Raw genomic sequence first — 60,948 nt, 5'->3', positions numbered from 1 at the left:
AAGTGTCGTTTACCTTATTAAATTAGTACTTTTTTGTTGTAGGTACTTCAAATATTTAAAGAAGAGCTTCTTTATACCGTACAAATCGCTCCCCGCCACTCCCCGCGGAGATATCTTGCTCAAACGCGCGTTTAAGACTAAGGAATCGACTGTAGAAGATTATTCTTGCCTAAGTTTGCCTAAGTTGTATGAAAAAGTTGAGATCCAAAAACATTTTTGTTAGAATGTTGCCTACGACCAAAAATTTGTGACTATGCCCAAAATAGGGTCTTCATCCCTAAATCATGTTCGTCAACACCTGTAATGTCTAAAAATAGTGAAATATTGAGAGTGCGCAATTTATGCCATGATTTTTCAAAACTGGACCAATGTGTCACGTAAGTAAAACGAGTAAAAGCATTAACCTAAGAATGCTAATGTCGCTGCTGTTCGTGTTACCAACATCTAGTTTGCCACGAAATGACAGCGTGAGTACCGGGCCTCAAAGTGTCAAAATAATTTTAGAAACCAAAACAAACGACATGGTATTGAACAAACAATGAAAAACCATAATTTAAGGTAATAATATTTAAAATCAGTTTTGTAACAACAGCGCCACTAGCGTTCCACTTTTAATATTTCTATTGTAAAACGGCACCGCTCAAACGTCAAATAGTGAACTCGTGCATTGGTCCATATTCAAAAGGGATCGCAATTTCAAAAAGGTTGGGAGCCGCTGGAATGGAGAGTCCATTTAGGGTTTGCTCGTTGTTTTGTGACAAGCTGGTTGTTTAGCACTTTGATAGTTTTATCAAAATAGTTTGCAACGAGTTCCACCCCTTTCGCATACACCCCAAGACTCGTTTCTCCCTGGGAAAGGCGATCCCCGCAGTTACGCCAGTAACATCAGAACAAAGCACACGAAAGCAGTAGTTTAGATTGTGTTGGTCATAAAGTTTTATTGTTATTTCACAGCGCAGTGAAAATTTGTCTCTTACAGAATACCGTAATTATCAGTTTGTATAAAGTTGGGTCTATATACAGAAAAAAAATGCTAGGTTGAGGATAAGATAAATGTTCCTGTTACTGTAACCGAACTGGCACCGGTAGGTCGCAGATGGCATTGTGTGAGGGAATAGCCGCAATTCCGGCCAATGCAATTCCAACCGAATCCGAAATGGAGGTAATCATCATGGCGTACTCTCGTCGAGCTTCCGGAACTTCGATCTGCATCCGGTAGAAGGTGTTGACGTAGCCTCCTCCACCTAGGAGACCCTCCCACAGAATCAGCACGAAGATGATCCAGATGGTCGGTGTGAAGAGGTAGACGGCTTCGAACGTGAAATAGATCACGTTGACGAATTGTAACACGGCCATGATCCACACGTGCTTGAACTGAACTATGTTGACCGACGAACGAGAGATGAATACACCAACTTGGTACAGAACTTGATACCAACGGTACTGCTCTGACTGGGTCAGGAAGATGTCCGGAAAGTAGACCAACTCGAACTAAAATTTGAAAAGAACATTTTACTGGGAGATAGTATGGAAATTAGCGATAGTCTGATCCTACCAATCCTTGATTGATGAAGTACTCGAACAAGTACACCAGAATGAGTGGAATCATGTAGATGAACAGCGACGGGATGAAGTTGATTTTCTGTTTCCAATTTTCCAAAGGCCGTTCGTTCTCCGGTAGCGCGTTGCCATTGGCCTGTTGTGGTTTCTCCGCTTCAGGGTTCGGCTCCACTGGACCCTGTCTTGTATCTTTGTGTCGCAGAAGCAACCAGAACGAAGCAGCTTCGATCGTGGGAACTACCAGCATGACCAACATGGTAGCTTTCGGCGAAAGACCTAGCGCGGTAAGACCCGTGTATGACAAGGCTCCGATCACCCCAGCTCCACCCGTTCCCGAGGACCACGTCGATATAACATTTCTGTTTGAACACAGTATATTTACATTATTCCATCGCTATTTCAATAAAAATGTGACTCACTTGTTGAAATAACTAGCATAAGCGAGGAATGTAGCTTCACCTAAACCGGATCCGAAGGAGGTGCAGATCACCCCAAAGAACAGTAGCCATTCGACGTCTGCAAAGGCGACAAGAATGAATCCAGCAGCTGCCAAGAGGATGCAGGTGGCCACTCGAACACTGGGGAAGAAAATCGTTCATGTTATCGAATCAGTCGTTATCGAAAATTACCAAAGTCAGACTTACTGTTTCCACAGTGGGAAGAACGAGGCAATCAGTTTCACCGACAGGGCAGGAAGGATGTCCGCCAACAGGATGGCTCCCGTTGATATTTTGTTGCACGGTCGTTTGTCATAGGCGAAACCGAAAGCCTCGTCGGACCGAAGTGTTGTGTTTGCAACGCTGTATTCATTCTGTGAATGGGAAAGATAGAAATGCGCCAGAGTTTTAAAATTATAATATATTTAATAATATTATCACTAGCCTAAAGAAGTTAGAGTAAAGCCGCTCAAAAGTTTAACCCTTCAGTCGTCGCGCAGTGCACGAAAAGCGAGGTTTTTTCACCACTGTTGTACAAAATACAACAGCGCGACGACTGAAGTGTTGAGGTCTTTTTAAGATTTAAAGCTCAATGCAAAACAAATCCTATAAATGCCAAGCATTTGGAGTAGAAGACTTTCACTCCAAATAAGATCATAGAAATCGATTGAAATATGGAAATGTTATGGCTATTTGTTGATTTTAGATGTGAAAATTGTAAATTTACGTACACGCAGCGAACTGGACTATCGAATTTCATGCATTTTGCATTATGAAAGCTGGAACGATTATTGCAATACGAACGCTTTATGTATCGTTTTAGCATCACTCCACATCAAGGCATCGATAGACGCGTGGTGTACGCTCGGGCCTATCGATCGCAAGGTTCTTGGTTCAATTCCAGGTTGCCGCGAAAACGTTTATTGTTCTCAAATTCTGGTTTCATAAGGCAAATTTATGAATTTCAATCCGATTTCTTGTGGCGAATTTTCATAAGGGGTTCCTATGTTCATTGATAGTCCATTTGCCTGAGTGTAAGGGTGTTTCTAGTCCTATCATAAGGATGCTTGAGATGTATTAGTTTTTGCATAAATGCTTGGATACCAATTTTGGCCCATGAAGGGTAAAAAGTTCGAGTCAAATATTATCTCGCAGAATGCAGGAATATTGAAAACTTGAAAACTTGAGAATAAAAAATTTGGGGTGGGTAATGTCTATTACATTACCGCGGGGTTGACGTAGAACTACGATGATTAATAATTTGATTTGTCATGTGTATGAATTTGTAAGTGTACTAGTTTTGTGTTGTTATTGATCGGATGAAGTTTTCAGAAGTTAACTCTTTTTGGACTCATTTTGGTAGTCCTGAAAAAAACCATTTGTCGTTCTGTGGTTCCGAGAACCAGTGTTTGGTGTTCCAGGAATAATGCCAGATGATTGAATTTGTTTGTTTGGTCGTTGCTTCCTTGTATTGCTTGGTTGGGTGATCGGTTTCTGGCTCCAGCTGTAGTTCACCAAACTCCTCCAGTAGATAAGATGTTTGATAGGTCGGGTGTTTCGATCGTTAGAATCGATAGAATCGGTCCAGTGCTTTGGTCTGTAGCAATATCCATTGCATGAGCATTTAGGCTCTGTACATTGATACTCATCAATATGCAGGCTTGGCCGCTATGATCCAGTATTTCACGCAGTTCGTCTCAAAGCGTCACTAATCGATGATTGCCTAAGCGCTGCAGCTCATTCCTTAAGTCAACCCTCTTGGGAGAATTGCTGCCTTTGGCGTGATGGAACTTGAAAAAAGTAGAGTTTGTCAAAAATAGTCCTTGCAATGAAGTAACCCGCGACAAACCAACATATACCAATTGCTGAGCTGGCTTTTGTCATAGTCGTACACGACCTCGGGGAAAGTTCCACCTTGCGACTTATGAACAGTAAAAGCACAGGCACTAACCATCGGGAACTGAATGCGTTTGCATTTGATTATGCCGCACAGTTTGAAAGTAAAATAAAAATTCTCTATACTGGAGTGAAATTGGAATTTCAAAACCAAGAGCCTTACGTTGGCATGATATATTTTGAACTCTTATAACTGTTTGCTGGTTTAACGAAATTCCTTGAATGGCACCTCAATTGAAAGACAAGACATCAAAGGGTCATGTCGTTTACTTACTGAATACTGTCCAAATAGTTTAATAACTGTTTTAAAAGAGAACGTTGATTTCAAGCAAATCTATAAATAGGGGTGCTAGAGAAAATTTTACGTCATTTGCTTTCCATTCTCCGCTTGGATCGCATCTCAGCAGGCAATAGATCGTGTGGCTCTGACCGGGTGTGCTTCTCAGGCACAGACATCGATAGCGAAGGACCTCCCCGTTTGTCTTGCTTCGCTCAAATCAAACTGTCGAGCGAGCGAGAGAAGATGCCGTCCGAAGCCAAAGTCATCACCGCTGCCGCCGCCAAGAAGAAGAAGAAGAGGAAGCAGTCCACAGGAAAATTTGCGGTCGAACTGTGAACACGGTCGGGCAAGTCATTCTCGCTTTGTGCTTCACCGCTTGTTTGCGTTCACCCAGCCATCGTCATCGCCGCCATCATCAGATTTCGACTTAAGCCCGGTGATCCACTACCTGTTACTGTTGTGCGCCATCCACGCCACGAAACTTTCGGTTCGTCGTATAAGCAAATAACTTGCTCAAATTTATACATTTGAGTTGAGGATTCCCCGTTTGACCATGGCAATCAACTGATAACATCCCGCAGTGTTATTTACCTGTAAGAGCAACAAGGCCATCGGCCCTTTTCAGGGCCATCAAATTAGTGGAAAAGAGTTAAAAGAGAAATATTTCCGACTTAATATATGACTTCTAATATTCCTAAATCAATTTCACAGCTTCATACAAAATTTCATTTGTCATGAATAATTTATGACTAAACATTTTGAGACTGTAATCGCGGACGCTGCTGCAGTGCCGTCGGGGTGAGTGCTCAACATTCCACAACAATTGTAAAATAGAGTGGCATTTCCAACAGCGTCTTTGATGTTCCATATTTTAAGGGAACACTTTGATTAGGAAAATTATCACATGTAACAAAATTGCGACATATTTAGAATGCTTTTGAAAAGACATTCTCATTGAACAATTGTAATAATTTTGGCACCCATGGATCAGAAATTTACCGTCATAATAAAGAAAACTATTGATTATCAATAGCTCGTATTGAATATTTAGTTGATATCAACCCTTCCAGCAATTCATGTTCGACCAATTTCTCACGCATTAGCATTCTCCGCAATTTTCAAGTAATTCCAAGCCCAACACATTATTGGCACATACCCATTTCCCAGATTGGTCGATCAGAAAGCGAAGAGCACAAAAGGGAGGAGCATCATCTGCTATTTTGAGGTTATAAAACATGCTTCCTTCGTCGGATTCAGTTTCATTCCAATTCCGCTTTCGAGCTGGTAAGAGCTCCTCCGAACTTACTCAGCGAGAAGTACCTCGCTGCTAGAAATCTGCTGAGCTGTTAATCTTCAAGCTGCCAATCCAGCATCTGGTTTGTGAAATCGCTCAAAATTTCTAGGTTGACCGATCCGCGCTTCTAAATTTCGACTAGTGGTAAACTCGTGGTCACAGCATCCAAGCTCAATCGGCCCTTTTCAGGGCCAACATACGTTCATAAAAGGGTTTATTGGATGATATTTACTGATTTATCTATAATGATATAAATATCGCGGTATACTATAATTTGGTTCACATAATTTACCCCACATAATTACATGAATTTGAGAATTTACCGCTGCAGCACCGTCGGACCGTAATAACATCATACTACTCAGCATTAGCTGTGTTCAATGACTTTGATCGAACTTGCTCGGGGTTGGTTGTACTAGCTCGTATTTTTTGTCAACAAATAACTGTCAAAGCTACTTCGAGCAACTCCAAGCTGCTTTCTCAATGAACGCTCTTTTTACTCTTTTTACTAATTTACCGGAATTCCACGTGAAAAAAAAATCGCGCACTTAACAATCCGTATCGCTTCGGAATTTTGCTTTTTTTTCTCAATGTTTACGTTTTTAACGTCAAAAACACGAGCTACTGCGAGCTGGTTGAACTAGCTCGGACTCTAGCTTCCAACCTGTTTCGAGCGACTCGGAGTTGGTTGGACTCGGCTCAATGAACACAAACCCGAGCGACTCGAAGTAGGTTGGAGTGGCTCAATGAACACCAAAAGCTGACTCGCAAGTGGTTGCAACCAAGTTCGAGCAGCTCGTTGAACACAGCTATTGTATGGTATTTCTAACAGCATCGTTGATTTATCATATAATGGGGGAACACTTTCTAAATTCTCAAGTATGGGAATTGGAAAATGTATTAAAATTGCGACAGATTTTAAATACTATTCAATAAACTGGTTTCCTGAGCAATTGTAATGAGCAACTATTGATCTGAAATTTTTCTACAGGTTAGTCTATTGCAAATGTCATAGTATATAAATCAGAACACATTGAACATTGATCAGAAATATTTAAAATTTGCACGAAACCAAAATATGCGTGATTTTAATTTATTGTAAGCTGTTAAAATAATGTTGATATTTTTATATCAGACATAACTTAAATTTTAACATATATTATTGAGTGATTTTCCCAATCACACGTTGAAAAGCAGTTACGGTTTGACTAAAGTGAATTTTTTGACGATTTTTTTATAATTGACATAACTAAACATATTGAAAGAATAGCTTCATGGTATCTTCAGCAAAGTTGTAGATTTTGACGAGATGAATAAGTTTGCTGAAGACAGTTTTTGTGTAAGGCTATCAGATTTTAAGATAAAAAGTTTTGAAATTTTCATCGAAAATTACAGTTTAATCAAACCGTTATTACTTATAAACTTGTGATTGGAAAAATTATTCAAAAATATATGTTAAAACTCAAGTTACATCTGATGTTCTGTGAAAATTTCATTCGAAAATATTTCCATAAATAACTGAGATCTCACTTACCAAAGATGGTCATTTTGTATGGAAAATTGAAAAAGTTTCAAATGCATGTGAATAAGTTGGGGCCTTCCTTAGCCGAGTGGTTAAAGTCCGCGGCTACAAAGCAAAGCCATGCTGAAGGTGTCTGGGTTCGATTCCCGGTCGGTTCAGGATCTTTTCGTAATGGAAATTTTCTTGACTTCCCTGGGCATAGAGTATAATCGTACCTGCCACACGATATACGAATGCAAAAGGTATTCTTTATTCTTTAATACATCAACAGGCAATCAACAGCCCCAATGATGTCAACTTAATTCTAGTCTTAATACTAACAAAAGGTCAAAATAAACTTAAAGTGAACACAAGTCAATACTACACAAAACATTCAACCAGCGGCGTTTGCAAAAAAAACTTGAAAAACGTCGGCGAAGTGTGCGTCGGGGAGTGTCAAAGTCAAATTCTGAGGCTATCCGATTAAATGTTCTTTGCAGACCATTAATAGCTCCGTGCATACTATAATTGGTTCGTCTCAACGGTAAGCGGAGCATGAGGTTGTTGCGCAGTGTACGGGGTGCAACGGAAAAATGGAAACTTTGACAAAGAAAGCTCTCAGTTAATAACTGTGGAAGTGTCATAAGAACACTAAGCTGAGAAGCAGGCTCTGTCCTAGTGAGGACGTTATTGCCAAGAAGAAGAAGAAGAAGAAGAATGATGTGAATAAGTTCTCAGTTTATTCGACAAACCAGCTAAATATTTCATGGGTGCACAACAGCAACAGGGTAGCGGATCACAGGGATTTAGTTGGAAACGTAGCTCAATTTTGAAATCTTGATCGATTTCACAAACCAGATTCTGTATTAACAGCTCAGCAGGCTTCTAGCAGCGAGGTACTTCTCGCTAAGCAAGAGCTCTTACCAGCTCGAAAGCGGAAATGGAATGAAACTGTATCCAACGTAGGCAGCATGTTTTATAACCTTGGAATAGCAGATGATGCTCCTCCCTTTTGTGCTCTTCGCTTTCTGATCGACCAATCTGGGAAATGGGTATGTGCTAATAATGTGTTGGGCTTGGAATTACTTGAAAATTGTGGAGAATGCTAATGCGTGTGAAATTGGTCGAACATGAATTGTTGGAATGATTGGCATTCCCTAAATATTCAATACGAGCTATTGATAATCAATAGTTTTCTTTATTATGACGGTAAATTTCGGATCCATGGGTGTCAAAATTATTACAATTGTTCAATGAGAATGTCTTATCAAAAGTATTCTTAATATGTCACAATTTTGTTACATGGGATAATTTTCCTAATCAAAGTGTTCCCATAAAATATGGAACATAAAAGGCGCTGTTGGAAAAGCCACTCTATTTTACAATCGTTGTGAAATGTTGAGCACTCACCCCGACGGCACTGCAGCAGCGTCCGCGAGTACAATCTAAAATGATTGAGTCATAAATTATTCATGACAAATGAAATTTTGTATGAAGCCGTGAAATTGATTTTGGAATATTAGAAGTTATAAATAAAGTCGTAAATATTTCTCTTTCAACTCTTTTCCACAAATTTGATGGCTCTGAAAAGAACCGATGGCCTTGTTAGCTTCGATGTTGTTACGGATAAATAACACTGCTCGGACCAGCAAAACTCAGGGGGCTTCTGGTATTTACTTCTAACGGGATTGCTTCTTGACCACCAATGATGATTTCATCACGAGTCGAAATTTTGAAGCGCGGGTCAACAGCTCCTCGGCCGATGAAATTTGCGGCGGCGATGACGATGGCTGAGTGAACGCAAACAAGCGGTGAACCACAAAGCGAGAATGATTCGCCCGACCGTGTTCACAGTTCGACCGCAAATTCACCTGTGGACTGCTTCCTCTTCTTCTTCTAGGCGGCGGCAGCGGTGATGGCTTTAGCTTCGGACGGCATCTTCTCTCGCTCGCTCGACAGTTTGATTTGAGCGAAGCAAGACAAACGGGGGCGTCCTTCGCTATCGATGTCTGTGCCTGAGAAGCACGCCCGGTCAGAGCAAGCCGATCTGTCGCCTGCTGTGATGCGAGCCAATCGGAGAGTGAAAAGCAAATGACGTCAAATTTTCTCTAGCCACCCCTATTTATAGATTTGCTTGAAATCAACGTTCTATTTTAAAACAGTTATTAAACTATTTGGACAGGTATGTGGGATTCAGTAAGTAAACGACATGAAGCTTTGATGTCTTATCTTTCGATTGAGGTGCTAATCAAGAAATTTCGTTAAGCCAGCGAGAAGTTATAAACGTTTAAAATATTTCATGCCAGCGTAACGCTCTTGGTTTTGAAATTCCAATTTCACTCCTGTATAGAGAAGAAAGACGTACTTCTACGTCAAAATATTGAACCGAAATTTAAACGAGTTCAAAAATTACAGAGCGTTAGACTTTAAACCCATTTTTCTCAAAATATCAAAAATGTCACTTGGTCCACTCTGACTTAACGCCGACCAAATGATACTTATCTATCTTCTTCTTCCATATAAATAAAAATGGAATGGTGTTTGTATGTCACGAAATGGACGGGTCAGCGGATTTAGATGATTCATTCTTCATTTTGTTCGTCAAGGGTTCCGACGTGTTTGTGTTGTAACAATGTTACAAAATCCCTTAGTCCTAAATCCTGTGATTCAAAACAAAAAGAACATAAATTAAATTTAAATAAATATCTGGATTCGAAAATGAGCCTTTACTGTCAGAGTCGGAGTTGCGTTCCAGGTCTCTGGGTACATGAACGTATAGGGCAATCCGATAAATGAGGCCGATCTTTAATAATTAGTTCTCTTTCAAAATCGGGCCCCGACAATAACCGAACGAATAGGAACGGGTCGCGGTTAAGGCTGACATGGCAAAAATCTGCGTTGAAGATTCTCTTTCATTCCAACTGTCTACGGATAGAGACGCATTGTGGCGAAGTTAGCTAGTGATCTATGTAGTGAGAAGCTAGAAGAATTGTGGCTGTGGAGTTTGAATAGTTGAAAAAGTAAAGGCTGTCTAAGTGGAAGAAAAAAACTGTGAATAATTCAGAATATTAAAATTATATTTGCAGAGAAATTAAAATTACGCTTGATAAAACTCGATATTGTCCGAGATAAGATTAGACACGTGTTCCGAGTAAGGTTTGCACAAAAGAATGTATTGTTCTTCTTATAAAAGATTTTTTTACATTCAGGCCTAAGCCGCTCGCTTGTTTTCCTTAAAACAGCATTCGTACTTAATTAAGTGCAAATTTGCAGGTAACTGGTAAAAATGTTTTTTGATGTAACCTGAATAGTAATTTCAAATCGTTTGAAGATCCCTTCAAACAAAAGGGTGCACCCCTAGGATTCGGAGCGTGTGACAAAAATCCAATTGATCGTTTGGGCAACGCTGTTTGGACGATGAGGCCGCGACCGAGCATATGTCGTGCAGCATATGAGCTACATCGTCATTTGGTGACTCCGTCAACTCACCACCCGGGTTAGCCAGGCCACAACCCACCAAAACGATCGCCAACGAAAACCGATAGAGGGCCGCCGTCAACATACAAGCGATCGGTTGCATGCAAGACCGGCAATCGAAACTTGCAAGACTTCACTTTCCTTACATACACTTGACCGGTCATAGGAGCCACTTTGGCCCCCTTCCGTCACCAGTGAGTGCACTTACCATCCACCGCTGGACCTCGAGGGACCTCTCCGCCATCACCGGTAGCTGCAAACACAAGTAAGGTCGAAAAAATGTGTACACTACTAACCCCTAGACAATGTAAATGCAAATTGAGATCAGAAGCAAAATGTTTTAAATGGGTATCCTTTTGAGCCACTGTCATAAGGATCGGAGAAGTGAATAAAAGCGCATGGCGCGACGTTTTATCAATTATAAGTTAATCGTATCAGTTGGGAGTGAGAGGAATTTCAATTCGGTTTCTTTATTTCGTCGTATTAGAATAGGCTCTGGAAAGGGAATCCTTAATGGTAACCTGCCCACCCTGTAACTTGTATATATTTTCTGTAAACTATTCTTTTGGTTTGGTTTGAGTGTGCTTAGGTTTCGATAGTTGGGTTAAGGCTTGAAGAAAGGACTCGCCCTGAGGATTCCTGGCCGGGTACGGGATTTTCCTGAAGAGATTTTGGACACGCATCTTCGCGGCGGTTTCCTAGCCGCCTGGCGCTTAAGTGAAGGTTGTTTTTGCCGAACCTTATCTTCCCTTCCCAGTTCCGTTACAGTGTGTATAAAAGTTCCAGGATATTCACCGGGAAAGTCGGAAAAACGAGAGTGAACGGAACTGTCATTTTGTATGGGACGATTCGTAGTGGTTTTCAACAGCCTACTTGATGGCAAGACGAAGTTTGCCGGGACTACTAGTAAAGAAAAAAAAATCAAGCTGTTAACCTCTACTTGTCCCAAAATAACATTCTGATGGCACAAAAAATGGTCTGAAATCGTCTACTTTAACAATTTAAACTTTTTACTAGTAACAATAAAAAATATATTAAACCCGATTCCGTTTCAATGATTCATCTCTACCAGCCAATACACAAACCACTCGTTTATACCCAGAGCCCACCTGCCCGGCCAATACGACCACATCACGGGGACCACGAACTCTAAATTCAATTATCGAGCATTAAGGCCGAAGCTTCGTGTTCGCCTCGTCGTCGCAAACCAAGCCGCAACTGACGGCAGGAACAAAACCAACCAGCATACTCTGAATCCAGAAATCCATCAGCCCGACCACAGCATCATTCCCCGATCCGTGAACCGAGTGCGATGCGGATAAAGTGGTTTTTGGGCCGAATAAAACAGTTATTCCCAATTGACAAGGAATAAAGTGCGCTCCGAGCGATGTGCAACCGAACCCGAGCAGAAAAAAATTGCTGCAGAATACCAATACTCCAAGTTAAGGTATTCCTTGCTAGATAATTTTCAATACTTACCATCTGGATAAGGTGTGGATGAGCCCTGCATAAGAGGTAGAATACCTCAAATAGGAGATCGTCCAGAAATAACGTATCATTAAGAGGGTGGAGACTATGATTTTTTTGACGAACCATGTGTCAGATATGGAAAAATAGGCTACGATGATGAGGAGAAGCAGGGTGTCAAAATTTGGCCAAAAAATGCTATGTCATTTATGGACGCTGCTTAATAGCTCATGCATTTTATACAAACACTAAACTGATAAATGGATCAGGTATTGCAATTCCTACACAATTGAGTATGTTTCACTTAAAATTTTACTGCTTCTGTTAAATAACGGAGGTCATAGGTAACACAGCGTAACACAAATAACATTTTTGCGTGTCTCTAGGATCAAATCATTTGTCTAGTAAATTAGGACATGCTGAATCTGATGCCGCTCTCAGAAATGTTCCAGAACGTCATAATTTTGAGCTACAGGTAACTGAAGTTGTATATAATACCGATTTTATTGAAGTACACCTACAATTTTACCTATGTTTCATAAAACTTTGTATTGATCTAATCCATCATGAATGCAGAATAGAACTTGAATTTTCATTAAAAACTAGTTAGGTTCGAATGGCACGATTAAATTTCGAAAGAATCGAACATTTTCAACATGCTTGCAATCTCCATATTATTAAGTGAAGCAACGATACGATCGAAGAATGCTACGTTTACCCTAGCAACTTACTTGTTAGATAAACATAACACTTGTGCCACGGTAGACACAACAAGGTAGGCTATTCCCACGTGTAAACAACGATTTTCCATCAAAACATGTGTCGTCATTCCTATCGTCAAGCATGAGGCCTTGAGGATAGTAAAGGAGAGCACGCCTTGCTTTCTTTTGCATTTGTTCGAGTTTGCGATAGGAATGACGTCACTGCCAAATGTCATTTTTCGGAGTATAATACCTTGCTTCTTTATACCGTGACTTGTACGTTATTCTCCCGCAAACCACTGTGAAATACAGACGTTATTGTTAAACTGTTAACTGTTGATTAAATACCTTATTCTACCAAGACATATACCTATTTAAGGTACTAAAATAACAAAATACAGTATGCATAGAAAGGTACGAATTATTCGTTCCTGCTCGGGAACCAACAGCAGTTCAGTGCGTCGGAATTTAATCAAATATTTACAACCTTTCCTCCAATACTCCGCCTGAGATGACGACGGAGCGGAAGGGGTAGAATGCCCCAAGCGGCTTCCGTTAACCACATACACATATATAGCAAGGGAATCCAATTTGGCGCGGTGGGAGATTTAATCGACTATGTCGCACACGTGTTGTACGGCATTAGAACGGAAATAAAATGTTGCTAATACTCGTACTGGTGATCCCTGGAGATTTCAAGAGAATGTTTAGGTTTACATTTCTATCGATGTCGCAAATGTAGTTCATCATCCTTGCGGTCGATTGCTGTCCTTGACATTCTTCGGGATTAGATTAATAGCAACGAATTATGGATTCCTATTGAAACCCTTCGTAGGGCAGTGACAGGGCCTTCCTTAGCCGAGTGGTTAGAGTCCGCGACTACAAAACAAAGCCATGCTGAAGGTGTCTGGGTTCGATTCCCGGTCGGTCCAGGATCTTTTCGTAATGGAAACTTCCTGGGGCATAAAGTATAATCGTACCTGCCACACGATATACGAACACGAAAATGGCAACTTTGGCAAAGAAAGCACTGAGTTAATAACTGTGGAAGTGCTCATAAAAACACTAAGCTGAGAAGCAGGCTCTGTCCCAGTGAGGACGTTAGTGCCAAGATGAAGAAGAAGAAGGGCAGTGACAACTATATCGCTATCAACAATTGATATATTTTCCTTTTAATTGGAAATATCTTTTCATCTTTCACAGTTCGATAGAACTCAAGTTCGATAACTTCGAGTTCGATATGGTACACATAAATGAAAATTGGGTCCTAAAATATTTAATGAATTCTTGTTTTTATTCAATAATACGAAAAAGCATGTTCTTGCAACTACTTTAGCAATTTTTTCCAGCTCAAATAACGGCTATAACATATTTAAAATTTAATTTTAAAAATTGTTCCAAATATGAACCTTGACACTTTTGATCATGTTTGACGTTCGCTTTGTCGACTTTTAGTTTTAACACTAAGGTTGTTCCTATCTGACATTTTGGAAGGGACACGGAAAACAAAATATACCCAAAAATATGAGTTTAAACCAAGGGGTGTGACAAAATCTCAAAAACAATTGAGTAAACATGTGTTTTTAGCCTAAACATAAGCGTTTGGTATCAAAATTGGGACAGGGCTTTAGAACCCTATTCATTTTCTTTCCAATAAGCAGTTCGGATTGCAACATGGACATTCGACCACTCATCAATTTTTACGTGCAACAAAGTTGATTCGTTCAAACAGTTCTGAAGGCAATTCTACTGGTCTTGCTTTTCGAGACATAGAATAAGCATTCGTCAAAGTTGGACATAAAGGCTTTGTAAAATTAAAAAAAAACTTTAGTTTTCCAACATACATTATTAGAATGATTCAAAGTTATCTGTCAAATCGTACACTTCAGGTTAATGATTAGAGCTCCAAGTCTGAACGACTTCCTGATAGAGCTGATGGTCTTGAAGGCAGCATTTTGGGACCAATATTAGATAATATTTTCACATCTGGCTTGAGTTAGCTCATCGAAGTCAAAAATCCTTGTTTACGGATGACACAGCCCTCTCCGCCAAAGAACGAAGCCTGCGTATTATCTGTAGAAGGTTAAAAACAAGTTTGGATATTTTTTCTTCTTACTTGCAGGAATGGAAGATTTCAATGCTTCCAAAACTCAACTAATAATATTCCCACCTAACCCATAAACTCTTGAGTTGAAAACATGAAGTAGACATGATTTTTTTTTTTTTTTTGAAATCTTTATTTGATATTAATCCTACGAGCAAAATGTTAGATTCCTTCATTCATTGCTCAACGGAAAATATTAAACCAATTCCTTCGTATGCCTTTTATAATTCAAAAATTTCCATTCATTCATACAAACCATTAATTGACTTGTCTCTATTCTATGAAATGAAACAAATTCCAAAATTTCACCATTCTCATTTTGCTAACATTTTATTCGAACGCAAATTGAATGGAATTACTCCCGCACAATTTTTTATACTGATGGTCAGTGCCGTAGCGTGCGGTTGGCCAGGTTGGCACCCGCCAAGGGCGCCAGCCATCAGGGGGCGCCAAAATGCGTGACGTATCTGGGAAATTTTTTGGAGATACATATTTAACCCTCTAATACCCAACCCCGCCTTTAGACGGGGTACACTTTCGCATTTTGTGTATTTTTTTTCGTAGCTCGGAAATTAAAATGATTTTATTTTTGGCCTAAACTTTGACTCATAACACGCATATACAAAAGTTTTATTATGATTTTTGAAACTTTTTTGTATTATTGAAAATTGTTTGAAAAATTGTATTCTTATATAACCTACAAATGCCTGGGATTCATTTAACGTGTATTATAAAAAATCGTACCTTTTATATTTTTCTACGATCAACCTGTCACAGAAGAAGAGCCTGATGGTATTGAAATGATTTCAAATCTGTTTTTCCGTTAGTTACACGGAAAACAAAAAATGTTCAGAAAAAAAAATTAAAAATTCATATTTTTAAAAGTATAGTAAAAACTCAATTTTTTATTATTGTCAAAAATCAGTAACCAGAAGAGGCTTCAAGAAAAAATTGAAAAGGATAGGGATGTTCAAAAATAAAAATAATAAAAATCAAAAACGAAAAATAATATTTAGATCGGAAACAAAAATTTGGGTATTAGAGGGTTAATATGTTTTTTGTTCTGAAGTAACAGTATCAAGAAAAAACAGTCAGACATAAACAGCGATAGAGGGCTTATGAAGCTTTACAAGCAAAGTTATGTCGTTCTTCCTATGTAATTTATTAGCACTAAGTTGAATGTTTCGTCCATAGACAATTCCTGAGATACTGACTTATCAATAAAAGAACATTCAATAATTTAGAAAACAGTTTTCGATAGCAATGATAAATCAGCTTATTTTCAGTGCTTACTTTAAAAATAACTATAAAATTCTAAACTGATAGGGGAAGCTAGTCCAATTCGGACCTGTTCTAATTCGGACCATCAAGCATTTCTCAATACTGGCGCTACTGTAAAGATCGTGTGTACCGTTTTTCTATCCACCGTCTGGCTAGGATCTAACACAATCCATATGACGCCATTCAGTTAATTTGTTTGATTTTTATATTGGTTTGCTGTTTTGAAGTATTCCAGTGTGCTATCGGTTACTAATACTGCCAAGCTTCTGTAATTCACAATAATTTCCAATCTTCTTGTTTCTGACATTACGTCCACACTGGAACAGAGCCTGCTTCTCAGCTCTCAATTCTTAAGAGCACTTCCACAGTTATTAACTGAGAGCTTACTGTGCCAACAACCATTTTTGCATGCGTATATCGTGTGGCTGGTACGAAGATACTTTATGCCCTGGGAAGTCGAGAAAATTTCCAACCCGAAAAGATCCTCGACCGGTGGGATCCGAACCCACGACCCTCAGCTTGGTCTTGCTGATTAGCTGCGCGTTTACCGCTACGGCTAACTGGGCTCCGCAATTTCCAATCTATCTGTGTTATTTTATAATCTAATTCCACAAGTCTAAGCTTTCTTCTGATCATATGGTTTTGATATGTCTATGCACTGTTTCTGCTCAACAAGCTTGAAAATCTCAAAATGTGTGTTGGTCCAATCCGGACCTTTTGATATGGTTCAATACGGACCTCTTGATTTTCAACGAACAGTCAGTTTATTTCAATAGCTCCACCCCTTTAAAGTCTTCTCGACTTGCTAGAAAATCACAGGAGTTATAATATTGATGGATGGTGTCTTTGTTTCTGTTGCGGTCAAGAAAAAGTCTTCGAAATAATCTAGGAAATGTGATAGACCTCCGAAAACAAAAAGGAGTCCACAGCCTATTTTGGATACAGCTTTGTTTGTTTGGCAATAAGTGTCACACAAAAAAAACGTTTAGGAGTGCTGAGAACAATACAATCAACTTTCCTTTAGGCAGCGTCCATTTATTACGTAACGCAAAATTTGAAAATTTTCGACCCCCTCCCCCCCGTCCGTAACGCTTTTTTGTATGAAAAATTTAAAATTTTTGTGTGAGCCGTAACGCTTAAGCTTAGTCCCCCCCTCCCCCTAGAGCGTTACGTAATTTATGGACGGCGCCTTACTCTTTACTTACTTATAATGTGTTTTGAAATATTATGCTTGGCTTCGTTTTATAATCACTTTAATATAGCATACTTTGACCCTAAAATGTGTGTCGTTACTTCTCCAACTTGATGTCCCGAGACTCGATGCTGTCTCTTTCAGTTTCCCGAACAAGTTCACCTTTTCAACCCGATATTTTCATGCCATGATTCTATATGTTGAAATTTTTCCAATGTATTTTGTCAAAATAACAAAAAGCTCCAAAATAAAAAAAAATGTACTTTATCTCGATATTTCCCATACACGATGGCCAGTTCAAAATCGAGTTAGGAAAAGTTCACTGTACTCAATTTTTAAACAGTTTCGGATTTCATCCATGTTTTTTTACTGAAATTCACTTTTTACTTGAGCTAGTTCTAACTCGAATTAAATTATTAAATAAATTGGAATTTCTCACGCACTGAGTTATTTTGCCATGCTTGCATTTGTAGGAGAAGTTCAACAAGCTCTGGTGCCAAACAAATCGGACTTATATTTTATAACTACCATAGCAAAAACGATAAAATATAGGGTGGTCCGAATTAGAACATGGGAGGTCCGGATTGGAACAGGGTTGGTCTAATTCGGACCTTTTGGAGAATTTTGTTCAAACATGTCTAGTCATGTCCTGGTAGGAGATATCACAAAACTTTCTGAGAGAAAAGTACGTGCGCTAAATCAGGCTTTCAAGAAAACATCAAACTTTTCATGTCGTCCATCGTGTTGAAAAGATATGGCCGAAAAACCGTTATTAGGTTCGAATTGGACCATGTTCCCCTATTAAATTCCATTAACTGATAGTTAAAACTGTACGAGTCCATAAAACTGCCGGACGAATTTCCAAATAACTCGGCACATTATTTCCTCAAAAAATAAGTCAGAAATATCACCTATAACCAATATCATAAAAGAATACTAGGTAGGTTCCAGATCCAATTTGAAGCAAAATTCTTTGGTGTGGTTAATTGTGTGCTCACAGAACCTCAAGCCAGATTTACACAAAGTCTCATCGAAAAATTTGATTCAATCCTGCGCGCAATTATCACAGTATCCCGAAAAGGATTATCAGATAATTATATAACATTGAAAAAAAGGGTAAAAGTGCAAAAAAAAATGGAATAGAGTATTTTTGTAACAACGAATTTGTTTATTTCTCCAAAAAAATGCTCCGAACTAAATGTTTGAATCTGTATCATCGATTTCATTGATTGACTCTTTTACTATATTTTAATGAAACTTCGTTTGGTCTCTTTGAGTATTTCCTGAAAATACTCTAAAATAATCTTTAACTATTTTACATAAATTTATAGTGAAAACTTTAAACACTTTCATATAAATTTATAATGCAACTTTGACATAAATTCTTGAAAATTATTCTGGTATAATTCAAGGCAAAAGTAATCGACAACTTCTGGATTATAAACAGAATTTATCGAGTACTTTTTTGAATATATGCTGCAACCGTTCCTCGTTTTTTAAGTCAACAAGATATTGTAATGAAAATTTATAGAGAATTTATGAAGTAGTGTCTTCAAATTCGTCTCTAACCATATAAACAGTAATTTCATTTGAATTTTTTAAAAAATCTGAGGATGTTCAGACAATTCACATGTATAAAAGATTTGACAGATCTTACACAAGCCTTATCAGTAGCCTTATAGCTTTACAGCAAAGACAAATTAAAGACCCCCATGTCCCTCGCAGGACTAGGAAGTGACTACGTCAGCACGGCGGATGAAGGAAACCAACCTGCCCCCACATTGAGGGAAGTTAAGGATGTCATCAGCCAGCTCAAAAATAATAAGGCCGCTGGTAAAGATGGTATTGGAGCTGAACTCATCAAAATGGGCCCGGAGAGGTTGGCCGCCTGTCTGCACCGGCTGATTGTCAGAATCTGGGAAACCGAACAGCTGCCGGAGGAGTGGAAGCAAGGGGTTATATGCCCCATCTACAAGAAGGGCGACAAACTGGAATGTGAAAACTATCGTGCGATCACTATCCTGAATGCCGCCTACAAAGTGCTATCCCAGATTATCTTCCGTCGTCTATCACCAATAACAAATGAGTTTGTGGGAAGTTATCAAGCTGGTTTCATCAACGGCCGCTCGACAACGGACCAAATCTTCACTGTACGGCAAATCCTCCAGAAATGCCGTGAATACCAAGTCCCAACGCATCACCTGTTCATCGATTTCAAAGCGGCTTATGATAGCATCGATCGCGAAGAGCTATGGAAAATCATGGACGAGTACAGCTTTCCCGGGAAGCTCACAAGACTAATAAGAGCAACGATGGACGGTGTGCAGAATAGCGTGAAGATTTCGGGCGAACATTCCAGTTCGTTCGAATCCCGCCGGGGACTTCGACAGGGTGATGGACTTTCGTGCCTGCTGTTCAACATCGCGCTAGAAGGTGTCATGCGGAGAGCCGGGTTCAATAACCGAGGTACGATTTTCACAAGATCCAGCCAATTTGTTTGCTTCGCGGATGATATGGATATTGTCGGCAGAACATTTGGAACGGTGGCAGACGTGTACACCCGCCTGAAACGTGAAGCGATAAAAGTCGGCCTGGTGGTGAATGCGTCAAAAACAAAGTACATGCTGATAGGCGGAACCGAGCGCGACAGAGCCCGCCTGGGAAGCAGTGTTACGATAGACGGGGATACTTTTGAGGTGGTTGATGAGTTCGTCTACCTCGGATCCTTGTTAACGGCTGATAACAACGTTAGTCGTGAAATACGGAGACGCATCATCAGTGGAAGTCGCGCCTACTATGGGCTCCAGAAGAAGCTGCGGTCGAGAAAGATTCACCCCCGCACCAAATGTACCATGTACAAAACGCTTATAAGACCGGTAGTCCTCTAAGGACATGAAGCATGGACCATGCTGGAAGAGGACCTGCAAGCACTTGGAGTGTTCGAACGGCGGCGGAGTGCAGGAGAACGGTGTGTGGCGGCGGAGAATGAACCACGAGCTCGCTAGGCTCTACGGCGAACCAAGTATCCAGAAGGTTGCGAAAGCCGGAAGGGTGCGCTGGGCAGGGCATGTTGCAAGACTACCGGACAACAATCCTGCAAAGATGGTGTTCGCGTCGAATCCGGTTGGCACAAGAAGGCGGGGAGCACAGCGAGCGAGGTGGCTTGATCAGGTGCAACAAGATCTGGAGAACGTGGGCCAAAATCGAGGTTGGAGAGACACAGCCATGGACCGAGTAAATTGGCGTAACATCGTTAACGAGGTTTTATCAAATTAATTGATGTAACACCAACTAAATAAATAAATAATGTCCCTCGCAGTTGCCCAAAATTTTATGGCTCATAAGGTAATCTAGAATGCCGTTCAAAGTGTACTGCGATCTGTCAAACTTGGGTACCTTTTGCACTACTGAGGGACCAAATGCAGTACTAGAAGTGGTACCCAATCTGAGCCCGAGTGGGACGGACCTGTTTACAGTATTGTTTGAGTTTTATCATGCTATTTTTGAGAATTTTGATGAACAATAATTACTGGAAACACTCTATAATTTTGAAAATAATCCTTAATAATTTTCTGAAATTTTACGTGAACCTGCAAAAAAATAAAGTACTTTGAACAAGGGGCGCTCATGGCTCTGCTGATGGTTCATTGATTGATGGCATCGCAGGTTTTGGTGTCTATAATTTATTTTCTGGTCATTTTATAAATTGCAATCTCCTTGTTCTGTTTTTTTTTTAGCAGAATTAATTGCTCTTTACTTTGCGTGCAACTTGATTAAAGATTGTGCACCAAATATTCATATTGTTTGTTCGGATAGTTTGAATTGTCTCCAGGCTTTAAATACAATTAATTTCAATTTCAAAATTCATCGTATTATATTAATTATGAAAAGATTATTATTTGAACTAAGTTCTCGAGGATTTATCATTAAATTTATTTGGATTCCTGCTCATTGTAAAATTTATGGGAATGAACAGGCAGATACGTTAGCTAAATTTGGCGTTCATCATGGAATAATTTACAACCGTAACATATTTCCTTCTGAATTTTATCCAAAATTGAAAGCAAAATCTCTTTTGAATTGGCAAACGTGTTGGAATTCGAGCGACAAAGGACGTTGGTGTCATTCTATTAGTCCTAAAGTCAATATTATATTCCATGGTTCAAAAATATGCCAGCAAGTAGAAATTTAATTTGCTCTTTTTTGAGATTGATGTCAAACCATTATAATTGTAACAGCCATTTGTACCACATCAACATAAAAGATTCCAATTTATGCGATTGTGGGGAATTTTATGAAGACGTCGATCATATAGTATTTCAGTGAAACAGATTCATTACTCCAAGAAATAAATTCATCAACAATCTATTAAATTTGGGTCAACCTATTCCTGTATCTGTACGTAATATACTTGGTACAAAATGGTATCCTGTAATGAAACTTTTGTTTCAGTTTCTAAATGAGATCTCATATTTGGTTTGATACTCTCAAATCAATCAAAGGGGTTTTCCCTCTTTCAAAAATAAATAAATAAGTAGACACGTTGTCACGCTGAGAGAGATTCCAGTAAATTGGTCAGATGAAGCTAAGTATTTAGGACTCATGCAAAATCTAACATATATATAAAATATATTTAAACACTTGTTAACAGAAATCGAAACTTTGTCTTAGGAACAAGCTTTTGATCTTCAAACAAATTTTCAGGCCAGTCATGTTGTATGCTGTACCAATATGGACTAGCTGTTGTAATACCAGGAAGAAAGGTTCTGTAGGCCAATAAAAAATTTTGAAAATGATTCTGAAGTTTCCTCCCTGGTATAGTACTAATGAGTTACATAAAATATCCAATGTTGAAACATTGGATCAAATGTCGAATGAAATTCCAAACAATTAAATTAAATAGAGTTAATTGAAATTGTTCTTTTTCTCTTATAAGCAGGCAAAATCAACTCACCTGCAAAAATGTTAAAATGCTACGGCAAATAAAATGGAATGTGTTGTTAACAAAATGATAATAGTGTTGTCTTACACAGAACACCTAGATATAAGAAATGTATGTTATGTTTGAAATAATACTAAAAACAAAACTCAAAAAAATCAATATTATAATCAGCCATTCCATGAAAAAACGATCTAGTGGGTCACCGAATTCCGTGAAAATTTGCTAATTTGTCCCTAATCCGAAATAAGGATACACGTGTTTTTGGATTTTTTTATTATGGTGACCATTTCCGAAATAGAGTGACTAGAAAGATCGCGATTTTGCAAAATATTTAAATATAAAAAAAATCATAACTTTTGAACCGTTCGACCGATTTTCAATCTTTTTGGACGAAATAAAAGCTAAATTTTGACTTTTCAGGAAAAATATAAAATTTAACATAAATTGTTTTTTACATGAAAAAAATCAATAATTTCCGTTTTTTCGTGTTTAGAAGGCCTTGGGACCAAATGGGCTATTGCTGTCCTCGTTTTTTCTTGAAAGTTCAGAAAATTTTACATCTACTGTCAAATTTTCAGCGATGTATGTTTTTAAGTTTTTGAGATATATTTTTTTGAAAATAAAAAATCAGTCATTTTTCATCGGCACACGTAGGTCTCAGCGCATTAGATTTTTTATTTAAAAAAAAATCATAACTTTTGAACAGCTCTACCGATTTCCAATCTTTTTTTTCAACTTTTCAGACAAAATTTAAAAATCTGAAAAAAAATTACATGAAAAAATATTAAAAAATCTAGTTTTTTTTTTTAGTAATTCTCATTTATTTTTATGTAAAAACAATATTTTTTCAAAGTTCCTTATTTCGGATTAGGAACAAAATAGCAAATTTTCACGGATTTTGGTGACCCACTAGATCGATTTTCATGGAATGGCTGAATAGTAAAACATAGATGTAGTATAAAAGCGTAATCTGTTTTATAGTTTCAAGTTGCTATTAAATCGCAATATTCGCAAAACACGTACCAGGTGTGAATCCACAAAATCCTTCAATTGACCAATTTAGCTGTCGCGGATAGACAATAATAAAAAGGTATAGCCGCTTATAAAGTAACACACCGACACGATGAACGACGATGCGCCTCCCTCTTTTATCTAATCTAAATGCGAACCACGCGTTTTCTCGGCAGCACCTGATGATGACGGATGTTACGTTCAATTGAACTGGGCATTGCCCATTGTGGATTGATTGGTTTGTGCCCTTGACTGATAGTAGTGTAGCCAGTTACTATTGCCTGATTTCCAACCTATTGTCTGGTGCTACAAGTTGCCAAAAAAACATTCAATCTTGTAACCTTTTGAGACTTACGAACATGGCATCAGACTTTGCGAAAAGTAATGTACCATCACTCCACAGTTATGGATCAATTAGTGTCGAATTCAACCTATAAAATTAATAGAGTCCGCGGCTACCAAGCAAAGCCATGCTGAAGGTGTCTGGGATCGATACCCGGTCGGTCCAGAATCTTTTCGTAATGGAAATTTCCTTGGCTTCCCTAGGACGAATGCGAAAATGACAACTTTGGTAAAGAAAATTCTCAGTTAATAACTGTGGAAGATCACTAAGCTGAGAAGAAGAAGAATTTTAAAGTATTTTTGTTTCTCAAGGATAACACAAAGACTTTATTTTAAATTTTATACCTTCGTACATCATCCAAGTACAATCATAAGGAACAATCATGGTCCAACACTGATAGCAATGAACGGCCTTTGCACCTGACCATAGGACGTGCCTCTCTTTCAGCTTCGAAATTCAATTAAACCAATAATAAATTTGTTATTGTCCACCTCGCCCACAACAATCCATCCGACTGAATACGATTATGGTTGGACGTACGTGCGCGTCCTTTGATTTGACCCGTATATGTTGACTCACATTGACCGACTACTGGGACATATTGGCAACAGAGTAGGGTGGCCAATAATAATCAAAATACAAAAATCTTAAGTTGAACCCCCAAATTTGATCATTTGATTCCCCAAAAGCTAATGAAAAAAAATGATCCTACCAAATATATGAAAAAACGGTTCCAATTACATTTTCGACAGTAGGTGGCGCTGTAGTCAATGATTGTTTTATTAATGATTTGAAAATTCTACAATAAATAGAGAAGAGATTGCCGCAATACGTAGTAGCTTCTAAAGGTCCAAATGAACAAATTGGGGTGGAACTAACGATTTTTAAATATTTGATTTTTTCGTTGTAGACAATGGGCCACCTTCCCAAAGAGTGTCGATCGTCGGTCAGTCGGATGCAGTGGGAATAAATTATAAATTATCAGCCAGTGCGCGCGCGATGGAAATTTATGTGGTTGTCGTCACTAAATATCCCACCAGCAGGTACATTTGCTTAGTACCATCGAAAGCAAATTTATTTACGTTCACGGCAGAGTAGTTGATCGGAAAATTGCCACTAATTGATAATAAACGAAGTAATTGACGACCGAGGGGATTTCCCCGTGACCCGTGGCTACTGCAAACTGTACCCAGCTTTGCCCCTAGGTCAACAGACCAGATGAAGATAAAATTAGAAGCTTTTCATAATGTACATGGCTTTTGTAATTGAATAAATTTAAGTGTTAAATGATTACAACGCCAATGACATTGAATTTTAAAATGTGTGTGAGACGAAATCGAATTTTTTAGCCTTATCGGCGGCTTAAAGCAAAACTATACTAAAGCGAAGGTGGAGGATTCTAATTTATCAATCTTTCCCTTCTACATACTTCCTTGGGTATTAAATAGACAGTATCATCGTATTTGCCAAATGACCTTCGGGTTAAAGTCCCTCTCAAACAACAACAACAATATTTGCCAAATGATATAAGAACGCAAATATGAAAACTGTGGCAAACAAAGGTCTCAGCTAATAACTGTGAGAGTGCTTATAGAACACCAAGCTAGGGAGCAGCTCTGTCCCAGTAGGGAAATTATGCCAGCAAGAAAAAGAAAACGAAAAAAACATCGACATTATCTTGGAACAGGGGTTCTCAACCGGTTGTCCGCGAAACCCCAGGGGCCGTGAGGAGTGACTAGGAGAAACGCAAAGCTGGTTTTAGATATTTGTGTAAAATGTGAAAAATCAAATTTTACTAATGTGGTTCATGAAATTCCATAGGACACCACATAGATTTTGTTCGACTTAAACATAATCTATGTGGATTTTAATAAATTATAAGGTACCGCGGGGCAAGTGGGAACGAAAAAAACGATAGTTCAAACAAATTGTTCAATAAAATTTTAAAATGCCGATATTTTTCAAATCCAACAACACAATCACGTTTGGGCAACATATTTGCTGGTGTGTGCATGAAACTAATCGAATAATTTCGAAATTGTAAAAACGTTGGAAGAATGTTTCAGAATGAGCCAATGGACGCAGTTACCTCGCTAAGCGGGGCAAGTGAGACACATCCAGTTTTATGCGTCAATTCACATCAGTAAGCCAACCATTTCAATAATTGGATTGATAAGTCATAGATTTTTAATTTTAAGTACATATTTGATGTACACAAGGGATCAACCATAAAATACGTAACGTTTTAGGAAGAAACCCTTTATTTAATAGTATGTCACCTCACATTTAATATTAACTGAAAATTCCTCAATAAAAGCGTAAAGAGGAATTAAACATGTTCAAAATATATCATTTATAAGTTGTTAATTAAAATGTAGTACATAAACAATCAATAATTGACGAAATTATAAATATGTTTTGTTATTATTTATATGCATGGCAGAAAACCACCTTATGGGATGCAATTGTTTTCCATCACTACTTAATTTGGTAGAAATAACAAATAAAATTTAAATAACATAGAAAAGTAATCGTACTCATGATGCATTTCAAATTTCAGCTGTGTGTTTGTTCAATTTTGGAGTCGTATTTCAAAAATGAAAAAAATAATTAAAAAATAAAGAAAAATAACACTTTTTTTCTCCCTCTTATGCAATTACGTAATTTGAGGTTGATCTTTGTTGATAAAAATCATTTGAATGTTTTAGTGCTACTCTCTAGCAAAATGTATGAAACGTGTACGAAAAGTTTTGATTCTGGTTTTTGTTTTGATAGGTCCCACTTACCCCAGGTACAAATATATTTTGGGGTAAGATAGACCATCGAAAATTTCATATGAAATGAAAACAAAATACTGGTTTATCGTTAGCAGCTTGTAATAATACTAAAAATTATAGCTTACTGATGGAAATTCGATTTAAAACACATTTATTTTTTGCGAGTCAATGCAAGACGTGAAACGTGTCACAATTTGTCATGCAAGTTGAAAATGGCGCTTAACTGACAACTGTTACATGAACCACATGGTAATAAAAATAACAATATGTTTAGTACTAAATACATTCCTTGTCATTGTATCTTCAACTTTCTAGAAGAATACCCCCATGAAAAACTTTTCCTGGTTGAGCTATGACGAAACGCCCCACTTACCCCGGATTCTCACTTGCCCCGGGGTACCTTACTACAAATTTAGGTCAAGATCCTTCATGTACCTTCGTTAGCCTACACTCAGGCAAATGGACTATCGAAATACATAAGAACCCCTTATGAAAATTCGCCACAAGGAATCGGGTTGAAATTCATAAACTTGCCTTATGAAACCAAAATTTCAAAACAAAACATGTTTTCGCGGCAACCTGGATTCGAACCAAGAACCTTGCGATCGATGGACCCGTATGTATACCACGCGCCTATCGACGCCTTGATGTGGAATGATGCTGGAACGGTAGGGGGGCTGGGGGCAAGAAGGACACCTTAAGATATATAGGTTCAAATCATGGTTGATTAGCACAATTTTTGAAGATTATTCCAGTGTAAGGGCAAGCTCAGCTCTTGTTCTAAATGATGTTATCGATAGATTTCAAAAATATAAGAAATACATGATGATTTGAGATTTTTGAAAATGTCCCTTCTTATGAGGTTTTTAAACGAGGCACGGGGCAAGAGTGCCACTCGTATGGGGCAAGAAGACCACCAGAGCAAAATGCCACAAATTTTGTATATTATTATTTCCCCGCCTAAGGGATAAATTGTAGAGTAAGTAAAGATAAATACTGAGGGATAAAAGTTGACTTATAGTTAAAAAGTAATTTTTCGAAATTAATTTAGTTTTCATCTTATTTGACTGTAACAATAGTAGTAAAATTTTTCAGAAACCATTTTGAATGTCCAAGATAGTTTATTTTGATTTTATTTAGTAGGAAACATTGATTGAATGCAATATTAAACAAGAAAAATAAAAGTTCATTTGATTTTATATGAGAAAATTGCGGTGTCCCTCTTGCCCCATAAGACATACTGTTATTATATATGTAAAACTTAATGTCAAAAGGACTTTTTCAAAAAAAAATCCTCACAGCTATATTAAACAATTGAAAATCATCAACACTGTGCGGAAAAATCAATATGTTTTGTATTTATTGGGAGTCAAACCTTGTTTTCCAGTCTTACATTCTTATAATATTTCGTATATTTTGCGTTGGTGAGTTAAAGACATTTTTCTATTTTTTTTGTACTAAACATTTTTAACTGTAATATTTACACAACCCTCAATTAGTACTCAATTTATACTTATCCTGCGTTAAACATCAAAAAATTGATTTGAACTACGTGAAATTAGAGGTGGCACTCTTGCCCCGGGTGTCCTTCTTGCCCCATGTCCCCCTACATAAAGCGCTCGCATTGCAATAATCGTTCCACCTTTTATAAGGCAAAATGTATGAATTACGATAGTTCAGTTCACTGCGTGTACACGAATAATTCAGACTACCCAAAAAATAAGCTCCTTAACCCTTTGGGGCCTGATTTTTTCCAAGAACTATTATACAGTTTTTTGAACGCCTTTCAATAGTTTTGGTGCTCAAAATGCTAAACATAACAAGAAATGATGACAAATATTTTTTGGGAGGTGCTAGGTCTTCCAAACTGCTCTTGAGTTCATAACTTGAAGTCTATGCTTGTAATAACAACCTTGTTCATCATACAAGGTGATGAACTGTAATCTACCGTATATTCTGAACCTTCTGAGTGTTCAGCAAATATTATCAGATCATTTCGAATGTTCTAGATTATCTAACTTGTCGGGATGTTCAGTACATAAGATCTACAACGCGATGAGAGTCAGGATTTAGTGGCAATAAATTAATAACCACGAAACGAAGCACTTCCGAAACATGGTGTATTCGACAAAGTTTCCAGTCATAATTAGCGACATCTATTGGGAAGCATCCATAAATTATGCCACGTAAAAATATACTATTTTCAACCCTCCTGCTTTTCACCTTTTGTTTGAGAACAATTTGTGAAAACGTCAGTAGAGTCTAAATGCGTAAACGAGTAGAAACACGTTTTGAATATATGTGTTTGTCGACGAATCTTCTTTTTTTTTTCTTGGCATATCGTTCCCACTGGGAGGAAGCTGGCTTCTCAGCTTAGTGTTAGTTTAGCACTTCCATATTTATTACCTAAGATCTTTCTCAGCTAATGACCTTTTTGCATGGATATATCGTGTGGCAGGCATGCGCCCATACTCTGTGCCCAAGGAAGTCAAGACTCTTTCCTTTACGAAAAGATCCGGTAATCGTCATACAAATCTCGAGCTCTACTTCTTTTTTGCAATCGTGCAACATGACTATCCATGTAGAGGCGTCACTACTGTACTGTCACAGACAAACAGACGTAAAACTCTTGAGAAGCTCATGGTACATGCGTTTAACGATGAATTTGAATTTCATTTGACCGACGCGATCGTTCCACCAGAGGCGCTAGTGTTCGACCGCTTTGACTTTTGATAGTGTACACGTTGCTGAATGATGCGAACAAAACTTACAGGCAAAACGGCAAGCCCATCTTGAGCTACACTCTACTTGTCAAGTCAATGTTGAAAAGGATTCAGTCAACATGGGATTGATAAGTAATGTGTAGATCAAAATGGGCATGCCGTTTTGCCGTTGTACCGCGTTGCCGTTCACATTGTGCTTGGGGCTTTAGGCAAACGTCAACTAAAAATCCATCATGGCAGACAGTGCTTCGCGCGGTTCTTGCAACAGATGGCTGTGTGGACTATAAGACTATCTATGAGGACACTTCGCGATTGGGTTGACAGCTCAAAGTGCAAGCACAGTGAACACTAAACTTACCGAAATTTCTTTAAGTGTCATCAGTGCTTACCAATCTCCTTAGGCAAGGGGAAGTGGTTCACCTAGCATGAATGAGGGATGAACTTATCGCTGAAAAAAAGTAGATTTTGTATGAAATTTGACAAGTATTTGAATGACAGATTCATCCTTGTTCATCCACTTCTCCTAGCCTTTTGTTCCCCAAGCGATGATTGTCAAAAATTCATGGTAAACAAAAAAAATTAGCTTATCACAGTTGTCTCATGGATTGCCTTATTGTCAGTTAAACACTTGGTACACTCTTTGCCAAGGGTGCAAATTTTTCCACACGCATAAGCTAACACTTCAATGGAAGCTTGCGCAGTGACGACATTATTTATCTCCACCTCTTTCTCTCATTCGGCGTCGCTCCGTATAGCCGAGAGGCTTTAGAAGTTTCACGATACTCTCACCCAAATCTAGTTCAGAGTCTTCCATAGGGCACTTGGTGGCTTTGTTTAGGTGCTAAACGGCTCCATTTTATTCGGCTGGAAAATGCATCGTAGTGCGATTTTCGTTTCAAACCGTTTCCCAGCCGAATCAAATGAGGCCGTATGGCATGTCACTAATTAAACATTAGTGCATTAGTGACATGCCATACGTGGAAAAAGTCAGTCAGAAAGAAAGAAGTAAACAGTTGGGATTTGTATGGCTGTGCAGTAAATTTTCTGTAACTGCAAAGCATCCGTAAATACGAGTAGATAAACATGTTTTTGTTTCTTATGTTTTCATGTCTTTTACCATGCTTTCGCCATATTTTTAAAACGACCAAGTGTCGATTTCCTAAATTTAACAAATCTGGGTTCAAGCGTTATCCAGATTTTTAAAACTACGTCCGTTGATCGTGTCCTAGGTCACGAAAGGTGCACTCCGCTTCCCGCACGTGCAGATGGTTTGCCAAACCAGAAATTTATTTGGACCTCTTCTGAGTGCGGACATGCTCCGGAACGCTGAACTTATCCTTGGCCGTGAAAAACAGGTTGCCAGGGATCTGTTTGAAGTCGGCACACATATTCACATATGTTTTGTTGTCCATGAAAGTATGGGTTTACATGCAAAAAACGGTTGATTCACAGGTTGTGCAGAATCTCATGGCCGGGGTTGAGGCCAAGGTGCGGGCATTTACGTATGGACTGTAAATAAAATACGAGTAAAATGGTAAAATGAAGTTTAATAGTTATTTCTCAATCCCTTAAGTTTTGATGGCAATCGGAAGAAAAATCGAATTTTGCGAATCAATTTTGTGTGTGGAAATTTCATCGTGGACACCCTTTACTCTATGCCCAAGGCAGTCAAGAATATTTTCATTACGAAAAGATCCTGGACCGACCGGGAATCGAACCCGGAACCCTCAGCATGGTCATGATGAATACCCGCGTCTTTACAGCTTCGGCTATGGGGGCCCTATAAAACCTGGTAGATTATATAACTGAACTCTATTTAGCGAAAAAAAAAACACTGCCACAAGGGCAGATTTGAAGTTCTGAGCTCCAGGATAGTTTGGAAAAGCTTTTGAGATTCTCAGAGGTCAATAGATTCCGTTTGAGTTGAAAATATTATTATTTGCAGCGTTGCTAGATCTACGGAAATTTCCGTAGATCTACGGAATTGAGCACTTTTTACGGATCCGTAAGATAATTCTACGGAAAATGTATATTTTCTACAGAAAGCTACGGAAATTCTCATTATTCTACGGTATTTTACGGATTTTTCCAACGGAAATCTACGGAATTGCAATGCCGGGGATCTCTCCCCCCGCTTATCACTTTTCGTCTACGGAATGATTTCCAAAGAAATCTGGCATCGCTGATTATTTCGAGAATTGAGCTTCGGGATAGTCTGAACGTCGTAGAATATCCCAGGACATGAAAAGGCATGTGAAGCAGCGTTTTTCTTGACATAATAGGTATGTATTACCAAGTACGAACATCAATTGTATTTACAAAAGGCATTTTAAGCTACCGTCGATGGGGGTGACAATGGGTATAGGGGGTGAGATTGGGTCAAAACGGAAAAATATGTTTTGTGAAATATTTCAGCTAATAACGCTGATATTACTAAAATGTATAATTCATATGTTAGGGAACATATTATTGCACATAATTCATAACAATATACATTTTTAGAAATAGTAGTTTTTGTGTACTACATCAATAAACTTGCATGTTGAAACTAGATAAAATTTACAACATAAAATTTCTCCTGTACAAAGTATCACGCATGTACTCTAGCCTCTATCGTTGTATTAGTAGAATGTTAAAAGTCTTTTCATTACACATCACAGGTATTTTCCGGAATCTGTTTGATTTTCCCACAAAAAAATGATTTTTTTCGGTATGATGTCTAAAACATTGAAAATGGGGGTGAGATTGGGTCAAGCAAGAACGATAGTAAATGAAATTCCAAGTCCACTTTTTTGACATTTTACGGTGCCGGGTGTTCTCTTTTTTTCATTAAGATGTGTTTATTTTTTCTAAATACAGCATCTCTGAAACATCAAACAAGTCTACTTGAGTATTCCGTGCATTGAATAACAATACAACGCATTTTGACAACTTCTCAAACCAGCAACTGTGTTTCGTGCGCAGCAACATCGTAAATTTTTATCAAAAGGGTGTTTTTTTCTAAATTTGATAATTTATCAGTGTTTTCATATTATAGAAACATCTCACAAGTACAAATGAGTTGCACAAGTACAAATGAATTGCATCGCTGAAATACTGGGATTATGACGTCAACTTCTGCCTGAAATTTATTGATCGTGGAATGTCGCACCGAAATTTTACTATTTGCGAAGGTTTAAAATAATCACTGTTTCAGTACACCTTTGGGGAAACTGAATGGGCTTTATAGCAATGGGGATGAGACTTTGAAGACAATTTGAGAGAAAAACCAAGAAAATTTATGTAAACTTGACGATAAATGTTGGGTTTACATATTTTTTCTCATAGCTCTTGAATTTTCAGTATAATCTTTCTTTTAAGTGGGTTTATCATACTTGTGAAACATCTTATATATCTTTTTCTCTTGTTTGCATCGTTTTTTGTCAATATTTTTCAGTTGTGAATGGTTTTGAAATCATATTCTCAAAAACAAGTTATTTCAATTATAGTGACCCAATGTCACCCCCTCTATGGGGTGAGGTTGGGTCATTTTTCATTCACTTGTGGTGCCGCTGTGAATAAATATTTGTCTTTAATTTTTTGAACAGTTGTTAATGTACCATCAAAGTACATACACACCAAATTTGAAGTTTATTGGAGTTAAATTGCGATACTTATTCAAAAAATAAATCGCACATATCCCTTTTTGACCCATTGTCACCCCCAACGACGGTACTTTTATACTTATTATTCTATTTGTCAGACTTCTGCATGTTGAGGATGTTCTAGGTTGCCATGTAGGACATTAAGGCATACACCTAAAATTTTTCCCTGACAGGGAAGTATATTTGCAAGGACTTTTCCGAAGACAGTAAATTTTATTCATTGGTTCTTTTTATACAGCCATTTTCCGACTGCGGTCATAAATGACCGTGCCGGCCCCAAAGGGAAAACTTTGATCATTTTAGCGAGAAAAGTTACTGGTACAAGGGTAGACCTGAAGTTCTGAACTCCAGGGCAAATTGGAGGGCCTGGAATATCACCAACGTTCTTTGAAATAGCCAATTGGTCTGTGAGAAGGTTCAGTGAACATGGTAGATTATATAACTTCACTCAGTTTAGAAGGAAATATTACTGGAAAAATAGTAGACCTGAAGTTCTGAAGTCCTGGGTAAAATTTGAAGGATCTGCAATACCTCAATCGTTCCTTGAAACAGCATATTGATCCATGAGAAGGTTCAGTCAACATAGTAGACTCAGTTTAGAAAAAAAAATTACTGGAACAAGGGGAGACCTGTAGTTCTGAACTCCAGGGTAATTTGGAGGGCCTGGAATACTCCAAACGTTCCATGAAATATCTTTTTGATTCGTGAGAAAGCTCAGTGAACATTAAAAAACTTCATCGTTTAGTAAGACAAATTACTAGAACAATTGTAGATCTGAATTTTTGAACTCCGGTATAATCTGGGTGGCTCGGAATACCCCAAACGTTCCTTGAAACAGCTAATTGATCCGTGAGAAAATTCAGTGAACATGTTAGATTTTATAACTTCACTCAGTTTAGCGCGATAAATTACTTGAACAAGTGCAGACCTGAAGTTCTGAACTCCAGGGTAATTTGGAGGGCCTGGAATATCCCAAACGTTCCTTGAAAGAGCTTATTGATCCATGAGATGGTTTAGTGAGCATGTTAGATTATATAACTTCACTCAGTTTAGTGAGATAAATAACTGAAACAAATGTAAACCTGAAGTTACGAACACTAGGGTAATTTGGAGGGCCTAGAATACCCCAAACGTTCCTTGAATTAGCCTATTGATCCGTGACAAGGTTCAGTAAACTTGGTAAGTTATATATCTTTACTCAGTTTAGCAAGAAAAAATACTGGAATAAGTGTAGACCTGAAGTTCTGAACTCCAGGGAAATTTGGAGCACCTATAATATCCCAAACGTTCCTTGAAACAGCCTATTGATGCATGAAAAGGTTTAGTGAACAGGAAAGATTTTATAAATTCACTCAGTTTAGCGAGATAAATTTCTGGAATAAGTGTAGCCCTGAAGTTCTGAAATCCAGAGTAATTTGGAGGGTCCGGAATACTCCAAGCGTTCTTTAAAACATCCTATTGATACGTGCGAAAGTTCAGTGAACATGGTAGATTATATAACTTCACCCAGTTCAGCAAGAAATACTACTGGAATAAATGTAGACATGAAATTCAGATTTCCAGGGTAATTTGAAGGGCCTGGAATACCTCAAACGTTTCTTGAAGTAGCCTTTTGATCCGTGACAAGGTTCAGTAAACACTGTAGATTATATAACTTCACTCAGTTTAGCGAGAATAACTACTGGAACAAGTGTAGACCTGAAGTTCTGAACTCCAGGGTAATTTGGAGGGCCTGGAATATCCCAAACGTTCCTTGAAATAGCTCTTGAGATTCTCAGAGGTTGGTAGATTCTATTTGAATTTGTAATGTTATTGTTTTTAACCCAAACAATTACTGTTACGGTTGTAGATTTCAAAGAGTGTGCTTCAGGACAGTTTGGACGTCCTAGAACATCCCAGGACATAGCAAAGCAAGTGAAATAGTGTTTTCGTTAAAAGAGTAATTCTGTATTATCTAGCCTGAACATCATTTATGTTCACAAACAGCATTTCACGCTTCGTATGTACTTATAGTTCAATTTTCCAAACTTCAGGATGTTCAGGATGTTCTAGGTTGTCAATTAGGTCATAAAGGCATATACTTCATATTTTTCTCTGATAAAAGAGTATATTTGGGACATCTTTGCCGAAGACAGTATATACATTTGTTCATTGGTCCTTTTTTTACAGCCTTTTTTGTACTGCGGTCATATATGACCGCGCCGGCCCCAAAGGGTTAAGGCCCAAGTAAAAATGGTGCAATGGTTTCTCTTCTTTAATAGATAAATCAAAGAAAATAAAAACACACATCTCTTTTATTTTCCAAATAAAAAGGCTGTGTATTTTTATTTTCAGCAAATTGTTGTTTTAAAAGGAGAAAACTGCTTTTTCAGTTTTGACTTTTGTGTCATTTTCTCTTGCGCCTTAAACACAAATTTGGGTAAACTGCATTTAGTTTTTACCCACAATTGGGTTGTTTTGCCTCACTGTCAACAGCAAAGTTGTAAAAACAGAGAGAGACGCACCGACCCAGCGTCAAAGTTCAATAGAATAAGCGAAATTTGAGTTCTTTCGAGTTTACCTAACATAAAGTGATATGAATTTTATAAAGATTCACACTAATCAATCCACGAAATTGTCCATGTCTAGATATAAGACCAATCTTATTTATTATGACAAATCATTTCTCGCGGAACATTACTAAAGGACCTATGTACAAATGAGAGATTCTCTCCTCTCTCGTTCTCTTTCGATTATAACAGTGGAATACTAAAGATTTTGGGAAGCTTTTCACTATAGATCGAAAGTCAATTTCCTTGACTAGCGTTTCATACAAAAAACGCAACAGAGGAGGTTAATGTGACTCAGTTATTAATGAAAGAGAAAGTAAACAAAGAGAGCCTCTCAATGTTAGATAGGTCCTTTAGTAATGTTTCGCGAGATTTGTTTCAATGAATTTTTATTTTGAGAAATGTTATTTCCAGGGCTCCACGGGATGTTTTTAACAGTTGAAAAACGGCTCCTTCAAAACGATTGCGAACCACTATCTCATATAACGATACTCTGTGACTGTGTTTCCTTGTGGTAAGCTTTGAATTACATCGATATAACTTATACGACAAACCCACATCAATATCATATCATAAATACTACAAACTTATCATAATAATCAACTGTCAATCCTCAAATTCATGGATAAACATTTCAAAGCTTGATTGAAACTCTATACCGAACAAAAGATAATTTATTACCTACAACCATCACACCAAATTGTCGCTTCCATGCTGGTGGCGCGATAAGTCCAACAATATGACCCAATCAACAAACATCGTCTATCTCCACGCTGTGTAAGAGCCGAAGCAAAAGGATCGCAACTAACTGGCATTGAATTGTGCGCTGATAAAGTAGGGGCCAATCAACGATAAGTCATATACCTAATCGTGGGGGTACGACTCTACAAACACATGGACACTTGTAAAGTCTCTGCCACCTAAATCAACATTTGCATTTCGGTGCAAGATTGTTCCATGCCATCCGGAAACAGTGGGACATGTCGAATGTGTAATCGTCCACTGATAAGCGAAGATGCATTTTGTAACGATGGTTACTACATTAAAATGCACATTAGGCCAGATAGCAAAATCACGAGGAAAGCACATTTTAACTATGAAGATGATGTTTTAGGACAGAAGTGTCTTCGGTAAAACTATTAACATATGATATGCGCGTATCAACATGTTCTAAAACTTCATTCAAGTTTCCAAATTCAATGTTTAGCAGAATTTGATACAAACAAATCATGGAAAACAAAACACTTCTCCATGGACCAACCTACACGCAAAAAAAAATGGGCGGTAGGATAGAAGCACCGGTTTTGACCATACGCCAGTTGTAGCCATAGGGGATTATACATCGCTTTACATAGCCAATCAGCATGAAACCTTTTGTGTTCAGTAGATCACATTCACAAGATGAAGCTACATTCATTTACTCGTCCAAATTGATTAAAAATATAAGAAAAACAATTCATTCCCCTTATAATTTTAACTCCCACACACCTAATTTGGCCAGGGAACTCCTAATTTGGCCACTGTCATGCAATGCGGTTGGCCAATTTAGGAACCGAAGTTAAATCTCTGGCCGAAACTGGTTCCGTTGGCCTATATTGACCAACGGGATTTTCAAAGCGAAAAAATGGTTATACAGTTAACTCTCCCTTACTCGATATTCCGTATCTCAATATCGAGTTAGAGAACCATAGTAAAAGTTGGTTTTCATGGCTACCTCGATGGTCCCTTGGATCGCATTTGCACTGGTTTTGTGTTCTGTAACTCGATACCTCCCTAACTCGATGGTCCCTTCAATATCGAGTTAGGGAGAGTTGACTGTAGCTCAGTTTCGATATTTTACGCACATAATATGGATTGAAAGCTTGCATTTGACATATTTGTAGTATAAATACGGCTTTCCATTTAATTTTTATTGACATTTTCTCTTAGGCTGGCCAAAACCGGTGCTTTTACCCTAATAACTTCCATTTTAGGGGGTTAATTTAATCGCTCGCACCGGCAATTTTCAGCAGACCAGAAATGCGCTTGATTTTACCATGTCTGTAGTTGAAATCAGATTGTTGTACCGTAAACATAGTAAGTTGGTCTGAAATTCCATGGTAGTTTCAAGAATTGGCATAGTCAGCTAAAATAGTAATTTTTACCACAGATTTTTTTTCCCGTGTAGGGTAGGTGTACCAATTATGGATGCAATATGTCAACAGTGTGGATAAAAATCAAGTTTTAACCACGTTCCTAAAACGTGAGCATGACTTGTTGGTGTTAATTACTAGTTTGAAGGCTTGCGGAGCAGTTGATTTAAACAGTTTTGGTACTAAATTGACTTTAAGCTTCAAAAAATTGGTTTTAAAAAGCGTTGTTTTTGTACCAATTATGGCAATAGCGTTCCTAGCATTCGACATAAAAGTGTTCCAATTATGGACTATCGAATATTTGCACGAAATGAACTCAAACGTCATCCAGAGCGAATGATAATGCAACGCTAAGATGTAATGAAGTGATTGTTCATAAAGTTTTCCAAAAGTTTTGTGTTAAATACATGTTAAATCAATTTATGGCAATGGGTTCATGGGAGCAAATTAACTTTCGAAAAGGAGTCGAAATGTAGTGAAAACGCAAATTATGATACAAAACAGCATTAATGAACTCACATTACCTTTTCAGCGCCTAATTTTAACGAAAAAAGAGGGAAAATTCAAAAATCGAGTGTCACTGAAAACCCCCCTCTACCTTGAAATTAACATCTACCGCTTGTGAACGTTTTCGAACGTGTGATTGATAAATCTTAGCAATTGAGTACAAAACATGAAGATCATGCCTTACCGAACCTTCCCGTCGTGGAAGTCACCCGTAAAATAGCTTCACTTCTTCTATTTCACTGATCAAAAAATGTAAACAATCTGCCTCCAGAGTATCGCCATAATTGGGTTCTCATACACTCCTTGTTCCAGTCATCGACATAGTGGAAATAACACGATTTCCAGCTTAAAACAGTAGATTTGGTTGCTCACCAGCTACATTTATTCATTTGTTCTCATTAGGCAACATACATTAATAGGTTGAAGCAGTTTTTCCGGATAAAAACATACATTTCGTAAGTGGTGTCCTTTAGCAAACTGCTAAGAAGGTGACATATGTGTGAGGCAAAATTTTCAAATGTTCATTTTTCGAAGCTTATTGCACGAATGTTCTTATAAAGCTTTAGTTACCATCAAAAATAAATAGGTTTATCATTCCAGTGAATATAAGCCGTTATATTCTAGTGCAACAATAAGAAAAATCTTTTTTTGTTCCCACTATTGCCATAATTGGTGCTATAGCCATAATTGGTACTTCTACCCTACTCTGAATCAATGGAAACGCCATAGCAAGAGCTACAACAGGCTTACAAAGTTGATGTTTTCAACAAAGTTGTTCACAGAAGTTCACTTGACTAATATAATCGTAAGTTGATTTCATGAGATGCAATCTTCAATCTTTCAGAGTTTCAAATTGTACCAAAAATAATATTTAAACCACCGTACAATATTCTTATTGGGATTTTCCTTAGCCTATTAGTGGCTACGTCCGCGGCTACAAATCAAAGCCATGCTGAAGATGTCTGAGTTCGATTCTCAGTGGGGCTAGGATCTTTAAGCAATTAAAATTTCCATGCCTTCCCTGGGCCTATGTATCGTCGTACCTTCCGCACGATATGCGAATAAGAAAGTGACAACTTTGGCAGAGAATGCTCTCAGTTTATAGGTGTGAAAGAGGTCTTAGAACACTAAGCTGATAGTAGGCTCTATCCCAATAAGGACGTAGTGCCATGGACCAATGCACGAGTTCATCATTTGACGTTTTAGCGGTGCCGTGTTATTTATGTGACCATGGAAACTAGTGAATTCGGCACCGCTCAAACGTCAAATTAGTAAACAAGACCAAGTTGAGGGTCGTGGGTTCAAATCCCGCTGGTTGAGAGTATTTTGGTAAATGAAATTTTCTCGACTTTTCCATTTACACATGCAAAAATGATCAATTGGCATAGAGAGCTCTTAGTTATTGACAATGGAAGTGCTCAACATTTTCGAAAATGATTGGTATCATATGGTCGGCGTGAAGTCAGAGTGGACCAAGCACAAAAGTTGAGAAAATTGGATTATTCTGCAATTAGAAGCAAAATAATGTTGTCTCCATTTCACTTTGATCCGATTTGATAAATGTTGAAAACTGGAAGTGATATGTAACAAATTTACTTTGGATGAACAATAAAAATCAATAAAAGTATGCAGTAAGAGTGGACCAAATGCTTTTTACCATAACAACGAAAACGATCAATGCGCTGAGAAAGTCTAGAAAATGCAAGATATTTCAAGTTATTTTCCAGTTTTTTTTCGACATGGAATGGTTCTTCTTTCCTTCCATTAACAGAAATTCATAAATATGAGATAATTCGACGGATCTGATTTTGATATCTGGCCATTTACCGTATTTGAATAGGTGGTCAGAAATTGCAACAATTTCTGTGCAGACAGAGTGGACCAAGTGTCAAAAAAACAATAAACTAATTATTGCAAATTTTTGAGTCGATTTCAGAGTCCGATAGAAGTTTATGGTAGTCCTATGGTGTAGGGGGACATGGGACAAGAAGGACACCCGGGGCAAAAGTGTCACCTTTAATTTAACGTAGTTCAAATCAATTTTTTGATGTTCAACGCAAGGTAAGTATAAATTGAGTACTAATTGAGGGTTGTGTAAATATTACAGTTAAAAATGTTTAGTACAAAAAAATAGAAAAATGTCTTTATCTCACCAACGCAAAATATGCGAAATATTTTAAGAATGTAAGACTGGAAAACAAGGTTTGACTCCCAATAAATACAAAGCATATTGATTTTTCCGCACAGTATTGATGATTTTCAATTGTTAATATAGCTGTGAGGAAATTTTTTCGAAAAAGTCCTTTTGACATTAAATTTTACATATATAATAACAGTATGTCTTATGGGGCAAGAGGGACACCGCAATTTTCTCATAAAAAATCAAATGAATTTTTATTTTTCTTGTTTAATATTGCATTCAATCAATGTTTCCTACTAAATAAAATCAAAATAAACCATCTTGGACATTCAAAATGGTTTCTGAAAATGTTTACTATTATTGTTACAGTACCTCGTTTAAAAACACCATAAGAAGGGACATTTTCAAAAATCTCAAATCATCATGTGTTTCTTATATTTTTAAAATCTATCGATAACATCATTTAGAGAAAGAGGTGAGCCTGCCCCTACACTGGAATAATCTTCAAAAATCGTGCTAATCAACCATCATTTGAACCTATATATCTTAAGGTGTCCTTCTTGCCCCCAGCCCACAGTGCGTTGCTCCATAGACAAAAATCAAATTTCAAGGCGATGATAAGCATCCACGATTGTTTATAGATACCATCCGTTATTGAAACAAGTATTGATAATACAAAGCACAAAAACTAGTAGCAGAAAAACTGAATTTTGTCGCATGTTTTCATCATTCCTTTCAACTAGTACGGAAACAGTTGAAACCAATCTATTCAATCAAAATTTGAAAGAGAACGTGTCTGAAGGTTGTTAAAGTATATTTGATGGGATAAGAACACAAATTTTAGCTTTGAATATGAGAAATCGGCAGGTTGAGTTGGCTATGAAATCAATCTTATGAAATACTAACAAGTAACTTTGGGTATCGATTCAAAAAAAGTTCCATCGAGTTCCACCCTAAATCACGCACAGACATGTTTCTTAGAGTGTCCTCTAAGAGGTCTGAAAGATACAGCTGCAACTCCCTGCAACTCTTCGAGATTTTTTAGTATTTTTAGGTATACTCCTTAATAAGCACAAGTATGAAAATGAGTTATTTGTGATAGAAAATCCGAAAATCTTGCAACACTGTGTGGTCTCGGCTCAATCAGAAATTACACCAAAGCAAGTCTATGCTTAGAATTATATATTTGGAATGTAGTTTCCAAGATTTTATTCAAATTTTATATTAAAAACTTAAAAATTATAAAAAAATGCGATTATTTGCATAAAGGCGTATAAGTCACTTTTGCAGCTACGAGTGAGAAAAGACATGTTGCAAATAAGTTTTTACATCATTATGAACAATAAAAGAACTAATTGCGAGGTTTTTTCTAGGAAAATAATGAAATTGACGTTTGGGACACTTTTGCGATTATGCGTATGTTATATGTCATTTATGCAAATTGTAGCTCTTTTGACCAGAAACCACTTTCTCTTCCATACCAAGGTGTCCAAATGGCTTGATCTTCCAGTTTTGATTTTTGTCCCGCGTTTCCATACATTTAACGCACTGTGCAGCCCCCTATGTATGGACTGTCCTAGGACCCGCTTATTGGATCAGTATATTTTGGTCGGTACTCGAGATTTTCACTTGTGCCACTCTGAGTGAACGCATATTTGAATATTTCTGGTCTTCAAAGCCCTGACTCTGCAAAACCTTAATTTTCAAGCTATCGTAATGCCATTGATTTCGGGATTGACGATATGGATACTGATGGCGAAGGGTTTTGATAATATGTTTATCTTAAAGATATGCACTCAGTTTGATCATGCAAGCATTAAATGATTGTTATTTTTCTAGAAATTGTTCAGTCAGAGTGAACCATCTCACTGAACGGTGGACTTTAGTTCAATCAGAGTGGACCAAGTGCCATCAAAAACGAGCAATTTTTTAAAATTCCTTTAAGAATGTTTAGATGTGTTTAGGTATTCAACAAATTAAATAGTTCAATGCCCAGCCTGACAAATATAGTGACCAAAAAAGACCTCGATTCTCAATTTATTCTTAGGTGACGGGGCAGAATGAGTAATTTATATTCATGGTGTATTGTGGAAACAGTCTGTATGTCATAAATTTATGCATTGGCTCAAAAAGTTTGGATGCCATAAAATAAATTTTATAAATTATTATTGAAACCTGTAACAATTCAAAAACTCCAATAGATTTCAAATATCTGTTTCATTTTCCAGAAGCAAAATATGTTTTACCTTATTCTATACTTTCTAAACCCGTATAGGCCTGAGTGAAAGAAACATTACTAAAACTCTCACCGCTCAGCGAATACTTAACGGATTCAAATATTTTTTGTCAGTATACTGGCACACATATCTAGTTTCTAAAAATGGCCAAAGGATTTCGGGAATATTCATGTGTCTGGAGTTATTCAGGTGGGTTACTGGGTCAGGTCGGCTGAAAAGGGTGCTGTACTTCTGTGCCCCTGGAGATAGGCAAATTTCGAGTTACAGATAATTTCCTGAATCGGATATAATGTGGCCACTATATCAAGGAATTTCAAGAAAAACGCATCAGCGTAAAGTTTTTGAGAAACGATAGAGTTAGACAACATTGTGTCCTGCATTTGTTTGACCCTTGAAATGACCATTTTGGGTCTCCAGGATGCCTCAAATTTATGACAAAGTGGCCAATTTGTATCTAAATATATGTGTCAAGCCCATGGGAACGTATTTCAGTAAATTATTATGTTTAATCTCTACTGTTAGCGAATTGAAACGGTTAAGTATCCAACAAATCTATAGTCGGTTCTTTAGGGCATTAAGCCCGAGTGGCCACATCCAGTACATTCTAAACGGTACTTACCTCTTCATTTATAATGTTAAATATCAGATCTTAATGATTTATGCAAATGAAAAAGATTGCCATTGCAAATAAATAAAGACAACTGGGCGTGTCCCAAAAATAGCCCTTTTTTACCCGACCTGACCCACTGACCCAGGTCAATGTAACCATGCAAGAATACTGAATTTATCCCGTTTCTTTGTATAGAGCCAATCTTTTAAAGTTTGTGCGGGTAATTTGCGGACTCCCTGTAGATGTAATGCACCCCACAGACGCTCAGACGGTTTGACCAACATTGACTCCGCCCCCAGGTTGATGCTATGTTTGACCGTGTGTGATGCTGCTTGACGAACCAATCTGACAGTTTGTGAAACCAATTTGATGGTTGGCGAATCTGTCGGTCAAAATCAAACGAGTTTGATTTTTCTCAAACCATTGGTGGGCGGAGCCAAATGTTTGACGAACTGACCGTTCTGTCTGTAGGGATGTTGCACGAACATCGACGTCAGCATGTCAAATTCAAACTTCGACGTCCCATGAAATGCGGGTGCAGAAGGGTGGCATGAATTTACATAGCGTCGACGACATGGTGATCTAGCAAATGTACGCTATTGAGTTGTTTCTATATATTCTACTGTTGTTTTCCCACAATATCTAACCTACTTCTTTAGCAAATACACCAGCAGTTCTACCGTTGATTCCACAATACGGAATTCCTCCAGAGATTGTATCAGGAACTCCTGCAAGGAATCCACCACGAATTCATCCAGGGGGGATTCCTTTAAAAGTTCTTCCAGGGATTCCATCAGGAGAGTTTCTATTAGAAGTTGTTGTAAGGATTCCACCAGGAACTGCATCAAAATTTCCTCCCGAAATTCCGTCAGGAGTACTGCTAAAGTTTTAATCATGAGCTCCACGAAAGATTACATTAAGAGTTCGATCAGGGTTTCCATTAAGAGTTTCTCCATCGGAAGTTTCCCTAGGGATTCCATCGGAAGTTTTTCTATTTTTTTCCATCAGGAGTTTCTTTATGGATTCGATCGGGAGTTCCTCCAGCGATTCCATCAAGAGTTCCTACAGAAATTCTATCAGGATTATCTTTAGGGCCACCATCAGAGTCCTTATGGAGATTTCATCAAGAGTTCCTCTAGGGATTCCATCGAGAGTTCCTTCTGAGATTTTACCTGGAATTCCTCAAGGGACTCTATCAGGAATTCCTCTAGAGATTATTTCAGGAGTTACTCGAAGAATTTCATCAGGATTTCTTTTAGGGATATTATAAGGAGTTCCTCTAAGAATATCAGGAGGTAGCTCCATCAGGAATCTTATCAGGGAATCCTCCAGGGATTCCATTGGAAGTTCCTATAGGAAATACACCGGGAGTTTTTCTAGGGAAATCATCGCGAGTTCCTCCAATAATTTCATCAGGAGTTCCTTCAAGAATATCTTAAGGATTTTCTCCAAGGATTCCATCAGGAGTTGCTCTAGGGATTCCATCAGGAGTTCTTCCGGAGCTCTAGCGATTCTATGAGGAGTTCTTCAGGAATATTATCAAGAATTCGTCCAGGGATTTCACCAGGAGTTTCTATAGAAATTCCATCAGGAACTCTTCTAGGGAGTTCATCAGAAGTTCCTCCAATGATTTCATCAGGAGTTCCTTCAATAAATCCTTAGGAATTCCTCCAAGGATTCCATCAGGAGCTCCTCCAGGGATTCTATCAAGACTACCTTTAGGGCATCCATCAGAGTTCTCCTGGGGATTTATCAGATGTTTCTCCAGGAATTTCATCAAAAGTATTAGTTCTATCAGGAATCTAATCAGGAATTCCTATAAAAATTTCAGGGAATTTATCAAAAGGTCCTTAAATGTTTCCATCAGGAGTTCCTATATGGATTCTATCAAGAGTACCTTTAGGACTTCCATCAGAGTTCTTCGGGGGATTTCATCAGGAGTTCCTCCAGGGATTACATCTATAGTTCCTTTGGAGATTTCACCTGGGATGCTATCAGGATTTTTTTTTCTAGGGATATCATAAGGAGTTCTTCTAAGGATTCTATCAAGAGTTCTATCAGGAATCGTATCAGGAATTCCTCCAGGAATTTCAGCAGCAGCTCCTATAGGGATTCCATCAGGAGCTTTTTCTAGAGATTCCATCAGAAGTTTCTTCAGTAATACCACCTGAATTTTTTTGTAGATTATATAAGGATTTCCCCAAAGAAATGCATCAGAAATTTTTTAAGGGTTTGCATAAGGAGTTTCTTCAGGGATTCCATCGAAGTTCCTCTAAAGATTACATCCAAAGTTTCTTTAAATATTCCACCAGGAACTTCTCCAGAGATTAAATCACAAATTCTTCAAGGGATTACATAAGGAGAAATTACTGGAGAAATTCCCAAAGAATTCCCTGGAAAAAAAAAATCGTTAATATATCTCTAGAAAAACTTTTATGGCAATCCTACTGGATTCTCTAAGGTGGATTCCTTGGAAAAAAAAAACCTTCAAGAAATACTGGAAAGAATTGATGGATAAATTCATTAAGGAATCCTCGGAGAAATTTTTGGTAGATTCTTGTAAAAATTCCTTCAAAAATCCCAGGTTGAATGCCTCATAGAGTCCTTTCAGGGATACATGGAAGAATCTTTGAAAGAAAAACTGGAAGAATTTATAAATTAATTCATGGGACATTCCTTAGAAGAATTCTCTGAGAATAACCTGGAGGAACCTCTAAAAAAATTGCAAGCGGAATCTATAAAGGAATTCCTGGGAGAATCCCATGTAGGATTTTTTTCGAATTCTTTTGCAGTATTTATTGTGGAATCCCTGAAAGTTACCTGGTGGAATCCCTGGAGGAACTCCTTGATGAATCCTTGGAAAAATTTTACGTATAATCACTGTAGGAGTTCCTGGAGTGAATCTCGGCATGTATTTCTGTAGGAGTAATGGAAGGAGTGTCTAGCGAAAATCGTGTAGGACCCCATGCAGCAATCCCTACAAGAATGTTTGGATTAATCGCTGAAGAATTTTTTGAAGGCGTTTCAAGGAAAATCACTAGAAGAATCACTGGAAGATTTTTAATAGGAGCAAATGGAATTCATCTAATAAATGCTTGGGAGGAATTCATCGAGCAATTTCTTTAAGAATTTTGGTGGAATTCCTGGTGGAATCGCAGGAAAAGAATCCTTATTGCTTCTGCTTTCCTGAAGTTTCACTGGAGGAATTTCTAAATAAATCTTTGGAGGATGTTTTGGTGGAATACTTGAAGGAAGCATTATAAAACCCTTGGAAGAATCCCAGGTAGAGTATCCGGTGGAATCCCTAGTATAACCCATGGATTTAAAATAAATAAGCATGAAAGTACCATGACTTTGTTCACGAGATTGGGAATGGATTTTTTGCGTGAAGGGGAATGGCATATCCATGCCAACCAACGTAATACATCCATAGCAAAATGCCTTAAAGTGACAGCCAATCTTATTTATTAAACAGTAATCCAGGGGTAAACGCTCAGCTATCTAGCAAAACATGGCTAAGTATAGTGAGTTCGAATCTCATCGGTCGAGAATCTTTTCGTGAAAGATTTTGTTGACTTCGTGAAGCATAGCATATTTTTGTGCTTGCCACACGATATTCAAATAGAAAATTATCAATTGGAAAATAAAGCTCTCAGTTATTAACACTTTGGAGTCTGGTATTACATTTTGTTATTGTTATATCGATCATGTGACTCAGGTAAGGGAAATCTGTAGAAAATTTTTGCAAATATGGTGAAAGGATGGCAAGACGTTGCAAAGGAGCAACAAGATTAAATTTAATTAGTTGTTGGAAAGTAAGTAAGCCATCGGGAAACCAGTAAGCATCGAAGCGTCCTTGATTTTTTCTAACTTCTCTACTGTAAAAAGGTTGACTCAAAGCTGTGTTGCTTTGCTACCCGCTCAGGCTGAATTTTCACCACCTAAATAGTTAAAATCTTGTCGCTCCTTTGCGGATCTTATCACCCTATTCAGTACATCAAATTTGCACAAATCTTCTACAGACTTTTCATTTGAGTTGCATGACCAATATAGCCATAACAAAATGTAACACTAAACTTTAAAGTGCTGCAATACTCAGTTTTTCAATGATTCAGTACATACGGTGGGTGCACACTTAAATTATTCCACCGACCTCAGCAAAACGATTCACCAAAAACCCAACAGTAAGGGTGGTTCAAAATTTAAAAAAGTTTGAAAATCCAATCTCCCATACCTTCCTTACAATCCTCATCATAAAAGTAGTTTTCTGTGAAATTTTCAGCTTTCTATGTGATTATTTAAAGGTGGCCCAAAGACGATGTAGGTTTATATGGAAATTAATATGGAGAAATTTGGAAAAATGTTCAAAACACGTTAGTTCTGTAATTTAAGTACAAACTAATCATCCCAAAGTGAAAAGCCATTCTTCAAGTCATAATCAAGAAATTTGCTGAAGAGAGCAATTAAATCCGACGGATAGGATAAGAGATATTCATGAGTTTGTTTGCTATTATTTAGCTTCATATGGGTTTCTAGTCCCGCAAATATCTTCAAAAATCCAAAACAGAATTAGCTCAAAAGGGATTTGTGTCTCCAGAAACATTCTTCACTATGGTATGATAAGTTTGTACTTATATTACAGTATTAACGTGTTTGGAACACTTTTCAAAATGTATCCATAGTAATTTCCATATAAACCTATATCGTCTTTGGGCCACCTTTAAATCATCACATAGAAAGCTGAAAATTTAACAGAACACTACTTTTATGATAGGGATGGTAAGGAAGATATGGGAGATTGGATTTTAAAAAAAGACACGGACACCGTCTTCAGCCATTTAGCTGCACAGACTGTAAACTTAACACTAGACAATGGACAAGCATGCTCCAGTGGTACAACCGTGAAATATTCCTGACGAAAAGTTTCAATGGCTGAAGCGGGAATCGAACCCGCACCCCATGTCACGATGCGATTAACTGCCTGACGACACTAACCACACGGCCACGAGGTCCACGTTCAAACATTTTTAAATTTTGAATCGCCCTACCCAACAGTTGAAAATTCGGTGGTTTTCAATACCGAGCTTTCGGCAAACCATATTTTTACCGAAATTCCGGTCGAACGCTACCGAGATTTGGGAAACATGAACCGAGATCTCGGTAAAAGTATTAATGTCTCATACCATGTTTTGAAAACCCGCGGTAGCCCGTGTAATCAGTTGAACTGAAGACCACTGTGTATAGGGTATTTGTCCTATTATGGTGGACCTATGGCCGATGTTGAAATTTGAATCACATTTCAATGTCCAAAATCTAAATATTGTAACATTGTTCAATATGACGTGTACACAGTATCTCTTATCTGGATTATACTGCCGTGAATTGCAAGTCAGTCCCATCTGCATTTTCGTCAAAATTGAGTTCAGTTTTCAACAAATCTCCCAATGCTCTTTCAGTTGCACTAACGAGATAATATGAATTTTTCGGAAAAATGAACCGTGTTTTGATCATCTTTTTATTTTTCTCGGAAAGCTATCGTAGTGAAAGGCAAATTGTGAAAATTACATTAAGATTTTACATTTCCAATCCACTGGATTTTTTTTTTTGATTATTTGTATGGAAAACGAATTTGGAAACTTCAAAGCCCATTTTCTCAATGCCTACTTTTTACAGATGGGACTGACTTGCGATTCACGACAGTATAGTGAATAAAAAAAAAGTAAATTTTAAAATCAAACTTACATTTTTTTATCATAAATCTGAAGTTCTTCCATTGTCCTATTATTGCGGTAGTGCTTTCCTATTGTTGCGGAAATATATTCTCTTATTTAATATATTTGTAAATAAGAGACAATACAAAGTATAGATTAGCAGAAATCCAATCCTTCGTTTGAATGAATAAATGTATGAATGACACAAACTAATGTCACAAAATTGTATCTTAATAATTTTAAAAAACTTGCTAGCAATAGGGTCCTGAATCCCTGTTCAAATTTTAGTGCCAAATGCTTAAATTTAGGCCAAAAACACATGTTTACTCAATTTTTCAAAGTTTTTGTTTGTTTAAGTCCAAAAAATATTTTTTATGTTTATTTTTAGATTTTGTCACACCCCTTTTCTTAAACTCATATTTTGGGTGTATTTTGTTTTTCATGTCTCTTCCGAAATGTCAGATAGGAACAACCCCAGTGTTAAAACTAAAAGCCCTGTGGTGTTTTTGTCGACTAAGCGAACGTCAAACATGATCAAATGTGTCAAGGTTCATTAATGGACCCAATTTTCAAATTAAGGTTTAAATATGATCTAGCCGTTAAAAGAGCGGGAAAAATTGCTCAAGTAGTTGCCGTAATATGCTCTTTCGTAGTATTGAAAAAAAATAAGATTTCATGAAACATTTTAGGACCCTATTACATACTTGTCTATCGAAATTACGTTTTTGTGAATGTGATATACAGATACAGCAATAATAGACAAATAGATATTTTCGTTGTCCTATTATTACTGTATATTTTGTTTCTCAAAAATACAGAATTTTTCTTCAAAATTCAACGTTTACCATATAACTACATCCTTAGTGAACCGATATACCGCTTATGAAATCCATTCCATAGATAAAGGGAGCGGAGTTTTTCCTTGATGCATCTTTTTTCATTCAAACTTATTCAAACAGTCTCAAGTCAGAAAAGTAAACAAACTTACACTATCGATCCTACGTGTTTCACAGACGAAATTCTACGTGTTCCCCTCTAAATCACAAGATCTTTCACGTTTAGAACGTTTAATTTTCGGATTTACAAAACGGCGTAAGTAAGATTTTCAACTTTCGCAACCTAACCTCTACTTCCACTGCTCCGTTGAATGTTAAGACAAAGTGACTTAACCACGAATCAAAACAAAACACTATTTGAGTAAATTTTACACTGGTACAAAAACGTAGTAAATGACTAAATAAAACGGCTTATCGTTCTGTCCTATTTTTTTTTTTTTTTTTTTTTGGGAAATAAGAGAAACTACCTAGTTTTTAAACACGAGCTGATTGTATGCAAAATTTAAGCGATGTACACGGCGATAAAATATTAAAAAGGTGATTCATTTTAAAACAGTTTTAGAAGACAGGTTGTGATTCTTCTTAATTGATTTTCCATATATTTCAACCATATGAAAGTTACTTACGTTGATTTGGAAAAAATAATCGAGTTTGAAAACTAGTCTTCGTACGATGGTCCCTTGGATCGCAGTTGCATTGGTTTTGTGTTCTGTAACTCGATATCTCCCTAACACGATGGTCCCTTCAATATCGAGTAAAGGAGAGATGACTGTATAAGCTTTCATCATCATCAATAACATCCATAGAAAAAGGGTGAATAATAATGAGGATTTAATACTTATACCGCAATAATAGGGAATAACGCAATAATCGGCAAATTACCTTTTTATCTAAAACACAAAAATAATGTTCTCATGAGACAGCACGCTGGTTAAGGTCAAACACCGTGCAGTCTCGCTAATTTGAACGCTATCTCATGCAAACCATCGGAGTTCATTTTCAATATGAACTTCTAGTCACTCTAAAGCCATATTTCTGGTTACCTCTTTCGTTGTTTTGTTTTGATTCTGCGTTTCGTTTCACGCCGTTCTATTTCGCTTTACACTGTTTCATGAGGTAAATGACGTGTGACCCTTTTTTAATTTTGACGATGTGAAAATTAGCGGGGTTCACATTAAAATGTGTTTAGATCAAAAAAGGTCAAACAAACGCGGGTACCCGGTTTATAATTTAAATTTGACTTATTAAAGATCTACCCTAATATGAACACGCTAGATGCAAATACAAATGTGCTAAAATTACTATAAAAGTGTGAAAATAGCCGATAGACGTTAATTGATCCAACAAGCTGCTGAAATATAGTTTGTCAAACACAAATGTTCCGCTCAATTAACAACAGTAATTATCCTTCCACCGAATGATCGGTAAAAACCACCGTTCCATCCGACCTCTAAAAATATATTTCTCACTAATCAGCATTCGAACACGTTTTGCAGTAATAGCTTCCATGACATGCGGGGGAATGACTTCGAACAAAGTTGTTTTCGTCTAGCACTCTCGAGTCTTGTTTTCACCGACGGTTTTGTTTTGATTCTCTTTCGATCGCGCTGATACGCATCTGAGCTCGTCCGATCGTCAAGGTCTTCAACCAGAACGAACGAACCTTCTCTCAGCTGATCGTTCTACGCATTTTCAATGCTTTGTTCAACCTCGCTGAGAATAACAAATAAAACTTACGATCGATTTCGCGTGATCGTCACCGCCGTCCAGTTCTTTGAGGATATCGTGCGCCGCTGTCAACATCACCACATATCCATAGTTGTTGCACAGCCCGAGGATCCAATAGGCCACAAGATCGCGCCAAAGACCTCGATCGCGTGGCCGTTGGTCGTCATCGTTCAACGATCGTTCGTCTTCGGCTGCTGCCGATGTCGTCGTCATGGTACCAACGCTATCGTCCGTCGCCATCGCTTGCTTTGTTGCTGCTTACTGGACGAATATAAATAGTAAACTATCCGTCATTCACCACTCTAACTGACAAGCTGACACTTTCTCACGATCGGAAATAGAAAACACTTTTCAAAATAAAAAAAATCTAATTATGGTGTCAACTATTTACTAAACATTACTTCCAGCGGAACCGATTCGCGGAAGGTCGCGTGGCGAGTCTACGTTGATCGCGGACCACGATGACGACCTGTTCGTTCAACCGTTGCGACTAGACTGCATGATCGACGTAAGTAGGCTGAGCCGAATGGCTTAAACCAGCAATCGTTGCCTGTTTGTTGTTGGAATGGTCTTTGTACATTGCTCAGCTCGCACCCTGTTGAAGGTAGGTGTACGCATACCCGACCCGGCACGAAGTGTGGAGCAATCTGTCTTCCAATTGTGTAGCGTTTAACGTAGGGTTAAGTGGTCCTAAATGCCACGTTAGGGATTTGTGTCGATTTTTCGATATAAAATCCACACTGAGGTAGTTTAAATTGTTAACAAAATTCCACTCCCTAGGCTGTTTACAATGTTTCGTTGTACATTTCGTTTTAAATACTCAACGTTGTAAATTATATAACTATCAAATAAAAACTAAAACAAATATGACATAATCCAACGGTTCAAACCAAAAAATTCTTAGTTTACTTTTTGTTCCGCAGCATCTCCCAAAGGAATAAGTTTAAATTCCACGATTTGTCCGCTGCGGTCACAATAAAAGCTTTTATTCTCTTATCTAAAACAAACGAAAACAACCAAAAAATTTTAAACGAAGTTCCGTATCAAATCGAACAATCAAGTTTGAAACAAATTTTCAGGCGACCCATGTAGTATGCTGTACCAATATGGACTAGCTGTTGTAATACCAGGAAAGAACCACTGTAAGGCGCCCAGATAGCCGTAGCGGTAAACGCGCAGCTATTTAGCTAGACCAAGCTGAGGGTCGTGGGTTCGAATCCCACCGGTTAAGAGTTACTTACTTCGATTTGAAAAAGTGTTCGAGAAATGATGATCTTCCACTTCAAGCCATTATCCCATCGGTTCGTTTTGGACCACTCTCCTCTACACCATTATCAGAAGATTGGCATGGGTCGTTCAGACAGCCAACAAGGCAGAAGCAGGTACTATTATCTATATCTCTGAAGCACCCTATACTGGCTTATGGTCGGCAGAACGGAAAGTTGTATGAATGGAAGATGGATCAGTACAGTGGTGGCCATACAGAGTGGCATTCCTCACACAATTTTGCGTTACGATTTGCTGATTGAATACTGGCGTAATTGAATGCATAGTTTGTATATTAAGGGGCGCGGTGTGCTTTAAACCGTTTATACCGGAGAACATGTCCAAGAATTTGGCACCTGCCATCTGAAATATATAGTATTGAAGCATCTTCTTCGTGAGTTTGAAAATAATCTACCGAGAGAATCTAAAATTGACAGATTTGGAGCTATTTCTGAAGGATATTCACATTCAAAATATTCTCCAATGTAATTTGCAAACCAACTGAGTAGCCATCAGCTTTGTATTAATTGAATGCTTAACATGTATCTCCTCTGTAAATTTTAAATCATTTCTTGGAGAAAAACAGAAGTTACAGTGATTTGTATAGTTACCATTATTTCTAAAAAGTTAAAATTAGGGCTCATTGATTTCCCTTTGGTATATTAAACCGTTTACGCTTAAGGTATCCCATCATTGTACCTAAGTTCCGAAAATGTTATCAAAAGTTATGTTCCCATAAATAAACACAGTTTCAGCAAAAATAAAAGTCTATGGTGAGTATTCAAAATAATTATTATAAGTGTGTCGTAGATATCTGACCATTCCATACAATAAATTTTGCATTATATTAAGACAAAGTTCATGTTAGTAAATCCTTTAGAAACCGTAAGTGCCGTAAAAATAATTTCAGTCGGAAAAGAGCTTTTTTACTATCAAATGGTAGAAAACTTACGCTAACTACGAAGGGTCCTGAAAAAGTTAAAAGTCCAAATTTAAAAATGCATATCTCCATCGTTTTCTGACCGATTTCCAATATTTTGCAGCAATTAAACCACACACTATTCAAGATCATAATCCATTCAAAGGTTATAAAAAAATAGTTTACTCAAAGCTATTTAACAATAGATACTTCATAGTCTTATCTGGTACTGATTTGTGACACAAATTAAAAAGAACAATGTTAATGGTAATAAATTATAAAATTCTTGGTAAAAAATAAAATATAGAACCCAAATTATGTTACAATGAGATTCCGTTTTTGGCATGCTCCATTTTTGGCACCCCCCGATTTTGGCAACAAAAGGGATCCGTTTTTGGCAACATTTTCAAATATCATTAAAATTTGTAATTTTTTGAAAATATCATTGCGTCAATTGTTCAAGTCATTTGAAAAGCAAGCCAGCGTCACGCTTACCGCATTTCAGAGCTCAATTTTCACCGATATTCTCCAAAATCTCACCAACTTCTAGGAGTACAATATGTGCTTATCTAATTGTAAATGCTCGTGTGGTCGCAACGTTTTATGAAGTCATCAATCTCTGTGAGTATCTCAACTAGAGTTACAGCATATTTTCTCAGGTATTCACGCTGTACGACGTTTGACCTTTTAAGACAAGATCCAACATTCTATAACAATGTTGCTCAGGCTAGAGAATACTGCGTGTCATATCAAAATTTCAATGAAGTATGCGCTTGAAATTATCAAAATGTTCCTTACGAGATCTTGGTGACCCCTGACTGGGTCAAGGAGTTCTATAACTGGATTCTGGAAAATCCTGACGGACTCCTATGTTTTTGACATTGGCTTCTGTGAATTAACAGAGAATTATTGGAAATTTTGAAAACCTGGGTATTCCTATTGGACATTATGAGTTTCTTGCGAAATCCTAAGGTTGTATATGAGGGATGCTGTGCGAATTCCTTGTGAACTCTTAAGATTCTTTGTGAACTCCTTACATTTCTAATGAAGCCTGTGAATTTCTAGCGGAATACTGTGGATTTCTAGTTGTATTTTGAATATTTATGCCAAGATCTTGAGGATTCTGAATAGGTTTTCCAGCGGAATTTTGTAATTGTTTGTGGCAGTCCGGAAAGTCCTGAGAACTTTGATCGAAGACTTGAGAATTTTCGACAATATCGCAGCGGAATCTTAAAATTCTAGGCGATATATTTAAAATTCCGAGCAAGCTCTTGGTGTCAATTCCTACCTGGATCCTAAGCAAATTCTAAGCAGATTCTGTGTATTCCTAGCGAGCTACTTCAGAGTTCTAGCGAGTTTCTGTAGATTATTAACGGACACCTGGAGATTCTTATCGGGCTTTTGGGGTTCCATAGCGGGATCCTGCGGATACCTGTTGAATTCATATCCAAGCTCAACTTCTAAAATGCAATCAAAAGTTATTTCATTTTTTTGAAAAATTAGTTAATATTATGTTCCAGAAAATATCATAAATTTTGTGTACAGCAATTGATTTCAGTTGTTTATGTGTGCCCTTTGACTGTAGTCAATCATTTGATATGAGATGCTTTACTATGCAAGAAATGTAATTTCAAAATTATTTCAAAGACAGTCATTTTCAAATTACCAAGTATTGTCAAATTTGACGCCTGGGCTTCAAAGATAAACCATTTTTAAGTTCATTGAATTAGAATTGTTTTTTTTTAACGTTTTCAATTAAATGTATTGCATTTCTGTATTTTTACACTAATTTAAATAATTGTCCAGTTCTTGAATAAAGGTCACTTATGCGTTTATTGTTTCACAAATTGTTACAAATAATATACATAAAGCTTACAAAACATAAATGAAAACATTTTAGCAATAAAAAAAGTGTGTGGAACGCCTATCACAATTAATATGACCGGTCTTTAGATCAATAACATAGTCCTATCCTACAGAAATCTGCTTTGAAATGGACCGTGGTTTCATAATGATGATGAAACAACGTCCAAATGATATTTTTAAAATTAAAAAACTGGGCTCCGATTTTGGCACGGTTCCGTTTTTGGCAACTGAAAATTTCGTTTTTGTTGCTAAAAACGGAATCCTACTGTATTTGAGTCAAAATATAAATTTTTGATTACACTTGAAATTTTGATCTACAGGCAAACAGTCTAAACAAACGAGATTTTAAGTAGTTTTTGGTAAAACAAATTTTGAGTGTTTTCCAAAATTTATATTTCTGTTCAAACATATTAACAAGACTTCTACATATAATGAAATTTATGTAAATAAATAATTGTCAACAAATTAAAAAGCTAGGGTTTATTGTAGATTATTAGACAAAAGAAATTTTTAATGTGATCAGAAGAAACAGAAATCTGGTCAAATAAAATCATTGCTTTTGTACAATCAAATTTATGACTACAAACTACATGTTGTGGCTTTGAAACTCAATATGGACAAACAGTTATAAAAAATAAGGTTTTCCATTTACTTTTTCTTCCCAAACATGCTCACTGAATTTCTACAAGAGAGTTCGTGCCAAAAAATAATACGTGTCATTGCTTTATACATTGAGTTACAGGCAGAGAGGTTGAAAATCTAGGGTTTCTTTTGGTAGGCTTTTGGTAAACTATAGTTAATGTGTAATCTAAAATATGTTCGCTGGGCTTGTACAAGCAAATTTGTACCGAAAAAGATAGACATAATCTTTATGAGTTTTGATTTACATGCAAACTGCACATAACTGCATATTTGTAACATTCGACAAAAGTAGGCATTGAGTAAATACAGTATCAAGTGTGCATTTCATGACAGTGTGAGAGAAAACTATTTTTTTTAAAATTTACCAAGAACTCAAAAGTGCTTATTTGAGGCTAAAATTGTGTATAACTTATATCACATACTGGGTGAATCGTCAGAAAATAATTCTGATAGAAATTTTATTTCTACTACATAACGAGGCTCATGTATAATCTCAATGTGACTATTATGCGGTTAGGTGTCGTCCATAAATCATAAGATTAGATCATAAGTTTAAAATAAAAAATGTTCCTAATAAATGTAATCAGATTTTATAAAACTTTAAAAAAACATGTAATATTAATTAATCAATAAAAAATGAAGGTTTAATAAGTTAATTATAAACTAATGCTTCATTGACATGACAAACATTGTTTTCCATTTGTTATGAAGAAATAGAATGAATTGTTTTATTCTTATTTTATGTTAGAGCGTTATTTCTTCAAATGAATAAAATTTGAAAAATTAGGCAAATATTCATATTATTCCAGTAGAGCAAGATATTTATTCAGTGAGTTATGCGTTTAATGTTGTAGGAAATCTCCACCCAATCAACTCAACGATTTGTTTGGATATATCAATGCTTTTGATTGAATAGTCTGGATAGTAATGATAGTAATGAGGGATTCTACCCAATATTGTAAGCATTCACGGTAGTCGACACGTTTTCGCTGACATTCGGCAGCGCTTCCCTTAAGCAATCAAATGAATGTCGAAAAGAAAAATGTCAATTGAATGCCACTGAACACGATAGATTCGCTAGGATACATTACGGTTTTGTTTGTTTCTGTTCTGCTTTCACTATATGTGTGTCACATTCGACATGACAAGCAAGATCAAACTATTCATGTTGTTTATTATCCGATGTCTGAATTCTATGCAAAACTTATCAGATATGCAAATTTCATCGTGTCAGACGCTATTCAATTGACGCTTTTTTGTGTTTGTCGACGTTCATTCTAAAGCTCGCGCTGTGACTGCTGACCATGGGAACGAAACGAACGTCGCGCAAAGTGTAGAATGTTTACAGCACTGATTTTACCCCATTTTTCCGAATGTATTTACCCCGAATGTCATTAATCTGAATGACATTACTCCAAATTCCAAAACCATAGGGAAATGTCATCATGTCAAGATAATTGTAAATTCAGTGAAATAGCATTCGGAGTGAAGGAATTCGGAGTAATGTTACATTCGGTGTAATGGCATTCGGGGTAATGGTATTCGGGGAAATGGAATTCGGGGTAATGGGGTTGATTTGTTTCACCATGAGTTGTTTAACAATATTTCAATATGCGGAACGATATTAATATTTAAAGATGAATAATTTCAATAATAATCGCTCAGAATTCGAAATATTCCAAACAATACAGTTGTTATTTTTCTCTATCTAGTCACTGTTTGCTGAACGAATTTAAATTTGAATAATAATGACGAAGATCCATTCCAAATTTAGGTATTTTGTTGATCATATTCACTGAAATCTGTTTCTTAACAACAAATGATTAAAAAACATTACTCTTGTAGAACGAAATTTATATTCAATATATTATAGAATATGTTCTCCTAACTCATTACTGTTGACCCGTAACACGGGTAGATCACCTTCTCGTGGTGCGTTACGGGGTAAGATCTACAAATTTGAACCCTAGTCTCGTCTCATCTTATTTGTCGGGCTAGAGTAATAAGGACTGTTCATTTTATAAAGTGGACACCTTGTTTATGCTATATCTTTTTTATTTATTGATGAAATCGTAAACGGTTTTCTGTGTATCGTTCAACTATTATTCTACAATGTTATGAAAATACAGAAACTTACAAAATTCTTTCGGTTGAAGAACTAAATAGTTTTTGCAAAAACTCCTAAGAAAAACTGTTCGTCAAGTTTAAGCATTATTTTTCGCATGAAAAAAATCCTAAATTTAATGAACAAATTGTATGTTGGTATCCTTTACTATTCAACTTAATGTAGAGCTTTTAAAAACATCAATAATATTCCATCAGTTCCTGACGCTGAGTCACTTTAGTGATCTATTCCTTATGGTCAAATTTTCTGATACACCATCTTTTTACTACCAGCAAAAAAGTAAAGTAATAAGCGTGTTCAAAACTGGTTTAGATTACTAAAGAAACTATATATGTGTAAAAAAAAGCAAAATCTTGAGTTTTAACCGCATTCTTGGGTACCAAATTTACTCTTTATGGTCGTTTTATTGAAAAATCCCATACTTTTAAAATTATATACGCATGTTTATCGATCTAGAGCAAACTGTAAGCGTTTTTCTCAAAATATTTTGATAGGTAGTTTCAGAATAACACATTCTGAAAATAATACATGCAAAATAAATTTGATTTAATTCAAGCAGTGTTCCCAATCTTGATGATTGTCATTGTGCTTTGAGTGGTCTTCTGAAAATAAATTATTTGTTTTTCTATTGTGCTTAAAATATGACGTGGGGACTAAATCAGCAACTCTATGAAGGCGTAAGTTATTTTTATTATAAATACTATATTATTACTTCCGTCTGGACGTACTTTAAACCTTAAAATTCTACTCATATCAGTTCCATTTAAATTTAAGATATTTTTCTTTAAAAAAATTGATAAAAAATGATTTTATGATATCTGCAAAATTGCTTCTCCAGAAATAACTTGATATTTTTTAGCAAGCTTCTAATTGATGATGCTTTCTAAGTACAACCATTTTTTGAAAATAAAAAATATAAATTGTCGAATTTTCCTGCCGATTTTTAATAATCCTTGATTTTGATAACCTCCAAAAATCGACCGTTCTAAACGTTGTGCCTTATTAGTGTGAAATCATATTATTTTGGAAACTTTTTTATTACCACAGCATTGTACAATATTAGTCGAACGATGTACAGAAAACCGATTTCGATTTCATTGATAAATTAAAAAGATATTGCATGTCCAAAGCGTCCACTTTATAAAATGAACAGTCCTTATGTTCTGGTAATTCCAAGGATTCGCGGTACAAAGTCCTTGTTACTGACAAAAGTTTCTTAAAATTAATCTGCTTTACCTAGCAGATGGTTAAAGACTCGGATTTGGTCAGTCCCGAGACTACACTTGAAGCCAGGATAACAATCATGAGTATTAACTCAACAAGAACTGTTAAGGTGAAACAGTTTGGAATCAACTTCTGAGATTGCACTGAAACTTCAAAGGCACAAATCTCGCGAAGAAAGCATCCATCAGCAGTGAACTTTTTATTTTGGATTTGTGCACTAGCAGAAAGCTTAAAATAAGAAGATCAGACATGTTTGCCAATTATTTTTCCAGTTTTGTGCCTTTGAAAACGTGAGTAGAAGCACAAGTCGGCCATTGTGACGGCCATCTTTGGATTCCGAGATGTTTCACCTTAAGCTTTGGTAATTCAAGGACGCACGTGAATTCTGATTACCAAACAAATTTTCTAGCTTAATTCGGTTTTGCTGCTAGCATAAAGTCCCTTTTTTCTAGTATTTTTCTGGGACTAAACTAAAAGCGAAACAAGGATGTGACTAGAGTTCCATTGCATGGTCAAATATCAGTAGTACCGATTTGGTTCGTCAAAAATTTAATCGATTAGGTATGTTTGCTAAGGGGCGCGCCTTCGCTGAGATGTAAATTTCTATGAAGGATGACAATAGCGGGACCTTTTCATCATAGTCGATTTTTATCAATATCTGAGGAATCAAAACAAGAACTGTACAGAAATCGATGCTTCATTACCTATCAATGGAAATGGAGTAATGCGACATGCACTATACACTAAGGATACGGGTAATGCCACAATAGATCTAAATACTGGTCGTAGTGGTGCATCCGAACAGAGAGAAAAAAAAACTCATTACTGTTGGCTTCATCAATCCACACGAAGTCTATTCACTTCTTCCTATCTTTTAGTTGTAGGGGAAGACGGGGTAAGATCGCTCGCCGGGGCCACCTTCAGTTTGGCATGAAAATGGCAATTTTCTTAAAAATTCACCAAGCACTTTCCATAAACACAAGATTTTTGACATTCCGGAGCATTTAGCGTGATATTTACATCAAATTATTCATAGCAAATGTCAAAAACAAAGTTTCTGCTCGTCGATATTGAATTTGATCTTATTTTAAGAGATGATCACTTAAGGATTTCGGAAGGGATTTTGTTGTAAAAACATAACAAATTACCCGTCCATACTTTAACAGAAATGTGAAATATGCTTCGGTGAAGTGAAATATGAATTGTAAATATTAAGCTTTAAAATAAGGCCATATTTGTGAAAATTACGCAAGCGGGGTAAAACCGACCACTGTTGACGGGGTAAAACCGCCACCCCTAATTTATACCAATTAACTGTATAAACCATTTTAAATTGTAGCTACGTTGTACATTACTGTTCAAGTAAAATAAAATCAATTTTGTGAAAATACTAGCCAAATCCGTATATTTTTCAAGGTAATAATAAGTATATATCTAAGTTTTATAAAATAATTAACCATAAAAATGATTCAATATCCACGTTAATCAATGTAGAATTCATAAGAACATCGAGCGACGAAAATGATACAGAACGATCACACATGCAAGAGAGTCAAACAACTGGAATAGAACGGGAAGGAAAAGATCAATGTGAATCTGCCGATTTGGGATGGAGAGTAACCCCATCAAAAAAATATAAGAAAATTGAAACCAAATGAATTTTTGTTCGAGAATAGATAGGGTATTTATTAATTGAATTTGTATTTGAAGCAATTGTTGAACTAGGTAGGATAATCAATGAATTAACGAGATTTGTTACACTGTTAAAATATTATTCCGACACGAATGCACCTCGTCAGTGTAAAGTATCGAAAATAAAATAAATA

General features: G+C 37.0%; 1 protein-coding gene across 1 annotated transcript; it reads right to left on the bottom strand.

The window, feature by feature from the left end:
• Positions 1-912: 912 nt before the first annotated feature.
• On the bottom strand, positions 913-51,591 carry LOC5572584 (battenin). The gene is made up of 5 exons (XM_001654038.2): positions 51,090-51,591; positions 2,205-2,371; positions 1,980-2,138; positions 1,556-1,919; positions 913-1,491 (listed from the first exon to the last, which is right to left on the bottom strand). Exons 1-5 carry the CDS (start codon positions 51,318-51,320, stop codon positions 1,063-1,065), a joined length of 1,350 nt encoding a protein of 449 aa, XP_001654088.2. The 5' UTR covers positions 51,321-51,591; the 3' UTR covers positions 913-1,062.
• Positions 51,592-60,948: the final 9,357 nt, after the last annotated feature.

This window comes from Aedes aegypti, chromosome 1 (assembly GCF_002204515.2).
Source record: "Aedes aegypti strain LVP_AGWG chromosome 1, AaegL5.0 Primary Assembly, whole genome shotgun sequence".
NCBI classification, from domain to species: domain Eukaryota; kingdom Metazoa; phylum Arthropoda; class Insecta; order Diptera; family Culicidae; genus Aedes; species Aedes aegypti.
This window is presented reverse-complemented; position numbering and strand designations above follow the sequence as displayed.

Bases quoted from the DNA above. Each gene is read 5' to 3' on its own strand.
- LOC5572584 (XM_001654038.2), bottom strand. From the start codon at position 51,320: ATGGCGACGGACGATAGCGTTGGTACCATGACGACGACATCGGCAGCA. The intron at 2,139-2,204 runs GTAAGTCTGACT...TTTCTTCCCCAG, and splicing joins TTCTTCCCACTGTGGAAACA to TGTTCGAGTGGCCACCTGCA. The intron at 1,492-1,555 runs GTAGGATCAGAC...TTCAAATTTTAG, and splicing joins ACTTCATCAATCAAGGATTG to TTCGAGTTGGTCTACTTTCC.